Here is a 72,089-nt window from a genome sequence, read left to right as displayed (position 1 = left end):
TAATTGTGCTGGGTGGAGGGTTCATTGTGGCATTTATGAACTTCTTACGATATTTCAAATATATCATACTTGAATTCACCCCCTCCACTGTTCTCCTTTACCCTCCCTCTCCCCTACTCCTGGAATAGTTTCAACAGGTATCATTTCTGCATTTACATACATGTGTATGTATGTAAATATTTGTACCATACTCACCCTCGCACACCTTCTTCTTGAAGTAAGACTTTCAAGTTCTGAAAGCTATCAAAATAGACTTATAGTTACAGGAGAATGAAAATACAGAACCCCAAAGTATGAGTTCAGATACCCAGACTGGAGCAGAATCTGAACAAATACCCCTCATGCAGTGGGTACAGGGAATGACTAGCCCTAACTGAAAGTCTCAAGCAAAAACAGAACGCTGGCTCCCTGCTGCTTATTGATGAGACAGGTCTGCCATGCTCTCTCAGTACCAAATGGACAATGAAGACAATTATCATTTTTTTCTTGAAAAGTTTTTCTAAAATTACCTAAATAACCAAAACAATGATCATATCATAAAGTCAGATATGGAATTATAGGAATTATCTTTTATTTCAAATGTGATTTTTTTTATTCATATGTGCATGCAATGTTTGTGTAATTTCTCCCCCTGTCCCCCACCCCCTCCCTCCCCCCTCACCCCCTGTTACCCGGCAGAAACTATTTTGCCCTTATCTCTAACTTTGTTGAAGAGGGAGTATAAGCAATAATAGGAAGGAACAAGGGGTTTTGCTGGTTGAGATAAGGATAGCTATACAGGAAGTTGACTTACATTAATTTCCTGTACGTGTGTGTTACCTTCTAGGTTAATTCATTTTGATCTAACCTTTTCTCTAGTTCCTGGTGCCCTTCTCCTATTGGCCTCAGTTGCTTTAAAATATCTGCTTTAGTTTTTCTGCATTGAGGGCAACAAATGCTAGCTGATTTTTTAGGTGTCTTACATATCCTCACCCCTCCCTTGTGTGCTCTCGCTTTTATCATGTGCTCAAAGTCCAATCCCCTTGTTGTGTTTGCCCTTGATCTAATGTCCGCATATGAGGGAGAACATACGATTTTTGGTCTTTTGGGCCAAACTAACGTCACTCAGAATGATGTTCTCCAATTCCATCCATTTACCAGCGAATGATAACATTTTGTTCTTCTTTATGGCTGCATAAAATTCCATTGTGTATAAATACCACATTTTCTTGATCCATTCGTCAGTGGTGGGGCATCTTGGTTGTTTCCATAACTTGGCTATTGTGAATAGTGCCGCAATAGACATGGGTGTGCAGGTGCCTCTGGAGTAACCTGTGTCACAGTCTTTTGGGTATATCCCCAAGAGTGGTATTGCTGGATCAAATGGTAGATCAATGTCTAGCTTTTTAAGTAGCCTCCAAATTTTTTTCCAGAGTGGTTGTACTAGTTTACATTCCCACCAGCAGTGTAAGAGGGTTCCTTTTTCCCCGCATCCTCGCCAACACCTGTTGGTGGTGGTGTTGCTAATGATGGCTATTCTAACAGGGGTGAGGTGGAATCTTCGTGTGGTTTTAATTTGCATTTCCTTTATTTTAGAGATGGTGAGCATTTTTTTATGTGTTTTTTGGCCATTTGAATTTCTTCTTTTGAGAAATTTCTGTTTCGTTCACTTGCCCATTTCTTTATTGGTTCATTAATTTTGGGAGAATTTAGTTTTGTAAATTCCCTGTATATTCTGGTTATCAGTCCTTTGTCTGATGTGTAGCTGGCAAATATTTTCTCCCACTCTGTGGGTGTTCTCTTCAGTTTAGAGACTATTTCTTTTGATGAGCAGAAGCTTTTTAGTTTTAGGAAGTCCCATTTATTTATGCTATCTCTTAGTTGCTGTGCTGCTGGGGTTCCATTGAGAAAGTTCTTACCTATACCTACTAATTCCAGAGTATTTCCTACTCTTTCCTGTACCAACTTTAGTGTTTGTGGTCTGATATTAAGATCCTTGATCCATTTTGAGTTAATATTGGTATAGGGTGATATGCATGGATCTAGTTTCAGTTTTTTGCAGACCGCTAACCAGTTTTCCCAGAAGTTTTTGTTGAAGAGGCTGCTTTTTCTCCATCGTGTATTTTTAGCTCCTTTGTCAAAGACAAGTTGGTTATAGTTATGTGGCTTCATATCTGGGTCCTCTATTCTGTTCCACTGGTCTTCATGTCTGTTTTTGTGCCAGTACCATGCTGTTTTTATCGTTATTGCTTTGTAATATAGTTTGAAGTCGGGTATCGTGATACCTCAGCATTGTTCTTTTGACTGAGTATTGCCTTGGCTATTCGTGGCCTCTTGTGTTTCCAAATAAATTTAACGGTAGATTTTTCAGTCTCTTTAATGAATGTCTTTGGGATTTTGGTGGGAATTGCATTAAACATGTAGATTACTTTTGGGAGTACAGACATTTTTACTATGTTGATTCTACCAACCCATGAGCATGGGAGATCTCTCCACTTTCTATAGTCTTCCTCAGTCTTTTTCTTCAGAAGTGTATAGTTTTCCTTGTAGAGGTCATTCACATCTATTGTTAGGTTTACACCTAGGTATTTGATTTTTTTTGAGGCTATTGTAAGTGGAATTGTTTACATACATTCTTTTTCATTTTGTTCATTATTAGTGTATAGAAATGCTAATGATTTTTCTATGTTGATTTTATATCCTGCTACCTTGCTATAGCTATTGATGATGTCTAGAAGCTTCTGAGTGGAATTTTTTGGGTCTTTAAGGTATAGGATCATGTCATCTGCAAATAGGGATATTTTGACAGTTTCTTTACCTATTCATATTCCTTTTATTCCTTCTTCTTGCCTAATTGCTCTGGCTAGGAATTCCAGTACTATGTTGAATAGGAGTGGAGATAGTGGGCATCCTTGTCTGGTTCCTGATTTTAGAGGGAATGGTTTCAGTTTTTCTCTGTTAAGTATAATGCTGGCTGTAGGTTTATCATATATAGCTTTTATAATGTTGAGGTACTTTCCTTCTATTCCTAGTTTTCTTAGAGCTTTTATCATGAAATGATGTTGGATCTTATCAAAGGCTTTTCTGCATCTATTGAGATGATCAAGTGGTTTTTGTCTTTGCTTCTGTTAATGTGGTTTATTATGTTTATTGATTTTCATATGTTGAACTACCCCTGCATTCTATAGGAATTATTTTAATTATTTCGGAAAAGGAATCAGACCAGACTTGGAGCCCAATCCCTTAAATGTGACCTTAATGGCTTTTGCATCCTTCAAGTATATGGGCTTGTTCAGTCCTGCTTGTCTCTCCATAGGTAAATCACCTCTCCACTGTCTGGCCCCTTCTTTCTTTCTTCTTGCTGAAATACTCTAATCTCCTCCAGCCTAAGCAGGTCTTCTGTAGGCTCTAGGCCCCCCATCAGAGAAGGTGCTAAGGTGTATTTTGCCAAGAAGAATCCATTTTTTCTGGTGTTTTCTAACCTTAACTGGATCTGAGTACTTACTCATCAAGATTCTAACAGACTGAAAGAACAGACTGGAGTCGTGGTTTCCACAGCACCACAATTCATGAGTTTTTACAAAAGGCCTGATCATCCATGTGAACATCAAACAGTCCCTGTTTATTGAAATGAGTGGAATTTCATAATATAGACTGCTCTATGTATGTATGCAGGCACTTTTGATTAATAAACAAAAATTTCCTTTTGAAATAGTCCTGAATTCAAACTACCTGTTTGAGCATTTAGTCACTCAAAAACAAAAAATGTGATTTCTATTAGGAAGGATTTGTTCAGTTTTAAAATACAGCCTTTTACTTTTAATGTAGTTTTTAATTTTTATCAAAACAATGCAAATTATTGCTTAGAAAGCCTAATAATGAGAAGCATGTGATTTTATATATTACATACAAATAATAAGTGTTAATAGATATATCAAATAATAAATATATTACACATAAAAATACTTATACAAAAATATTTCAAGAGAGAAAGAGTTTATTTAAAATGTTCTTACTGATACAGGTTATAATAAAAAACAGTTCAGAGACACTAGCTCTAGGCTATTGGGGTGTGTGTGTGTGTGTGTGTGTGTGTGTTTTACCATCATTTAGCATTCATTCCTCAAACTACTGTCTTCCAAAAGCAGGTAAAATTCTTTCATCCTCTGATGGGTTCTTTCTCTCCTGGAGGTTTTATAGATGTATATCTTTGCATTTTTTTACAATAATTTTAGGTGATTCTTTTTGTTGAGAAAAAAATTGAGCAGATGTCTTCAAGCTTCCACCTGCAACCAGGAGCCTCTTCCCAAAAATGTTCACTTCAAGAATGGATCCTGAGCATTGGGAAACACTGGTGATGGCTACAAGCCCGCAGGGAGAATCCTGATTCCATATTGGCCTCTGCTATTGACCAGCTGTGTGACTGTGAAAAAGCTACCTGAATTTCCCGCACCCCAATTCCCTCCTCCATAAAATGAACAGACACTAGCTGGTCCCCAGGTCTTCTGGGTAGAGGTATTGGGCTCCCGTTGACAAACAGAACAGGAATGGACAGACACTCTACTTACATAAAGCACCCTCAAATGGAAGAAGAAAAGACTGAGTAGAGTAGCAGGAAAGAAGTTTCTAGAAAGGCAAGAAACTCGGACAGTGACAGAAAAGTAGAAGCATACACAGTAGAGAAGCTGTGTTGAGATCCAAGGAATACGTCGACATGATCCCTTGCGTGAAAGGAAATTGACTTGGCAGTCATAATCTAACAGAACAAGAAGAAAATACAGGAAACAAAGGCCAACGGGGAGGCAGCTGTGGTAATTAAAGCAGGAACTTTCAGAAGCCCAGGGAAGCACCCTGGCAGGGGAAGAAGACAGGGATTATGTGTTTCACTACCAGTGACAGGGATGAAAACAGCCATATCCCTTAATCATTTTCCTCTACAGTGAACTGGCATGCTTCTAAGAAAGAAAACTCTAAATGTTTCTAATAAAAAGAAATTCTAAAAACGTTCAGTCAGGGATGAGGCTAAGAAGTTGAAAAATGATTGAGTTCTGAATGAATAAAGATGAATCTTAAAAAGAGAGAGAGAGATAAGGTGAAAGTAAAAACTGAAATGACCAAGCAAAACACACAGTGATTTCAACTGGCTGGCTTTCTTCCTGCTGTTTGTAAGTGGATATAAGGAGCTTTGTGGTAGAGGGAAGGCAATGAAGCTTTAATTGCCTATTAACTGGTTTCTGTTTATATCCTTCTTCTTCTTTCTGTCTCCCATCCCCTGACTTGGCCACCAGCACCAATGGTAAATGGCCTCTGATCAGCTGAAAAACACAGTAATTTAAGCTGGAAATTTTAGTTAAATCCAGACAACTCCCCCAACATCTTTTCAAAAGAATGAAAGTTTTAATCAGTACAATACAAGCCATAGGGACTAGGAGAGAGATCAGGTCAGAACATGGGTCAGAAAAACTATAGTGTGAGTGCTAATGGGATAAAGACGCCTAAGCCTTTTATCTTATTAGCGCTTTCCATGTCAAATTAGCAAAATGGTTCAGGCGCTAAAGTGTAGATAAAATGTTCATAGAGTATGAGTTCCCCAGATGGATTCTCCAGGAGCCTCTTCTAAGGAGATTCAACTTTTCTTCTCTCTTCTTTTTTACCTCTGCTGGCAAGCATGATTATAGAAGATCAGCTGGTCAGCTCTATATCCCTGTGACCTCTGCAGAAAACCTAGCTTACTCACCTGGGCTGCTCTATCACCCCGTCCCATGGGCGCCAGCCACAAAGAGCAGGATGTGAAAGGGGCCCATAGAGACTTTCATCAGGACAAATTTCCTTGTTGTGAACATGAAGCACACATATATATATGTGTGTGTGTATATATATATATATGTATATTTCAGAAACTGCACCTTCAAAAGAGACTCATGGCATTTTTTTTTTAAATAGCAGGGTACCTGCCCATCAATGTCCTCTGAGTGTCTTTTAAAATTCACACATCAGGGCCCTCTTCCCATTTTACCTTCTGTATCACATGGATAGGTAATTAGAATTCCATAGGATGTAGGCAGTCATTTAAAAAAATCTATTTATTTCATAAAAATATATATCAAGCCCTTCTCATGTGTCAGCCAAATTGATCTTCTGCCAGGTAAATGACCTAATGGAAGGAAGGCACTTAAACAGTGCTACAAATGCATCAGCACTATTATTATTTGTCAGACTTAAAGCTCCTTCTTGCCTCAAGATCGTTCTTTACTGTTCCTCTCGTTTAACATTGTTTTTCCTACTTTCCTCTTTTACCCCCATGGCTAAAACCTTCTTACCTTCGGGGCTCGGCTTACAACTCACTCCCTAACTACTCTAGCTTAAATCATCTCTCTCCCTTCTTTCTATTTTTACCTGTCTCAGTCCCAAGTTGGTTTCTCACGTAATACTTGTACCATTAGTCAGGATCATATTGATTTGTTTACTTACTTGTGTTTTGTCTGGCTTATCCAGACAATAAGTAAGTAATCTTCAAGGAGGGAAAAGAATTGCACACGGTAAGACTACAAATCATCTTTGTTAAAAGAATGCGTGGATAATTTAGCATCTTAAAATTTCTGTTTCCGAGTCAAATTGTGAAATTGGTTTTGTTGGAGTATTGTCATTAATATGCTTACTGATTTCTTTTCAAATTCAAGGGATCATGCAAGGATGAGGGACAATTTCCTCAGCATGGACTGCAGTGGTGACCTCATAGGATTCTTACTAGCAAGTCTCTGAAGGTCTTACAGTAAATCCCCTAAGGCCTAATGTCAAAATATAGAACATTTAACTATCCTATGAGAACAGATACCTGATTCAGTCACACAAGTACAATTTGTGTAAATATGACAGTATCGGGGTGTGTGTGTGTGTGTGTGTGTGTGCGTTCATTTTAATTTTTTAGGAAAAGAAAATTTCTAGGGTGTTTAATTCATTGAATTGGTCAATACCAAACGCAGAAAATAAAGTCTCTTAGGCCCTGTGCGTTATACAAAATGCATATAGCATCATTCTGCTGCCATGGAGATCCCTGCCATAGATTGGCCTCAGTATTGACTTGCAATTTTACCGCTGATTGGTGAAGGTTCAGACTGACCAGACCACCAAGGAATTCAGATAATTGTGTCCAAAGAATGCAGTGAGAATGGCTGGGACAAGCTTCAGGCCTTTGTGTTTTGTTTTCTCCATATTAATTACTAGAACTCTGTAACTACACCACGGGTATGGTTAATATAGTTTACTACAAGTTACACATCTCAGGTTAAAGGATGAGCTAATCATTGGTGGAAATGACAAGGTAAGATTTTATATCTTAATAGAGCTTCTTTAGTTGCAGATGAGAGAAAGTTAGCCCCAAATATATAATTTATTGACAAGGCATGATATGCTGAAAAATAAGATGTAGCAAAGCCTACATATACAGTTAATTGAAAAGGCATGATATATTGAGAAATAAGGTATAGCAAAGCCTCTTGGGAAGTAGACCCATTCAGGGCACAGGCATCTACTTACTCCCTTTCTCCTTACCTCTTTAGTGGCCTACCTGGTCTGCCTTTTCCACTATTTCTGCTCCATTGTTTCTTCTTCTCTCTACAGAATGGCCTTAGTGTACATACCTGAGCATGGCTGCCCCAAACCACTAGTGACACAATCTTTAATTTTGCACCTTCCTTGCCCAACACTTTCTGAATATGCAATTTATTTTAAAAAATTAATTAGTTACTTGCAATTAAGTGGGTCAACTCTCCTAGGTCAGATCTCAACTCTGACTTAATCTGTCATGGCCATATGGTGGGAGTCTCATGTAGACACATGGTTGTCTAGTCCAGTCTAGTCCAGCCCCTCAGCAAGAAACTGAGATAAGAAATGACTACAAGAGATGGTCTTATATGCAGTTACACCTCATATCGAACTTTCTTCATATATCAGCACACACACACACACACACACATGTACAACCAAAAATATCTATGGGAATGAAAATAAGGTCAGAAAAACTGAAGAATCTTTTACAAAAAATACAAAATAGCAATTGGAGATACTGCATCTTGCTTTGTGTATATTTTTCACCTAAGTTCTTACTATTTCATTATGTAGCATGATATTCTCTGAATTTATGAAGACTAACAACTCTATTTTTAAAAATCTCATTTGAATTTTTCCTCCCATGTGGACATGGATATACATTGCTGTGGAAATGTGAGGAGAATCATTTGGTTGCTCTCTCTTCTCTACCTTTAACTCTGGCTTGATTTCCCCAATTTAAGTTTCACGAAAGGCCATTCCTTCCTTAAGTATCTCTGGCCCACAGTAAATATCTTTCTCTCTCTCTTTCTCTCCTGCCTTTCCCTTCCTTTTATCTTTCAAAACCCATTACTATTTTCTCTAAACAACAATTCCCAGTTTCTTTTGTAGTCACACAACTGTTGTGAATATTAATGGTGCTCTTCAAGGGACATTATTTTTAGCAGGAAAAGTGGTTCTTTGATCAGTGTTTTTTCTTAAATAAAAACTCCATGCATTGTGGGTAGATTGTATTTCTCTTATCTTATGGTGTGCATTTGGCTGCTCATTTCTGTCTTTCCTTATATTACAGACTTGGAGGCCATTGGAGACTTTTAAGTTGCTCTTTTTTTTAAAAAAAAGCCTTTTTTCCCCTTTATTATGTGATCTCTCTAATGCTCGCTCTGTGTATGGAGATGTCTGCCCTGGTTGGAAATCCTTTTGCTACACTCCCTAAAGGCAGCAAGTGATTCAGGGGGGAGTGTGTAATTTGTTTTGTACCATGGAATTCCTGCCATGCCTATATGTATTTAGACCACAGGCAAACCAATAAAGTTGTCATAGAAACAAAGCATTTCATGAATAAATCAATCCATAACAAACTTGTAAACTTCAAACAACCCACTGTGCTTTAACAACACATCCGTTACATACACAAAATAATCATGTTTGTAATGAGCAATGCACAATATTATTTTTTCCCATACATTTGGTCCTGTTTGCCATCTTATAAATATTCCTTAATGCATTTTTATGCAGCCTGTGGATTCCTACTGAGCTGGAATGAAATAAGTAACTCTAGCTAGCATGATGATACTGGAAAAGCAGACTTTTAAAAATGAGCCTCATGGTAAACCCCAGTTCAAGCAGTGTGTTTGGAAAAGCTACTCAAGACCAAAGGGATTGAAACCACGGCTAAGTTTCCTTATTTTGATCAACGTCAGTGTTCGTTTTTCACCTTGCAGTCTTCTCATTTGACTGTTCACACCCTGCTCTGCATATACTGGGTGTCTTGAGGGAATGTGGCTGACTGGCACGTGAAAAGTGCCCCCAGGTATTTTAAAAAGGATGAACAGTCTTGGCCAGAAAATACTGTGGCTAGATTAGGGAACTCGAAAGCTGTGAGGAGACAAGAATATCATTGGGTAAAGCTTAAACTTGAGCACGTGGTAAAGACAAGGCAAAGGTAGACGGATGGAAGGAGGTCAGTGTATTGCCAGTCCTTTGGGGCTTGTTTTGGCTTCCAGAGCATAAGAACTGTTCTTTTTTCATTCTGTGTGAAATGATTGCTGTATGGCATTTATCTTTGGGCCTGCCTGGCAGACAAGTTGGACTAGAGCAGTTTGTTGGGGAGGTATCTCCCTCTCTTCCCTGGGTTCTGCTACTGCTATGGCTACAGCTTCTGTGTGACACCTCAGCTGAATTAAGCACCCCACAAATGACTACAATCAGATAACCGAGGGGCCCTTTATCAATATATGGGAGAGAGATGAGAATTTTATTTGCTAATAACTGCCCTCCATTTTATTATGTGAATCTTTTAATTTTTATATTCTTAGAACATCTGGGAAGATTCCATAACTTTTCAGCTGATGTTAATTATTACAATGTAGTTTCATCTAGTTTGTAACCTTAGCTCCATATTTAATTTAAAATTCTCTGCTCTATCATATAAGTTGAGAGGGTGGCTTTTGGTCTGGCTTTTCCTCTGTGTTCTAGGGCTTTATGTAGACACTGGGACACTTCTGTACCCAACTACTTTCACTCTGGACAGGATAGATGGACATAGAAGCCTGAGACTTTCCTAAGCTGCTGGGGACATTCTCATTCCCAGGCCTCTGTGCTTTTGGGAGCCTCCACCAAGGGGTCTCAAATGAATAGTGTGTTTTCTTTGGGTCTGTGGTGGGTTTCCCAAGCCCGCCAGCCACTAAAAACCTTTATACATGGGAATCTGTCTCTCCTTTACCATTTTAAAGATTTATTTTGATTCCTAACTGATGCATAAAATATGAAAATTGTACTATAATAGGGTGATGCTTCAATAAATATATACATTGTTCAAATCTGTTTAAGTCAGATTAAACATTTCTGTCTCCCCAATCATCTATTACTTTTTCATGGTGAAAGCATTCGATATCCTTTCTTCTAGCTTTTAGCTGTTTACAGTGCATTACTGGTATCTATAGTTACCCTGCTGTGCAATGACATGCCAGAGACACTCCTATCTAACCGTAACCTAGTACACTCATCCATCAACCCTTCCCCTTCTTTCCCTCCCCTCTGCCCTCCCTGGCCTTTGGTAAACTCCAATCCACTCTCAAATTCCATAAAATCAACTTTTTTAGATTCCACACATGAGTGAGATATTTGTCTTTCTGGCTTATTTTAGCTAGCATAATTCTATTCATGTTACAAGTTACAGCATTTCATTCTTTTTTTATGGCTGTATAGTATTGTTAGGGGTTGTACTGGGTACAACCTCAATATTCACAAACTTCACATCTACTGGAACTTGTGAATGTGACCTTATTTGAAAATAGGGTCTTTGTACACGCAATAAAGTAAAAAATAAACTCACGCGGGGTTGGGAGTGAGCTAGTGAAGTGACTGGTGTCTTTACAAGAAGAGGAAAACTTAGACACAAGACAGATACATAGATTATAGCATTCTATATTCAAGCCTAGAAAGCCAAGGACTTCTGGCAACCTCTGGAAGCTAGGAAAGGTAAGGAAAGTTCTCCCCTCAGGCGTTCAGAGGGTACATTGCACTATATACCGCCAGCACAGATTTCAGGGGACTTCTATCCTTAAAAACTGTGAGAGTAAGTTTCTGCTATTTTAAGTCACCCAGTTTGTGGTCCTTGGTTATGGCAACTCTCAGAAGTTAAGAGTTCTACATCTCAAATTTCCTTTCTAAGTATGTGCTGGGGGGAGGCAAGTGCCACTCAGTAGCCTTACAGACCCCCAAAGCAGTGTGTTACAAACTGAAGCATTCTCGCCCAAGTTTATGTCTGGCTCAGGGTCTGACTCCCCTTCCTCTGTGACACTGCCTCACCTTGAGGGTCACCTTCTACTTTTTCTCTTTCCCTCCCATCAACTCCCTCCCAGAAATGAAGTCTTCATTTCTTGCAGGGTGAAATCCAGATTCTGGAGGTTTTTTATGCCTCTATTATTTGCCCTTCAGGTCCCTCAGTACCCCCACCTGCAATGACTTTTACACAGGATGCCTTGCTTCTTATGCCAGACTCCTAGTCCTTCCCCCTAAGGTAACTGTCTCTGCTTTGTTCCATCTTCAACCCCTAGTAACACCATGTGCCAGTTGCTCACGTTTTCTGCTCTGCCTCACTAAACCTTGAAGTCATCAAGATGGGCCTTTGCTGTATTCATCTGTTTCCCCAGTGCTGAACAAAGAGCCTGTCCTGATTGGGAAAATGTGTGGTGTGACTGGAAGTAGAGCAGAGAGGACAGAGCTGGAGTAAAAGTCCTGTTATAAAGGACTAACCCTTCTGGAATTTGAATTTTCCATAAGCAGAAAAGGGACTCATCAGAGGAATGTAACAAATGGCATGATAAATGACAGAACAAATGATGACATAACAGATGGCAGACAATGTGTGTCAGCCCTATGCTAAACTCTTCACCTGCATCTCTCATTCAATCTACACAGCAATCTATTGCAAAGGTATTTCCCTTCTACAGATGAAGCAAGTGGTGCTCCAAGACATTAAGTAAAATTGTCCAAGGTCACACACTTTTTAGCATGAGATTTGAGCCCAGGTGTGTCTGAATGTGATCATGGCTTTGACAACTAAAATATGTCCTATTGTGTTGCACAGGTTCTGATCCCTGTGAGCATTTTCTCACCCTGAGAAAGTGCAGCTGCTGAACCCACTTTTTCCTTACTGACACGACATAAATCTAAACTCAGTACAGGCTGTCTGCATTAGGGAATATTCTAACTTTCAGACCTCAGCAAATTATTTAATCACTCTGGAAGGGGATGTAGCTCAGTGATAGAGCAATTGCCTAACAAGAGAAAAGCTCTGGGTTTGATCCACACCACCAGAACAAAAACAAAACAAGAACACTCAAAAAAAAAAAATCAAAACCAAACATAAACACACTCAAAAAACCAGCTTTTTTTTTTTAAAGGAGGGGGCTAGAAAAAGGGGAGAGAGTCTAGGGCTCTAACTCAGTGGTTGAAGAAGTATGATAAATAGATTAACATTTTCTTAAACACTTAAGATGCATATTTCCTCAAGTGGAAAATAAGGATTTTATTCAGGGTTCCTATAAGGATTACGTGAAATGATAGAAAAGGGTAATCTTTGTTTTTTTCTCTATCTCTCTTCTGAACTATGGTTTGCACAACTCATAAAAATGCCTTCATATGTACTTAATTACATACAAATAAAATATTCAGGATAAGACATATGTGCATAATATATTGTTGAAAGTAACTTATCTGACCAGCAAATACAGAAGGCTAAGATACAACCTCTAAGGAGGCATCCTCACCATTGGCGTGGAACAAATATCCCCGAGAGTCTGTGCTAATTTATTCGTTCTGAGCACACCTCATGCCTGCATATACCAGCCACCCAGTGGTCACTCAGGAGAGCGCGGTTGAGCACATCAGAATGGTCACCCTCCTCAGGGAAGCTTCATAGGCAGAGGACAGTACAAACAGATTTGCTCTGGATTACAAGGGCCAGCCACAGTGGCTCATGTCTACAATATCAGCTTCTTGGGTGAAAGAGATAGGAAGGTCACAGTTCAAGGTCAGCCAGCGAAGGAAAAAAGTTAGTAATACTCCATCTCAAAGTTGGGTATAGTGGCTCAAGACTGTAAAAGTCCAGCTATGTAAGAAGTATAGGTAATAGGATCACATTCATGGGTGCTGGGGCAAAAAAACATAAGACTCTGTCTGAAAAAAAAATAGCAAAAAGGGATGTAGTCATGGCTTAAGTTGTAGAGCACCAGACTGATAAAACAAGAGGCCCAGAGTATTGCCAAAAAGAAGAAAATCACTGGGTTAAAAGCAAAATCCAAATGCAATTCTTAACCTAAGTACAGATAGAATTGGATAGCTTTCCAACATGGTTTACTAACCAATAATGGTTAGGAATTTTTACCTTAGGACTATTCGTGGATCCCTAGCAATTCTGGAAGCCCAAAGGTTCTGGTCACAAAAGATTCCCTCCTCCTTGGAAACCATAAAGCTTGGTTAACCCTAAAGAAATTTCAAATGTTTAGGCTTTGTGTGTCTTTGCCAGTGTTACTGCTGCTGTATATTATTTTTTTAAAGTGAAACTCCTGGTGCTTAACTTCTGAATAATACTGCAGGAAGTCTAGCAACCAAACCAGGCATGTGAGAGTGTAGAAATGTACATTTGGAGGAACTGTTTGTGGGGGCTCTTCCTTCTGGAAATTGCCATACAGCCATCTTGCTTGCTTGAAATCCCATAAACATGAACTTGGAAACCAAATTTACCCTTTGAAGAAAAGGGGTAAATCCTTATTCACTTATTAATGTCTGTTTTTTTTTTCCCAGAGGGTGAAGCATTTCGTATATCTCAGACGTTATCTCAGCTCAATTCTTATAGCCAGAGAGCTCCAAGTTCAGTTTTATGTCCTCCATACACTAGTCATCTAAAATTGCAGATAATGATAGTGGAGAAAAGATATCCCGTTCTCTGGATGGTAGTGACCATGAAATGGGTACACCTGTCCCCAGTCTACCGGGGAGTGGTTTCAGGATCCCTTCTCGTATACATATCTTGGGATGCTCATCTCCCATAAGTAAAATGTGCCATATTTACATATAAGTCAGACACCCTGCCATATGCTTTGTGTCACCTCTAAGTCATACATAATACCTAATATTGTATAAATGTTATATAAGTCATTTTATCCTGCATTTTCAGGGAATAATGACAAGTACAGAGGTCTGCACATATTCAATATACGCAGACTTTTAAAAATGTTTTCTATCTGTGATTGGTTGAATTGATAGATGTGAATCTCACAGACATGGAGGGTCTACTATATTTGGTAATATTTAACGAGTGCTCTTTAAACTGTCAGTCATTGCACCAAGGGCTTGAAATAAACAGGTCAGGTTGGAGGTAAGGAAATGAGGGCTCAGATGGGAGAAGTGATAGCTCAAGTCCCCACTGAGTTTTACCCACAGCACTTTCTCTGCAGTCCAGTCTTTCATCTTTTCAGACTTTCTAGGACTAACAGAAGCCTGTGAAGCACTGACTTTCTTTCTCTTTCTCTTGGCTCCACCCCATCCACAGCAAGGCTGCCTCTTGGGGCCCCAACCAATGCTGCCTCTCTTCCCAGACTTCTATCAGAAAGCGGATAACTTACTGAAAGGCAAATGCAGATATTATCTGGTAATTATGCTCATTAACTTTATAGGAAATTCTTTAATTTTCTGTGGGGCCATGTTCTTGAAATGCATTATCTCCCTTTTATGACTTCACTTGCCTCCATGTCAGTAGAGATGAAAGGTAACATGCCCTGCTGGGAACAAACACAATTTTCTAACAGCTGCCTTTTGTTTTCCTTAATAACTAACAATTGCTGCTGACCAACCCTGGCAGAATAAAATACCCACCTTATCACGAAGCAGAGGGCATTGGTTTGAGGAACTCACGAGGGATATCAGAAAAAGAAGTGTGATTAAAGCATTAAAGATTTAAAGGTTGACATTAGGATGAAAGGTGGAATTACAGTAAATATCACATTGTTTAACATTAAATGGAATGTGTTGTACTTGAAACAGTTGTTCATTTCAACATAAATTATTAAGGGAACCTGACAACTCATTTCTAATTCACAACTAAAGACACAGTTTCTTAAGGTATAAACACAACAAAGGCGCTCAGAGAGTTGGTGTTTCTTCGTCTTTCATGATTCCATGTTTTTTTGTTGATACAATGTATAAACAAATTAGAATGAAATGTGCCTAAATTGCACAAGCCATGCATGGTTTGAGGTAAATTGATATTATGCCACTGGACCGAGAGATTAAGGAATAAGTTAGGCTGCTTTGGAAATGGTTTTATATATTGCTCATTATTTTGATTTGAGGGTTTTTTTTTTTTTTTTTTTGGAGAAATGCAACTTAAAAGGCATTTGAAACAAACTCTGTACTGAATATTTTAAATCAATTTTATTCTGAGAGGAGGGCAAACATGCTCATTCTTTGTGTTTTAATAAGAGACAAACAACAGATGATAGTGTGATTGAATATGCATTGTCTGTTTCTATGGGAAATTGACAAATATTCAGTTGGATTTTAAATCCACTGTCCATTAGAATCTGCTTGTTGCTTGGTGATTAAAATGTTGGAGGAAATTCTTGATGGCCAAATGACAGTAGTGTGCAAATGTTCCTGCAAAACATAGAGGAAAGATGGTATGTGAAGGGATTTATGGCAGGGACCCTCAGGAAAGTTCAGTGATTCTGTATTATAAAATAGAAGTCAAGTCCATAGTGCCCCTGGGTGACCCTGACTTCCATCACCTTAAAGAATGCCTATGGATTGATAGTATAGTCTCAATTTATCAAGGTTTGGATACTTTTATTCAATGACCAGAAGTTGTAAAATATTTAGAAGCATCATTATAAATCTTTGAATTTTATCCTTCTTTTTTTAAAAAACAATGACACTATTTGTAAAAAAAAAAAAAAAAGGATCAGCACTAAAGTATTGACAAATTTTCATTGCTTTAAGGCATGTTGTTTTTTCTTTTTGGGTGGATTTCTTTTTCACATTTGTGTTTCTCCAGCTGCACTGAGGGCAGCATCGCCATGAATGAACAGTAGTTTGTGTATGGAGCGTGTCCTCACAGACTGAAGGAGCGATTCCAGAGCGGGACAGTGTTAGTCGAGGAAAAAAGGACAGAATCACTTGACAGTTCTTAAAGCTTCTGCTGACATTTCAATGATTAAAGCAGATCACAAGGTTAATTCTGAAATTATTACAGAAAATTAGAGAGGAGTAATGTGCCTTACAGAAGGCAACTGATTTCAGAAACAGCAATATTTACTTCCCCTTCATACACCAAAATCCTGAAATTTTTCTGTGTCATTTGAGATATATAAACACAAATTTTTAGGGAGTTTAGGTTGACAGCTTATATCCATCTTCCCTCTGATAATATCATAGGGAGAATTATACTGATTTCTAGTAGAAAAGTACTCAGAAACACTGTTTATGTTAAAAAAAAATCAAAGCTCACTCAGTTGCTAGGAATACTGAGAAAACAAAATTCTGTTAATTGACTTGGATTGAGGAATATAGATTAGAAAGTCATTTATACTTCCATCCTGAAGTGTGCACCTAGAGCTAAACAGGCCCTGTGGATATTAGGAATGATCACCAGTATTTCCCCATTTAAAAGTAAGGTGAAATAGCTATTGCCGAATATCAGGTCATTGCCACATACGGTTAAAGGGGTAACTGTCCCTTAATGAGTTGTAAAAGCTTCATTTTGGAAAATAGGAAAAATAAAGCAGATTTGCGACCACAGAAAATTATTTTTTAGAATGTCTCCTGAATGTTATTGAGGAATTTGCAAAGTTATTCGTGGAGAATCATCACTCAAGGTGAGCAGCACAAATGCTTCACTCTTTGCACAGGGGAACTCAGGTCCTGTGAGGTTAAGTAACTTGCCAAAGGACACAGCAGAACTGGGATTCAAACCGAGGCTGCTACTCTAAGCCCAATATCCTCTCCACCGGAGAGGCTTCCTCCCAACATACAAGACCTTCTACTTTCTCTGTTCTGTAAAAGAGAAAAAAAAAAAAAAAAAGCACCAATAATTGAGGTCAAAATTGGCAAAGATATTTTAATGGAAAAGAACAGGACTTGAGCTTAGTCCTAGTCATGGCACATTTTTAGGCAAGTTGCTCGGTTTTCTGTGCCTCAGTTTCTTCAACAACAAAATCGGAGAGTTGGGGCTATATCTTGTTTTCAAGGATTTCAAGAGTAATTTATAAATTTAAAAATTTATTGTCTTTCCTCACTCACATTGACCCTCAGTATCCAGATGCCTACAAACCAGGAAAAGGATATATTTTCCCTGGCACATTAACTAAAACCACCCTAACATAGCCAGCTTTGTTTTTATTGTTAGCCCTAGAAATTCAACATAAACTAGTTAAGCAGAAAAAAAAATGTACTGGCTCATGTAATTGGGAAATTTTCTTTATTCTCATTCTTATTAATTTCTGAAGAACTTTAGTCTCTCCCATGGCAAGCTATCTGTCTTTGACCACTGGAAGCTCTAGAGTTGCACACTTCCAACATCCAGAACCTCACAAGAAATATCTGTTCTCCTCCAGGTCCAAGTCAAAAGAATTTTAGAAAGGACTCCAATTGACATGGCTTGGATTTCACACTCCCCAGCCTGCGGTAATCATTAGAAAGGGGTTGTAAGCTATGATTAATCTGCCCTGTATCACTTTCCTGCACCCTTGGAGATGAATTTGGAAGGCCCAAGAGAACCACAGAAGGATAAGGAAAAGCAATTTCCTCAAAGAAAGTGGGCGCTGTTGCCAGAATATGAAAGGAGTTATGGTTTTAAAAAGCCCACTATTCACTGTGCAAAGTAAACAGATATCTGTGCGGTTGCACCCACAGTAGGGATCCAAAGTGAATGGAAGAGAGCTTTGCAATAAAGCACACAACTTTACCCTTGAAGATATAAAAGTAGATAGACACACCAGACATTATACCCATACTCGTGCTGCCTAGCCCTTCTAATTTACTGAAGAACATAAGGCCAGGATTCATTCTGGACAACATTCTTCACGGCAGAGGCTATTATACATGTCCCTATCTCCTTTAGGAACCTAGAAGAATTGTCTCAGACTTAAGCATACTCTGAAGAGTATTTCTGAAGGTTTGCTTTGTGGATTTCCAATCTTCTGTGGTATTGTGAGAAAGAGTTCCAAAGCTAAATTCTGATGGGAAATGGTCCAGATTATAATTCTGCCTGGAGAGCCACGAAGTATTTTAGAGACTTTGTTTAAACTAACCTTATCCAAACATATTTGATCACACACAGAGCACCCCAACTACACACACAGCAAACAAAGAGAGAAAAGGCAACAGAACAACTAATGATATCTATCTAAAGTTCTTCGGGATAAATTTTGGGAAACAGTGAGCCAAATCATGATGAAGCTGCATAGATTTTATCCTATGACCCCTGTTGGGACAGGAAAATCATCTACTTCTTTCCTGCTGGTTAGACTTAACACTGCTTTCAAATTTCATGGGGAGAAAAATCAGCTTTAAGCTACTTCCACATGTCAAATATGTCAAAACTTTCCAAATCCACAAACTCTTTGGCATAAATACAGAGTTTTGGATTTAAAGGCAAATATCACTCTAACACAAATTCACTGGTTTGTCTTAAAACTTGATTATTTCAGGCTTATTGAAAAGAAATTATATACAAGGAAATGTATCGAGTGTATATGGAATTTAGAGGTGGACGGATAGATTGAGATTCCTTACTCACGGAGTTAATCAAGTGAATTGACTGAATGTGTCCTGTGGCTTCAGAGCACTACTTTCCTCACTTGTAAAATTGAGATATTGCGAGTAAAGAAAACTCAATACACACATACCATGGAAGATTAATAAGGAAAAAATGAAATTCTGTCATTCTCAAGAAAAATGGATGGAACTGGAGATCATCATGTTGAGCAAGATAAGCAAAGCTCAAAAACCCAAATACCACGTATTCTTTCTCAATTACGGAACCTGAACCTAAAATGATGATGTTTATGGTGATGGTGTAGATGAGGATAATAATAATGAGACATTAATTGAAAGAGGGGCAATATGTATGGTGGGGAGTTAGCCGGGGGGGGGAAGGGAGAGGGAAAAGATATTGAGGGGTGAAGATTGAAGTATGCAACATATAACATAGAATTACAGTGTAATGAAACCCACCAAACGCTGTTTGAGAGGGGGGTAGGAGGAGGGAGTGGGAATATAGAGGAGAGGGGGTGAGCTTGTTCAAAGTACACTGCACATGTATGGAATTACCATAGCAAAATCCATTTATATCATTAGTATATAGTCATTCAAAAATATAATAAAACTATTTAGTTAAAAATGAAGTAATTTTGCACACATCTCAGAACTTTTTGAAAAAGTTACACAATAAACCATGAAAAACAAACTTACTTATTAAATATATATTTAAATCAACTTCCTTTATTAGCATTCATTTTTTCTGCCCAAGTTTTCAAACAATGAGTTTCTATTGAGTATCTACTGAATACATAACATAGCTGCAGGTGCTGGGGAAGAGGAGTGAAATTAAAAAGAAAGAAAAAGGAAAAGGAGAATCAGTCATGGTTTTGACTAGAAAAGGGTCTTACAAAATTCTCGAAAATAAAATAGCCATCTAAATAAAGAGAACCAACAGAAAACAGAAAATGGCAAGGACCAAATGAGAGTCCTCGAAATTCATATTGTAGGAATCACCACTGGGCTTGTGAGTTCAAAGAAGGCTTTTTGGAACTTTCACAACCCTGAGTGTTGCAGAGGAAGGGGAAAAACAGATTACAAGAGGAGAATGGTGTAAGCGAACGCATAGAGATGACATAAGAAGAGTTGTGTACTTTCAAGTGACAGTGAACAGACTACTATAATTGCAGTTGTTGAATTTGAGGAGCACAGGTCGGACATAAAAACATGTAGATTGAGACCAGGGAGTGCAATGCTTTGAATGTTAGACTGAAGCATGTACACTTCATCTCATTAAGAAAACAAAATCTATCAGAGAATTTTCAGGCAGAAGTAGGGCATGAGAGTATTTCTGGTGAAATAATATGACAGTATATGCAAGGATCTTGTTGGATTGGAGGAGAAATTTTGTCATTTACAACTTCCTAATATACCTCTAAAAGCACTCTGGGGCGCACATGTCTAGCAGAAAACAGGGTTGTCCTAGACATCACCATGGTCCACACACACACTGTCCACAGGTGCTGGTGTGCAGGGACCTGGTCCATTAAAGCAAGCACCCTCCCCACCTGGCAGGTTCACCGCTCATTGCCATGTCTGCCTTCTGTGCCAGAGCTCAGGGTCTTTGCATGAGTGTCTTTCTTCCCCTGATAGACTCGCATCTTCACTCTTCAATAAAAGGAACATTCTGTTTGGCACTGTCAGAAAAATAACTCTTCAACTTACCTAATGTAACTGAACATCCTTTGAGGCAGGCACATTTTGAAGCACCAACCACTACATACTGCTCCTAGGAACTAATTCCTACAGGTGGGCAAGAGAAAGGTCACATGCCCCTGTCATCTCACATCACCCCTCATGCAGAAAGGGATTCTCATTGTGCTGCTAAAACTTCCAAGTGTGCACAAGGGAGGGGTGAGGATAGGTAAGACACCTAAAAAACTAGCTAGCATTTGCTGTCCTTAACGCAGAGAAACTAAAGCAGATACCTTAAAAGCAACTGAGGCCAATAGGAGAAGGGGACCAAGAACTAGAGAAAAGGTTAGATTAAAAAGAATTAACCTAGAAAGTAACACCCACACACAGGAAATCAATGAGAGTCAATGCCCTGTATAGCTATCCTTATCTCAACCAGCAAAACCCCTTGTTCCTTCCTATTATGGCTTATACTCTCTCTACAACAAAATTAGAAATAAGGGCAAAATAGTTTCTGCTGGGTATTGAGGGGGTGGGGGAGAGAGAGGGGGTGGAGTGGGTGGTAAGGGAGGGGGTGGGGGCAGGGGGGAGAAATGACTCAAGCATTGTATGCACATATGAATAATAAAAAAAATAAAAATTAAAAAAAAATAAAACTTCCAAGTGTGTAAAGACTCCCTATTAGCCAGACATCATCAGAGTGCTGAGACGTTCACTAAGCTTAGGAGCGCTCAATGAGGAAAATAATTAGATTTCAAATAAAAAGTCATCAACTAGCCTTCTTTTCCAAGTTCCAGAGACAGCTAAAAGCCTTGAAAAGACACCCCATTGCATTCTAGGCCAGTCCTAACAGTGCCCTGATGGTGGTTATTTTTGAGCTACTGGTGCATACAAGGAAGAATCTGTTTTGAATGTGGATGAGTAAACAACTCAGTCCATCAAAACATGAGTTTCTAAAAAAAAAGAAATCAGTTTCTACATATTTCACTTTCTTCCCCTGTTCTCATCAAGCTCTCCTGATTGAGAAAACAATCCAAACCTGAATGCAGAAAACTTACATATTCTAAAAGACACTTTAATTAGACATTTTTTTTCCAAATTAGGACATTCCATAAGATTTTTTTGCTTTTCGTGTATGTGTGTTGTGTTGCTTTCTATTTGTTTTTCTTACCCCAATGCAAGCCCACTATTTGGAGGACAGCTATTATGTTATAGCACCAAACAACCATTACCTTGACTCCACCCTCCTTTTTGACCTGATTTGAAGCAACCAACCCACCACAAAAAGAAAACCAAATGCAAAGGTCCTACTTGTCTCCAGACAGGAAGTAGGAGGCCCTGGATGATCTCTGTGTGATGTGGGCTGCTCAGAGAGAGTCATGTCTCAGATGCAAAGCCAAGAACAGTGTAGTTGAAAGTCACAGGCATTCCCCAGGAATATCTAAGATTAAATCCTGCCTCTCATTCTTATCAACCATGTGAGCTGAGGGAAACTGATTTCCCTTGTCTTAGTTCATTTTCTGCTGCTATCATAGACTATCTAAGACTTGGAAATTTTTAAAGAAATTTATTTCTTGTAATTCTGGAGTCCACAGGTGGCATGTTGAATATGATGAGAGATTTCTTGCTGATGGGGACTCTGCAGAGTCCTGAGGTGACATGGAACGTTACCTGGAAAGAGAGTATATGAGAGACAAATTGGCTTTTAAAACAGAACCACCCATCATGTCACCAAGCCCTCCCTCAATAACATTGGGTAAAGTGTTTATGAAGACAGAGCCCTCAGGACCTACTAGCCTACCTCCAAAAACCACTAACACATGGTTTTGGGGACAAGGTTTCTAACACTTGAATTCTAAGGACACACAATTAAGTCACAGCATCCTATATCACCAGTTTGACCATGTCAAAAAAACACAACCCAAGTACAGTCATGAGAAGTAAATATTGTGTATATTAAATATATTCAGCTTAGATCTTGCCTTATTTAATACCCCCAAAGTGGGACATATTTCTTTTGTGTACTTTTGGACAGCCAGCCACCTAGCCATCCATTCTGAAAATTAGAGAGATATATGATTTTAATGCTGAATCTTTATGCTAATTGACAGCATTGATAATCATCATGGTTTCTGTATATAGATCTGGAATTAAGCACATTTTTTTCCTGGAAGAAAAATACAGTACCAGCTTTTCAAAGCTTGGAAATAAGCCTAAAGGCTTGCACCTAAATTGACTAAATTTTCAAGGCATGTTAACAAATAATAGAAAAAAAACACATATTCATTTCCACTAGGTAAAATGTGCTTAAAATTGAATTTTTCAAACTTTCGATTACTATTAAGTTTCTTTCTTGAACTTCCATACTAACTCTATTTCTTACATAACATAATTTGCCCACATGATATGTCTTTCGTAAATTTAATTGACAATTGATAGAAAAAACTTGGATTGCCAATTTGAGGGACTTAGTACTTAGGCAAATAAGAAGCAAGCAAACAAAAACTGCCCAGCCAAAAATAAATAAATAAAAAGATCCACTAGCAACAAAATTATTAGTGTGCAAAATGTACTTTAGTTATTTATTTTTGACCAGCATGGTTTGAGTTCAATTATTTATGACAATAATGTTCTTAAAAATGTACAGTAGACTATTTCCCACAGTAAGACGTTTTTGTAATATGAGCAGACAATGCATTACTCTGCTTGCAAACATTTTCTGAGAAGCTAGAAATCATATCTAAGTTTTAAAACTGAAAACCGTACTTGAGACTTAGTGAGGTTTGAGTATACACCAGCTGGCCGTTTTCATATCTCAGCGTGCTGTAGTTATTTCATGATGCTCTATGTGTACATGTGAGTCAGATATATTTGAGCTTGAATAGAATGAAATCTATCTCAAGATGTGCACAGACTCTTGTGATAAAATGCCTAGCTAATCCATAGACTCATGATAGACTCATGATGGTCCTCACATCTCCTGTCACCAAGTAGTGTGGCTTATTTCTGTGCACCACTCTGTATCTTCAGGAGGAGGAGGTGGGGGGGAGAGGACAGACTCATAACTCTTTGCTCCCAGGTTCCATTAGTCCTCTCCCATTGTTGGATAAAGTACTGACCATCTACATGTAGGCATTAAATAACATTCAAATGCCTTTAGGAAAACACAAACTCATTTTGACAATGGCATGGTTTATGATTAAATTATCCTTAGAGAAATTTTATTGATGCTTCCATTACCATGTCCCATTGATAACTGTATGAACAAATGGACCAATCAGATTTCAGAGTTTTTGCTCCTGGTCTAATGGACTCTTCGTCTCACACACCCATCTGTACCTCTCTTTCCCATCCTCATCAATCCATCCACACAGGTCCTGGTTCTGAGGTTTTAGGGGCTTCTTTCAAGTTTAAAACTCTCCATTTTCTAGCTATGACAGGAGGGAATTGAAGCATTCTGCTGAATGAGTATCAGAAGGGAGAAGGGAAAGTGGCTGGGCAGAAGCCATGTTGGTGACCTTTATTCACCACTGGGAGATAATACCATAAAAAATATAAATAAATAAGCTGGGGAGGTTGAGTGTGTAAGTTTATTGAGGAATTCTATGATTTACTGTTCAATATAGTGAGGCTTATTGTGGAACTTAGCTGTGGAACTCCCCGATTTACTGAGAAATGGGGCTTATCATGTAACTATTATATGAGAGCCTTGGTGAAGACATGGTTAGAGTTTTGCAGAGACTATTAAGAATGACTGACATGTTTTTCTTGCATGGACCAAAGCAGATTCTTCTGGCAAACACAATCGTTATCCTCAGCATCTGAGATTCTAGTATTTTAGATTTATTCGGCACAGATGTTAAGGGTAACTTACATGCTTACTTTATTTTTCTCTCATCATTTTACATCTAAGCTTCTGCTTTAAAGTAAATTGCTATATGTTTTATGATTCTGATATCCATTTTGCAGGATTTAAACTCTTTTCAAAAGAGACATTATAGCAGGAGAAGCAGCACATTAAAGCACATAAAGAATGGGTGTTATATCTCGTGTCAGTTCAGACTTAAATTCTTCCCTCTCCTCCACCATTAGGATTGGATCAGAGCTATGCAACCAGGGACAGGGACTGTAAGTTAAGTTCCTGTCTCCTTTTTCTGATGGAAATACCCCTAAAAGGAACTGCAAATATCCTCTAAACAGGAACTACAATCCTCGAGTATTATATGATTTCTGACACTCATGAGAAACTAGAAGTAAACAGAGACCATCAAAAAAGGCTTATGCAATTCAGGCTGAAAAGTTTGCCCCTTTCAAAAATTCTCTTGACTTGATTGCAAACTTCTTGAGGGTGGTAATTGAATCTTGTGTGTCTTTGGGTCCCCAATGTTTTAGAAGAGTCTGTGGCACCTCGCAGATGCTTAAAGGCTTGAATAGACATTGAAGAGCTTGAGATTCCTCCAATTCGATGCACTCAATTATGTCTTTTAGGACACTGTAGCCTCTGCCTGTACGTCAGGTTTTGTCACCTGCCCATTGCCTAGTTGCAATTCCCACATTGAGCCTAAGGTTGAAATAATTTAATTCTATTCCTCTTTTCTTTCCCTCATAGGACCTGGTGCAGATCTGTATCTATTATCAAACGAAATCGTAATCAAGTTTGACCAAGTGACATCCTTTTCACTCTTACTGTTGACAAAGCCTAGTACCTAATTTGATTTCTGACATCAGTTAGATAATATTCAGTATTTTTTTAATTGAATGAGTAAATGAACTTAATCAGTTATGGTGAGTGGACCTACTTGATGCTATAATGAATGAGAAAAAGTGCCAGAATTCTTCCAAGGAAATCCTTGATTTAAAGAACAAATAGAAAGAAACAGGTGAAAAAATTAGGCAATAAGTGAAACAGAAAATCTGAGGATAATGATGAAATGAGAGCTGCATAAAAGCAGGGGTCAACAGCAAGACTGCCTGGGTCAAATTCCTGATTTATTTATTTAATTTTATTTATTCATTCATTCACTCATTCATTTATTTATTGTTAGCTGTGAGAGCTTAGGCACATTGATTAATTTCCCTGTGCCTGAGGTTCTTCATCCATAAGACAAAGATTGTAATCATACTTGCTTTGCTAGGTTATTATCACAATTATAGTAAGGAGATATAAGGTGCTACAAAACATCCAGAAAGCATTACGCAAACACTGGCTATAATAACAGTATTATCACTGTATATCCCATCTTTTAAAATTTCTGTTTATTGATCCTGAATATCTTTGTTTATGATTTAATCCCCACAGTATTTTCCACATGGGCATTGCCAGCTTACAATTCCTTTAATTACAGGTTTACTAGAACTAGTAAGAATCCAATATTTAGGAAGAGAAGATGGCATTTGACAGGCCGAAGAGTTAATTGATGTCCTTAAGCCTGAAGTTATTAAACTAGAATGCACTAAATCTTGTAATGATGTTGTTGTTCACAGCTCTGCCTAGAAAATGTTTTCTTTCTTTTCTTCTCCAGATTAGGGCAGCCCATATAATGACTGTGGTTTCCCCACCCTGTGGAATTTCACAACTTTTCTGGTGGAAAGTTAATGCCAGGAAGCTCTCTATTTCCTGTTGTAAGAGTGAATCAGCATTTAAGTCCACTGAAAATCATAATTTGACAAAACTCTAAATTCCTTAAGTGAATAGAGTCCAATAAAATAAGTACCTATAATTAATTGCATAAATTGTAGCACTCAGAGGTTTGCTAAAATAATGCATACAATCCATTTATTTTTCTTCCATTTATTTCTCCAAGGATGGACCTATCTGCTATGAGGCAGAGAACCTTAATTGACTCTTACTCCACTTTCCCAGACAGGAAGAATGAGACAAGGCAAGTACTCCATCCATCCCCAATCCATGAACAATGGTTGTTTCTACTGCTTAAACCTGGGATTTAGGATTTCCTCCTACAACATACATTGTTTGTTGGTCTTATCCAGTCTCATGCATTTAAATATAAATATTTTCTATAGCCTGGAAAATACTAAGTTTGTATCTCCTTCTATGCCTCCCTGAACTCTAGAATTACATATTTAATTTCTTGAGCTACATCTCCTCTTTGATGATTATGTATCTCAACTCAATATGCTCAAAATAGAATTCTTCATATCCCTCCAAATGGATTGAAACCATCTTCTTCCATTTCTTATTGACAACACCAGCCTTCCAGTTGTTAAGACCAAAATTCTTAGAATCATTTTTATATTTCTATTTCCCTCATTCCCACATCTAATCTTTCAACAAATTTTTTCTGACCCTACTATTAAAAATGTAACCAGAATATAGCCCTATCTTACCACCATCTATGATAGTAACACAGCCTAACTAATTTTGGTTGTCAACCAAAATGAATTGAAGGATGCTGTCAAAAATGGTACTGAGAAGTGGAGCAGTTCTTGATATACCTAACACAATGTTCAGAGCCTTTGGAGTTGGTTTGCTGGAGAAGTTTGGTGGAGCAGGATAGAGAGCACCCAGAATGCTGCAGGTAGAGTTTAATGGGAGATTCTGATAGGTCTCAGAAGATTAGAAGACTGATGTATATGCAGACCATAAAGGCCAAGATGGTGACATTTCATATGGAAATGAGGCCCACATTTAGAACTAGACCAAAGGTCACTCATGTTACATAGTGGCAAAGAATTTGAACGCATTTTGTCCATGCCCTGAGACTTTGTGGGAGGATGAATTTAACGGCAATAGATGAGTTTATCTGGTAAGGAAATTTCAGGACAGTGTGGCATGGCTTTACTGGCTGCAGTTAGCCAAATTCTTAGGAAGAATCTGGAGCACAAAGGAATAGAATGGAAAAATTTAGAAACTTACTGTTTGGCCAGAAAAGGAACATGGATAAAGGTGTTGAAGAGACTAGGCCCATAAAAATAAGACAATTAATTTGTACTGGGACAATTAGAAAGGTGCTCACAGGACATCTCAGGAATGGACAGGTCCCCACCCACAATAGGCGCAAAAGTGCAAAGGTGTTTCAAGGGCTTTCTGGGGCAGAGTCTTTGAAGAAAAAAAACCCCAGAATTTCCTGCCTGCCTAGGACCAGTCTGATATCATTTCTTAAGGTTTATTTCAACCAGCAAGGAGCTCAGAGTCTAATATAGCTCTTGTTCCAGTAGGCTTGGGTACAGCTTAAGCTGATGGTCGACCTTGGCATTGTGCACATGATGCTGCATTTTGCACACATAGAACATCATGGAGTTATGGGATCATGAGGCTTTCCTCTGAGATTTCAAAAGAAAACCTGGGGGGTGAGGCAGTGTGTAGCAGGATCTTCATCACTGAGGCAGCTCCCAACAGAGTAAAACATAGGAAAGCTTTGAGAGTGAAGCCAAAGCTTCACTTCCAGGAATGTAGAGGTGTCAGGAACATGGGAAACCTGCCAAAGGAGGCTGGAAAGAAGAAGCAGGGCCAGCAGAAGGGAATTGGTGTGTGGGCTCCAATCAGCCATAAGGGTAGTGCTAGTGAAGGCCTTAGGAACCCACATTTTATCACAATGTGCCCCATATGCAGGACATGGAGTCTTAGGAATTAGTGTTTTCCCTGTTAGTTTCAGCATTGTTTTGGTCCCGTCCTCTTTTCTGTGTCATTTTTTCTCCTTTAGGAGTAAGAATGTTTACTCTGAGTCACTGTAGGTTGGGAATATGTAACCTTTAGGAAGTATGCAAGGACACACTCTGAATGACTGTGATCCTCCCATTAGGTTACAGTCATTCAGGGTTGTCCTTGAGAGAGATTATGTGACACCACTTGCTTCCTCTCTCTCTCTGCCTCCACCATGAGGTAGCATCTTCCTCCACCATGAGCTCCTGTACTGATGCAGTATCTTGTCATAGGCCTTAAAATTAGAGTCAACTGAGCATGGACTGAAGCCTCCAAAACTAGGAGCTAAAATAAACCTTTTCTTTCTTGAAGTTGATTATCTCAAGCATCTTGTTAAAGTAAATTAAAACTGGCTAACACAGTAAGTTACCATTATTGACTATATAAATTATTTTAATGGCTTCCTAACTGGTCTATAGGCTTCGACCCTTACATTGCTTTAGTTTGTTTTTAACTCTGCAGCCAGACTGATGCCATTTTCTGCTCAAAATCTTCCTTTTACTACAGAGTAAAATCCACAACATTTATGTGGGCTGTAAGACTGTGTGATCTACCTTCTCCATACCTTCCTAAGCATCCATCTCTGAATATACTCTTGAACATTTAATATAGCTGTTCAAGTTTCTGTTCTTGTACATAGCGGCTGCACAAATACCTTCGCCTGAAATATTCTTACATGACTCTTTTCCTTCACCTTCTCAAAAGTCTGCCCTGAGCATCCTATTAAAATCTCACTTATCACATTTCCTATCTTTTTCCCCACTTTGTTTTTCTTCATGAAATTTGACTCCTCTAATTAAATGATATAATTTAGTACAGATTTTTCTTAAGTTCTAATTTATCTTTCCTAAGATAGAATCTTCACGAGGAATGCAATTTTTTCTATTTTATTTACTATAGTATTTCAAGCCCTAGAATTGTGTCTGGCCACATCATAAGCACATAATCAATAAAATCATGGTTTAATCAACCAAGAGAAATAAAGCAGTCAAACAGAGACCTAACACCATAGGTCTCATTGCACATTTGTTGTATTATATTGATGTCAACATTCAAGTAATGTATACAGAGCCAATTATCCAAGGCCTGTTTCCATTCCCTTGTTCACTGTATAGAATCTATATTACAGATTCCTGTATAGTTGTCACTGAGTGTGGCTGCCCAAGCAGGGATTAGAGTCTCCAGATGTCCTTGTGTCCTTGTGTCTGAATATGGTTAAGTGATATCATCAGTGGAATACAAATGTGTCACTTCTAGGTTGGAGTCTTTCAGCAGAAGATATGCTTCCTCCTCTTTCTCTTTACCCTTCTCCCTCTTTCCTGCATGAGGTCACTGTACAGAGTAAGAAGCATACTTTTGTTACTATAAATAAAGAGTTTCAACTCTTTATTATTCATAAAGGTAGTTCTGTATAGAGAAAGGAGGTTTTAGTTACCTTCTTGAATGGCTCATGGAAGAGAAACAAGCCACGAAGAGAAATTTAAGTGCAATAATGATGTAATAGGAGGTATGGGATACAGATGTCAAAAGCTGAACCTCTCTCCTAGTTATGAATTTTTACTCATCTCATGTCTGTCTTGAAGAAGTACAAAGAAAGGAGATAGCAAATGTATGATCTGAAAAGAGGTGTTCATGTGTTAGATAACCATTGCTAAAAGATAAAACCAAGAAAACCAATTAGATTTCTAAGCTTAGAGAAAAAGGTCTTGTCCAAAGACAATATTTCTAACTTTAGCCTCTAGTGTCTTCCTGTTCTTATCGATCTCTGATAGTCTCAGCTCACTTTCTTTAACAGTCACCCTAGCAACCCTGTATCATAGAAGATCTAAGAATTCTCTTTATGTTTTACACATAACTTAGCTGGGGAAAACAAGGCAGCTGGGATCCCTAACATGAAGATATTTTCTTTTCTAAAGGCCAGTTCTACTCTTTAGAACAAAGATATTGGACTCAGGACAGAGGTCAATAAAAGCTGCAACTTACTTGTAAAATCACTCATCCTCTTTGGGGCTTCCAAATGTCTTCCGGCACTGCCAGGCATTATGAAGTACATTGATGACAATGATTCTGCCATTTTCATTGAATTTTTCACACTGTCTTTGCAATAATATTTGTCAAGGTTATTATAAATTTTGAAGATCAGGAAGTTAGCACAAAAAAATAAGAATTAGGGTTTGCGGAGTGAGGAGAAGTATTTTAACTAAATCTCTAAGTTAGTGTTAGTAATTTTAAAGTAATAGCCAGGACAATACAAGCAGAAGTTTATGAGATGGTGAAATACTCTGGGTGTATTATGATTAATAATAAACAAAACGGAAATGAAATATTGTTGCATAGAGCTTAACTTATATGATGAAAACTTAAAATGTAGGTCAAATGTCTAACAATATGAAAGCTTAGACAAGACTAGAAAACCAGAATAAGTACGACTGTTTTCTCTACTACTATAACACCAAGATCATCTGGTATTTTTTATTTCCCATAATTGAAAACATGTAGAGATGGTGCAGCCCCAGTCACCTCCTTTTAATTGATAGGTTTTCCAACATCTCAGTTGGTAATTAGGAAGGCACAATTTGATGTCTAAATTAAACATGAAGAATTTTGTGTCCTTTCTTTACTCTTTTTTTCATTTCCCTATTAAGCCCTAGTAAGCAAGTTTTAGAGTAGGATTTGAATTAAGGAATAGTGAATCTGAGTACTTTACTCCCTAGATTGTTTGGTAATTTCACATGAGTTTAATTTTTATAAAATATTCTGATTTGGGAGGGGAGGGGAGAGATTTTGGAACTGTGGAGTGGGATGATCTATAGATCATAGGGAAAAATGTGAAAAAAGAAATGAGAAGGATAAAAATAGAAAGGTAGAGAAGTTGAGAGACAGGGTTTCATTGATCATCTAATTTCAGATAGAGGACTCAAGTCCAATTTATTAGCTGATTGATCTTGGTAAGTTACTTGCCCTCTGTAAACCATAATTTGTCATAATGAACCAAACCATAATATGTTCTCAGTAACACTGCATAATGCATGTTAAGTACTTGTTACAGAGGTTTACAATCAAATTAAATTATTGCAACTTGCACTATTAATGTGGTAGATAGTAAAATAGAAAAATAGATTGCCTATTCATATATACACACTCATAATCCAGTTTAAAAAGACAAAAACAAGTCACACTCTTGGCTCTACTTTGTTGTAAGGATCCGTCACTCTCTCTTCCCCCCCCCAAACTCTAAGACATTATGATAATTCAGATCCAAGTTTCATCATAGCTCATTCCTGGTCTTTGAACTAAGCACACATCCACTGAGTCTCCAAAATTATATTTTGTATATATAATATGCACATTCTTTATTCTAAAGTCCTTAACAAATTTCTAAATTATTGCATCTCCTTGATACCATCTTGATTTTACTCAGTTTAACACAGCACAGTTGGAAATGCCTTAGGTTCCCTGAAGACAAGACCATTCCTTTATTTAAAGTTACCCAGTGAGTCAACATGTGAAATTGAGACTCCATGCAAGGACACTAAAGATTCTTAAGATGTTAAATTTAGTTTTCATTTTTTCTTTATTCCTTCAAGGTCATGTTGGTTAATTAGTTTATTTACTTGCTTCCATGGGTGTGGAATCTTAGATTGTTATTTATTTTTATTCCCTTAACTACTTCATTTTCTTCTACTCTTTCCCACCAATCTTCTGTAATAACCATGCTTGTTGCACCCCCCTCCACCCAAGACAGAACTGCTTTTTCACGCTGAATCTTCGTAACACTCCTCTCGTGAAATCATGTTCAAATTCTTTTTTAGAAGAATTTCAACCAAAGTTTGCCATCTGGTCAATCTTATTTTGTAGAGAGCTCACTAAGGTAGAGTAACAAATACAGTAGCGCTTACTCAATATTCCTTGTGCCCCCACATTCCTCAGTATCCCTTGTAATTCGTTTGAAATTGGGTAATGAGTTCTGGCTGGGAGTAGGAATGGAAATGACTTAGGACTGAAATATTAAGGAGCAGGTCCTAAAAGCCACATATTGGGATGGCAGTGTCACAAAACAATGTCATTAAGTCCCCTAATAACTTCCTGCCTACCTACCCCCCCACTAGAGATGCACACAAAGCATGAATCAGAAATATATACTTACAGTGTAAACCATTTGAGATATCTGATTAAATATATTTTCCCAGCGTATTCTAGTCTTTCTTGACTAGAGTAGTTGGTCACAATTAGACTCAGCAGTAATTAACCTCAATGGATAACTGGAAATACAGGTGGCAACACTGAAAAACCGACTACAGAGCTCCATTTCTCAAACAGTAAAATTGTTGCTAGAAGAAGTAATTTCTTTTTTAGCAACAGAGAGAAAGGAAACATTAATAAAAGTGAGTGTAGTCATGCACAACATTCAGGTGTTAGGTTGCCATATACAGCACATCATCGCCAGCAAAGGGAATGATGCCATTGATGGCTTCTTGAACATTTGTAATGATAAGTTAAATGAAAGTGCATGGGCACATGTTTGTCAATCTGCTCATTGATACATTAATCAGTTTGGGTGAGTCTGAATTTTTCATACCATACTTTGGAGTTTTTCACATTTGACCTAAATTCTAAATAAACACATAGGATTTGACAATGCCATCATTGCATTCTTGTGTACTTTTGCCTCCTTTTCTCTTCAGAAACAAAAATACATGTTTGCAATAAATATCTCCCTTTAAACATCATAACCAGAGCATTTTCTCAGGAATTTGGAAAATATTTGTTACTGACACAAAAATCAATACGATTTGTCCTGAGGTACAGTTAGACATCTGGTCAAAAATCACACATCTGTTCTGAGCTTCAGCTACATACTTTTCTATGATGATAAGAGTTTTCTATGATACCCTAATATATTTTTCTTTGGTTCTTTTTTTGGGGGGTTCTTTTTTTTTATTGTTTTATTATTCATATGTGCATACAAGGCTTGGGTCATTTCTCCCCCTTGCTCCCACCCCCCTCCCTTACCACCTACTCCACGCACTCCCTCTCCCCCACACCCCCTCAATACCCAGCAGAAACTATTTTGCCCTTATTTCTAATTTTGTTGAAGAGAGAGTATAAGCAATAATAGGAAGGAACAAGGGTTTTTGCTGGTTGAGATAAGGATAGCTATACAGGGCATTGACTCACATTAATTTCCTGTGCGTGTGTGTTACCTTCTAGGTTAACTCTTTTTGATCTAACCTTTTCTCTAGTTCCTTGTCCCCTTCTCCTATTGGCCTCAGTTGCTTTTAAGATATCTGCTTTAGTTTCTCTGCGTTAAGGGCAACAAATACTAGCTAACTTTTTAGGTGTCTTACCTATCCTCACCCCTCCCTTGTGTGCTCTCACTTTTATCATGTGTGCTTCAAGCTTCATGTGCCCATGCTCAAAATAAGGGTCTTTCACTTAACTATTCTGCCTCATTTAAGAAAAAAAAGAAAGGGATTTGTTAGTCCATCACTAGGAAAGTATCTGTCACCAGCTTGAAAGCATAATAGTATTTTGGTGAAGTTATATCTGTCTTAGGAACTTGCAGTGTGAGAAAAGAAGCTACAAAAATAGGGTCCAGTAAATAAAAAGCAGGCTTTGGCGGACTATACCTTTCCTTTGTTCCTTATCTTTTATAGACTTAGCTTTTTTTTTGTTACACTTAACTTTTATAATAAGAACTTTGGTGCAAGTAAAAAAAAAACCTGTGAAATATTCAAAATTATAGTTACAACCACAACACATCCATAAAATACATTAGGTTATCATAAAAAATTTTTATCATCATATAAAAGTATGTAGCTAAAACTCAGAACAAATGTATGATTTTTGACCAGATGTCTAACTGTACCTCAGGACAAATTTGTATTGATTTCTATGTCAGCAACACATATTTTGAAAATTCCTGAGGATGTTTGAAGGTAGACATTTATTGCAAACATGAGACAGAAAAAAGAATCAGTTGTAAACTTGGTCAAGCACATTACTAGGACAGAAATGTTTATGGCTTTCTTCCAATGGAAAGAGTTTAGATTTGTAATTGGGCAGTTTCTCAACTCTGACACAGCCTCCCTATTCTGACACAAATGTTCCATCCTTGACACCTTGGTCTCCCTCACACCTCATATCTAATCCATGCTAGCCCCTACGTATTTTTCACATCCTTACACTCTCCATCAATTTGTGTCACCTGGATGCTGACAATAGCTCCTTGACTGATGGAGAATCACCCTGGCTTTCTTCTACCACTCTCCAAAACTACAGTTAAAGCAAGTATCACTGTACCTCAGTATACTTAAAGCCCCTCAACAGCATTTGATTCCTTTAAAAATAAGGCTAAAATGTCTTAGTGGGCTGAAAATCATTTTGCTCTAGCTTATCCTCTACTCATTCTCCTCTTCACTCCAACCATATTGACCACATTAATATGTCATTTGTTCTCTCCTTCCTTATACCACAGGGCTTTTGTCTAAACTGGCACCTCTGTCTCAAATTCCAATCTCTCTAAGCCACTCCCATAACCATAACCAATCACAACGTGTGTATGCTCTCTTTAGTTAATTCTCAATTGTTTATTAGAAACTAATAATCTATGCTTTCCCATTGTACATATTATATATTGTATCTCTCTTGTATGACACTAATTACAGTTGCAATTTCATATTTCTTTACATGAATAATAGATTAATGTACTTCTCTCCACTGAAGTGTGTTACACAAGGGTAGATCCTGCCTGTTTTTTAAAATTAATATTTAGTACTGACACATAGTAGGTATTCAATACGCTTGTTAGTTGGATGAGCGAATCTTTGGAAATAAGACTCAGCTTGCTTATCTGCAAACCTCTGAAGTTTTTTTTACAACAATAAGTGAAATATTGTTCCTGAATGCTTAACTCAGTGCCTGGAACACCATATGCTCTTGATAAATTATAGCTATGATAAAAATAAAAATAAGATGACCTCATAAAATTTCCTCCCCATTTAAATAACAGCCAAGAGTTGTTCTGTAGAGTGCACGATTGTTGGATTTTTCTTTCTTTCTGCTGAATTTTAGTGAACTAGTAGCTCACTTTGTAACTAATATAGTTCTAATGTAGATGGGGTGAGGCAGGTGGAAAGAAAGTTGTCCAGCAGACGCTGGAAAATGTGGCTTACGTTCAAGGAAACAATGGATCTCCAAAGACCAATGTCAGAGAGAAGTTGACAGCTCAGCTAGTCACAGTGAGCAGTGGCAGGCATGGTGGCTAGCCTTTCCACATCTGCAGAGGCAGGGTCTCCACCACCACACTTCCTGCATGGCTCCAAGCACTTAGAAGACCAGAGAGCACACTCTCTGTGGACAGGCAGGTCACAAAAATAATATAAGGGATTGAGCAGCTGATTTGCAATTCTGTCATCCATCTTCACCAGTCAGACAAGCCTCTCTTCTTTCCATGAAGGTAAGTGAGGAGGTTAGGCAAGAGGCCAAACCTTGACTCTAATGGAAATCCACGCCCAGCAAAACAGACAGAGATTGGGAGCTAATTATTAGACTTTTGCCTTAATTTGCTGTAGTACATGTAATATTGTGCACCTTCTTAAGACTGCCTCAGAAACCTTTCTTCTCCCTTCTGTTTTCATTGCATCATTTAAGCCAAGATGACTTGAACAGAAGCCCCCAACAAGAGAATGGCAGCATTCAGAAACCTGGGGGACCTAGTTCCCAGGGGTTCAACCTGACTATTGGAAAACAAGAAATGGACAGAAAACAGACTAATATTTCCTTCCTTTCTCCATTTTGGACTGCCCTGAAGTGCAATTTCTCCTCGTTGGCTCTTTGGAGAGGCCTTGCACTGTGAAGGCAAAATGCCTGTTGAGCAGTTGCCAAATCTCCTCTCAGCTCCCTGATAACCAACAGCCACAGTGATGCATCAAATCTCATTGACTCAGTATTTCCCTTGTCTGCTTTCTCCACGTTCTCTGCACCACCAACACTACCTGTTGATACTTCCCAAACCAAGTACCAGTCGTCCTTACCCCAGACGATATTTCTGGAGGATCTATTATGAAACATGCATGGTATTGAAAGTAAACTTTCATAAGAGTTCTTTTTAAAAGTTTTTGCATATAAATGAGAGACTCCCTATTGTTTCCCCATTATCCACTCTTCCCTTTCTCTATATTAATAGGACTCTAGCTTAGCACGTCTCTAACATGCTATTTAAGTTATCTGTGGCTATTTGAGATTCTAGAAAATGAAAATATGAATGGAAACAGTATTTATAACTGTAGATTCCTATACTTTAAAATAATAGAATGTGCTCCCTTTCTTTCTGTTCCACTCCCCCATTAACTGAGATTTTAATATGATGACCAAGTTGAATCTACCTTCTTCTATCAGAAGGTGGAAGTCTTGTGTCAAGGACAGATGGTAAAACAAGACAGAAAAAAGCTGGGTCCTGACCCATGGAATAAACCATTAGTCAGACCTGGACTGTTAAAGCTTGGATTGCTAAGTGCAAAAAATAAACTTTTCTTTAGTTGTAATCACTGTAATTTTGGTCACATTGGTACAGCCTAACCTATAGCCAGTCCTATTTCTTTTTTAACTGTTGATTACAGCAATGTGAACTAGACACACAAATAGTACCCTTCTTTCTCTCCCTCCCTTCCTCTCTCCTTTCCTTTCTTCCCTTCTTCCTTCTTCCCTTCCTTCTTTCCTTTCTCTCTTCCTCCCTCCATCTCTCTCTCTCTCTCTCTCTCTCTCTCTCTCTCTCTCTCTCTCTCTCTCTCTCTCTCTCTCTCAAGATTTCTGATCCTTGCAGCTTAATAGAAGCTCTCAGAAAAGGGTCAAACAAATTTCTTCACCAATAAAATGAAAATTCCAAGAAACTTACTCAAAGTTCTTTCTTTAGAAACATTTCCAAGCCAGCTTTACCTGCTGCAAATAAAGATTGAATGAGCTGACTGCTCGTGGAAATGAGCCAGGTAGTATGAGATCCTGGGATGGGTATACCCTGATTATAATTTTGTGAGCCTTAAAAAGTGACTTAGGCATTATGTTTATAAGGTGTGAAAATGAAGAGTTCTCCTAAAACTCAATCTTTCTGAACTCTGATCTTTTATAATCCGTTTTCTTTATTGGTTGGTAAACTCTTTATTTTTTCTCCTGATTTATTGATGAGACAATAACTCACCAATCAACCATAAGTGTAGCATGTGCTATTTAATATTAATTCTCTAGATGATTTTAAAACAAGGAAGTTATGGATGTAGTGTCTTAGTATCATAAGTAATTTACAATTTAACTTGGCAACCAAGACAAACCTGAAAAGATAATTTAAGAGCAATGTTGTAAACAGAGCATGGTGGCTCACTGTTTAATCCCAGTTATTTGGGAGTCAGAGATTGGAAGAATGAAGGCCAGCCTGGGCAATAGTCAGTGAGAGCACCCCCTCACATCTCAGCAAATAAGACAAGTTTGGTGACTGCCTGTGGTCCCAGCTAGGTAAGAGGCATAACTTAGAAGAGCAGGATGCAAGGCTGGCCCAGCAAAAACTATGAGACACAATCCAAAAACATATAGTAATAACTAGAGCAAAAAAAGGATAGGGGTTGTGGCTTAAGTGGTAGAGCATCTGCCTAGCAAGCTCAATCCCTGAGTTCAAACTCCAGTGCTGTCAAACAAAATGTATGTGAAAAAGTGAGGAACTCACTGTGTTTGCAATAATCTCACAAGACACAAGTGAGTGAGGTGCTGTTTTTCTCCAAAAAATCCAATTTTATTTTTTAATTGTTGATTTGTTCCCTATTCATGTCCCCAGCTGCTCTTATTTGTTAGTTATGTGATATTCAGCTGTGAAAGGAGCATCAAAGAGTAATACAAATTTAAAAAGAGAAGGACCATAAAAAAGAGAAGAAGGAGTACAGAAATGAGGAAGGAAGAAGGAAGAGAGGGTGACAAAGACCTGGTTAGTGTTGATCAGAGCTTGGGAGCATTGTGTGTGCACACGTGTGTGTACAGGTATGTGCCTGTGTGTATGCAAGTCGATGTGTCTGAATGTAAATTAAAACCTCCCAAATAAGAACAAAGGCTTGTTCCTTTGGGGTGAGCTTCATTTTTAAGAACTTTCAAATGTCAATGGTTAAGAGAGTAATTCCCTGATCACGGTCATGAGACCATCGCAGAAGATCTTTTCTCCTTGTGCTTTTGCTTCTTTTCCTTAAGAAACAGTGATTGCTGCAGGCACCTGGGAGTTCTGTAAATGCACTGTGCACTTGCTTCCATGCTCGCTCACTAACACAGGGACTTGTCCCCCACCACTAGTGGGGTACAGAGCACTTCACCTGCTCAGTCACCCTTCTATCCCCCGTTCCTTATGCCTGTCACCCAATCTTGTGTCAGTTGAAGCTTAGGGCTCCCCTGCAGTTTGGGTATTCACAAAATCTCCAAACATTAAAAAATATTAGGGCATATGTGGAGACATTTCTAAATATTTTCATTTGAAGAAAAATATCATTTATGTAGACCAATGTGCTCATGTACACTTAAGGTCATTATTTCTGAATTATTATATTCAATATACAAAAATAATACAACTTGCACACTCCATGTTAAAGGATTCAGAATGGCACTGAAATAACTCATGTAAAAGGCCCACGTGAGGATGCATTTGGGGATGTGTTGACCGCAGTGTGTGCCTATTACTCTTTCTTCCTTGAAATACAGAAATCTTTGAAAAAGGGGCTCGGTATAAAAAACCGGTATTTTCTAAGTGATTTCCTAAGGAATAATGATTTTGTTATTTACTTCTTTAAGCCATAGTAAGGCAAATTTATAAGCTGTTCTTTTAATTCTGAGCAGGGTTTTGTTCAAATTTTACAGAACAATTTCCCACGCTTAGCTCCTTCCCACCTTCTCTGTTTACTCTAAGTCAAAGATTAGCAAGAATTTTCCAAGTGTCCTTTAAATTGCAATAGGAAACATTCATTTAATTTTAATATTTTTCACCTGCATTTCCAAGAATTATTGAATCACTCAAAATTATCCAGCAATTAGTAAAGTTCAAAGAAATCCAGAGTTCCTAAATATTTTCTTTTCTTAAGTGATTTCTTTCTCCAGAAAAGGAATACCATTTAAAGTGGACAACTTCTCAAATCAAACTGTTTTTGATTTTGTTTTTTGCTTTGCTTTGGAACTTCAGGATTGGGTCTGCGAGGAGTCAGTGGGGAGGTGGAGACAGAGGCTTCTTGAAAGCTCACCCCACAGTGGAACCTTGACACTCCCCAACACCAGGAAGATGGATAGAAGAAAGAGGAGCATTGAGGAGCTGGTGCGGCCACTAAAGAAGTTCCCTCACCTTGGCCTTAGAAACAGGCAACATGTCCCATATCTTTCCTGATACTATTACATTGGTCCTCCTGTATCTATGTGTTCACATTCTCACTTGTAGTTACCCTCGGTCAATTGCAGCCCCAAACTATTACTGAGAGACAGAGAGATAGAGACAGAAACAGAGACCAAATTTACTTTTATTACAGTATGTTAAATATACAATAAACTTTTATTATGGTATATATGAGATTCAGTATACTTATGTGATATTATAGTACATTATAATAATTATTCTGTTATTAGTTATTGTTGTTAATCTCTTACAGTTTCTAATTTATAAATTAAATCTTCTATCATAGGCATGTACTATTATAAGGGAAAATATCACACACCTAGGGCTCAATACTTGTTGGGGGGTATGATAGATGTTTCCTTTCTCTTTAAAAAATTCCCAAGAGATTATTAATAGAACATTCTTCATTCTTAACTCAAGAAGTACCTTTTTATCCACAATGACACATTCCAGAACCCCAGTGGATACCCTGAACCCCAAAGAGTCCAATGGAAAGGGGTAATTCCACACCAAGGAGATGGAAGTGCTGGCAGGCAGGGGAAAGGATAGCCAGGAAACCAATCAATGAAGTCTAGCACACTGGACTAAGAACTAGGAGGGACAAAAGCCCAACCACCACCAGGGACAGTGTATCTCCAATTCTGCCATTCCTGTTGCCAGAGCAAGCTGCTCTCCCAGTGGGGCCTTTGTGACTAGGGTCACCTTTGGTTCTGGATCATTGGGAACAGTTAATTTCTTGTTCCATTGCTCTGAGTCCTTTTGTGCAGGTCACCTTACAGAACAAGACCTCAGGGTGCAGTTGGGTCAGCAGAAACTGATTATTTGGGTTTTTCCTCCTCTAAACTCTCAACTGAAAAGATGAAGATAACTGGACTCCTCAGTCTCTTTGCACATTCTGAGACCCTCCTATTAAAAATTGTAGGTAACAGCAAGATGCTCTGAAGATTCCATTATGAGAAAGTGATGTGTCCTTCATGTAAAATCAAAGTCATTTTGAAACAGTAAAGGAATACCACTAGCAAAGCTTAAAACCAAAATGAAGACTCTCTCAGCAATATCTGTATAATTCATGTTGCAGACATTTTGAGCTGCCTAACTGAGCCATTTCAGAACGTCACGGAGGATGTGAGGGCGATCTGGCTGCGACGTCTGTCTCCCCATTGATCGCCAGGGTTGATTCGGCTGATCTGGCTGGTGAGGCGGGTGTCCCCTTCCTTCCTCACCGCTCCATGTGCGTCCCTCCCGAAGCTGCGCACTCGGTGGAAGAGGACGACCATCCCCGATAGAGGAGGACCGTTCTTTGGTCAAGGGTATATGAGTAGCTGCGCTCCCCTGCTAGAACCTCCAAACAAGCTCTCAAAATGTCATGGACTCAATGATTTCTAAGCGGCGTAGAGACACAGAAGATTTGGCAAATGTGTCAAATTCTTAACCTGTATTTCTGAAGGAAAAAATAGGATTTCTATATTGGAAGTTTGAACTTTATCTACTCCGCATGCCACTTTGTGAAATTTACTTTCTGATAAGGGGGATTATAGATTAATGTTTCCAATCTTGTCTCACTTAGGACTTTAGGAACTGTTGTCTTTCGCTCTTTGTGGCAATCCTCCCCTTAGCTTCATCTGCTCTTCAAGTCACACTGTACTTCTTCCAAGCCAGCCAAAAATTGCCTTTATATTTGAGCCACTATCAACCCACTCTTTCTGCTTCCCCATCCTCAGAATCTATCTGAAGTTGACTTCTTAAGTGGAATCTTTCACTGCTGATTTAGAAGCAGCTTATCCCAGAAATTGTGTGGGTGACATACACTTTCTTACTCATGTCCTACAGTTGAACTTCCAGAGGCTAGACACACCATAAAATGCTTATGGTCTGACAGAGGAGAAGGAGTTAATTATCGGCTTGGTCTGAACCTGGCCATATCTCATTAAAATGTCTAGCAATACATTCAAGGCATCAAGGAGGAAATAAAAAGAAAACATCAGAAGGCTAAAGATGAAAGGAGAGTCATACAATAGTAATACAGAGCTTCTCATTTCTCAACTGTTGCAAATTTCTCTTTAAAGGTCCCAACTCTCTTTTGGTTTTAAGTCTGCTTTGTTCCTGAACCACAATCACTCAATAACAATAGCAATCAGACTATATCGGTATCAAGAAACATGTGCCAGCTTGCATCCTGGGCATGCTAGTAGCTTATTTCCTAAGAACCGGGCACACAAGTGATCAGACTTCAAAGTGGATAAAGAGAAAGGTACTGAACAGTCAAAATATACAAACACACGCAGATAGGTGCGATCACATACGGTCATGCACAATTAAAATGAGAAGGGTATAAACAACCTCTATGGTTGCTTTGTGAAACTTGGTATTTCCAAGTATCTATTAATTCTAGGAATATACAGTCTGTGCACATGGAGAGATGGGATATAACACATATCTGGATATTAGAAGAACACACAGAGTTGTGTAAAGAAGAAAGACAGTAGCTCATTAAAGAAATAACAAACATACCAGGGAGATTCTGACCTCGCAGACATTCAGGGGACTAAGAGAAAGTGAGAAAGGGGGCATAGAAAAAAATTGGAAGATTAAAAGATAAGAATCAAAGACCAGATGTGGTGATACACCCTATAATCCCAGCACTCAGAAGGCTGAAGTAGGAGACTTACAAGTTCAAGACCAGCCTGGGCTACATAGTGAGCCTCTGACTTGAAAACAAAACAAAACAAAAAGAATCAAGAAATATTAGGGAGAAATTTGTTCCAATCTACCTCATGATACAGATGCAAAGATTGAAACATCTGTGTATAGAAACATATATACACTTGTACATGCATATATCTTCACGTGTTTTTGTATGTGGCACCTGTAACTTTTAGGGAGTATCAGAATTCTTAAATAGTGAGGCAATAGTGATCTACCAAGTTTCTTTTAAACAGGAGATGTTGCAGGGTGCCATAAGGAATAATAAAAGATTGCTACAAAGTTTTAGTTTCAACCAGGGAAAACTACAGTGCATGGGTCATGTTCAGCCTGACATCTACTTTTGTAAATAGATTTTTATTGGGTTACAGCCATGTTCCGTGTTCCTTCATTTTGGTATTGTTTAAGGCTGCTTTGCAATATAGTGCCACATTCAAATAGTTGGAACAGGTCATACTGCCTACAAAGCCTAAATTATTTACTGTTTCACCCCTGTTTGGGATTATCAGGGAAATAAAGTTAGTGAATATTTATTAAATACTCATTCATCACCAAGCTAGGCATTGCTTCTAACATGCTATTTGGATAATTACCTAAGGAAAGTACTGTTACTATGAGGTTAGAGAGCTAGTAACAGAATTTAGGATTGCCAAATTTAACCAATAAAAACATAGGATGCCTGGTTACATTTAAATTTCAGATGAATAATGAATAATCTCTTGAAATAAGTATATCCTCTGCAATTTTAATGACATTCTTAAACTAAAAATTATTTACTGTTTATCTAAGATTTGAATGCACTTGGAACCCTGTTTTTTATCTGGTGCCCTAATCCAACCCACAGGCTCCAGAGTCCATCCTGGATAAACCTATGCTGACTCTCTTAGAAGGACAGTGGGGTTATCTGAACAGGGATGGGGCATCTCACAGAAGAGTGACAAGGATACTGAGTGACTACATTAGGGTGTACTTTGAAAGACTTAGCTGGCTTTATCCCCAAGAATATCTTAAACTTGTAGGTTGGCATTGGGAAGAGAAGATTAGTTTTTTCATGGTACTATCCAAATATAAGTTCTGGTGGTTGGAGAGTAATTAGAACAAGAGACATAAATTAAGAGTCACTTTACTCCAAGTGGTTGTGGGAACTAGAAATAAATCCCATATTTTGAGGAGGTCAGGGGTGAATGTTAGCTTAGGTCAGACCTAAATGATCCTTGCAGATCACTGCCAAGCTGTGCTAAAGTGCTAGTACTCAGCAAAATTTCCCCACTCCTCTCCATTTCCATAATGATGGTCCAGCCAGACTTGTGCCAAGATTTCTCATCAGCATTTAAGAAAAAGGTAATAGAAGAGAGAAGCTGAACTCTTTCTCACAGACTCAGTGTCCTGAGATTTGTGGACCTGGCTCTGCTGAAAAGTAATATTTATGACTAGAAAAGTGAGTCCTGCATATCCATTCAGTTCTTAGAGATGGGGCCACAGATGTGGAAGCAGGATATTGAAAAGTACAGTCCATCAAGAGCAATAAAATTCAGCATGGGGAAGGGCTGGCTCGGCATTGACTTAGGGGTGTGGCGTTTTGCTTTGAAACCATAAGCCTGCTCTAATGGATTATTTTGTACAAAGCAGCTTGCACAAGGCAAGTGCTAGCCATGTTTACTGCAATTTTTACAGGCAAGGGTCCATGAGTCCAATACTCTGCAGGCAGATCCTGATTTAGCTAATTGCCGTCCCTCAGACTTGGAATTCCTTTTGATTCCAGCTGCACATTTATTTCTCAGTGAGAGGATGTGATTTCTACCCTAATGGAACAGACTGAAATGCTAGCTGCTTCCTGACATAATTGGTTACATTATGAATCATTTGTTGACTTTTTAAATATCGCAAATATAAAAGAAACCCTATAACACCTATTTGAGGTTATAGAGTCAATGTTTTATAAAATGCTCTGCTCCCCAGTGTTTATTGAGTAGCTGCTATGTGCCAGGTAATGGGAACACTGGGATGAATGGCTCCTTCCTAGCAGGCACTCCAGGCCAAAATCCAGAGATAGAATTTTACACAAATGAAAGCCCTTCCTATAATGGAGCCATGGTGGAGACCCCAAGAAGAATGGTGAGTGCTGTCTAAGGAGGCCATGACATATTTCATAAAAAAGTATTCTGACTGTGCCAAGTCTTAATATTTAAAAAGGAACATATCAGATACAAAAGGAAGGGAGAATGAGGACAGGGACTTGTGGTAGTGTTAGGAAAACACACTACAGGAAGAAAGAAAAGCAAGAATGAAGAAATAGAGCATTAAGCAGAGACCAAGAGATTACAGCTGACAAACCAAACCTCTGCCTGTTTTTATAAATAAAGTTTTACTGGCCCCAAACCAAAGTCATCTATTTAGCTATTGTTTATAGCTACTTCTGTGATACAATGACGGTGTTGAGTAATTGCAACAGAGACCATGTGGTCCACAAATACTACCATATTTACTATCGGGCCTTTTGCAGAGAAAGGTTGGTGGTCACAGTATTATAAAATTGCTGTATCTAGATCTATATGTATATAAAAGTAAACAAAATTTGATTCTGAGGATAAAACTTAAACCATAGCATATTCAATGCGTAATAAAATTCACTATGTGCCTCCTGTGTGATCGGCACAGTGATATCATGGCATCATTCTTGGTACAAAAAAGAAAAAAAAAAACCCCAAACCTCATGTAATGCCAGTGTACAAAACGGGGAGATATTAAGGAAGGAGCTGCCTCATGGCTTTAGTCAAGGAAAATAAAAATTACAGAGCTGGTTGAGTGGCTCAAGTGGTAGAGTGCCTGCCTGGCAAGTGTGAGGCCCTGAGTTCAAACCCCAGTACTGCCAAGAAAAAGAAAAGAAAAGAAAAAATGCGGAAGAGAGGAAGATACTACCTCTTCCTGGGACATCTGCTCTAGATCATAGGCCCCCTTGGAGAATATGTGGAGCCTTGAAGATTAAGTAGGAGTTCTTAACACAGGGAAATAGAATTTGCTCATATAATGTGACAAAAATATGCTATGTGCTCTTATTTGCTCATACAGTGCAATGTAGTACGTATGAGTGTGTACTTTTCCAAAATTAGCATTCATCTCCCTCTTTTAAAATACTGTTGCATGATTTGGAAACCCTGGAATAGTTGGCACAGAATTGGTTTGTATTGGTGACTTTCTCAATGGTTTTTCTCCACCTTACATTACTTGGCCCAAACTTGTATGCCACACTCAGAGAAAAGTCCATACTCAGAATTTAGAGATTGAAATGTTGTCTATCACGCATGCAGGAGGTCTTTCCTGATTGCCTCTACTCAAGAATAGAATGGCGACAACCTGACACTTGGAACAGCTGGTGGGGGTGCTTAACTTTCAAGTTTTTGAAACCTGTTTGTGTTGTGGCAAGAATTAGCAGTGCTTTTTTTAGCCAGAATCTTCTCACAGAAGTCCTGCGACTTGACTCCTGGAATTTCCTTGGCAGAAAAGGTCTCCAAATGTAGGCACTGAGGGAAACCTACAGAAGCAGGCTGCCAAAGACCACGTAAAATTCCCCAGGTACAGACTGAAGCGGCATGTAGGATTCTTGTATATGAATCAGTTTCCTGAAGCACCAGATTATGGTCTAAATCTAAAAACAAAAAAGTGCTGAATTTAAGCCTTGACTTCACTCACCAAACAAGCTATAATGTAGTCTCTCTACAAATACAGTCACAATGTACAAGATCAGGTGTTTTTAAGGCTAAAGTGTCCCTGATAAACACACATTCAGCACACAAAGCAGAGTTTCAATGAAATACAAATATTTTAGTGTGGTGTATCTTTATTTGTATTTTGATACTATATTAGAATATGTAACTCGAAAAATGTCGATATTCCAAATGCTCACCAAGGGGTCTGTATATAGAATTGCTTAGTTCAGTTGATACACTGTTTTGTAGGGAAGTAGCTATGGGCACAGCATGGGCTGAGAACTTGCTGTGCAATCTTGAGCTGATAGCTGGGTTGGTGGCTTCCAACTGATAACTGATTTGGTGACTTCCTCTGAATTCCTTTCATAAATATTATTCTTCACTGGTATTTTTTATTTTCCTTAAATTAGTTAATATTTCTTTTTCTTTCTCAGGAATGCTTAAAAGGTCACTTGCTTGGTCCAAAAATAAAGCATGACCTTGCTCTTTAGATTTTATTTGATTCATGGTATGATCACTGAGCTCATAGGATGCAGCACCTTATACTACCATGCCTTGGAAATTAACAGGACATGCCCAGAGCAAAGAGGAAGAGGCTAAGAACTGACACTGGATCCATGCTCTTGAAGAAAAAAATGATAGTTTACAATGACCCTGGCCTCAAGTTTCCCTTCTGGGATAGGATTCATTAGACCAAGTTTAGTTGAGCTTGGACAAACTCTACCTGGTGCACCATGGTGCTCCATCCCTGGCCCAGGAGAATTGGCCATGGGAAAGACCTGGAATCCAGTTTGAGAGTGGTTTTGTTGATTCCTATAAAAATATGTTTGACTGCCTTTTCTGTGTCAGACATTGTTTTAGGAACTGGGGGTATGAGGCTACTGGGGAGAAGGGGGAACAAAGTTATTGCTTCATGAAGTATGGATTCTAGGTAAGTTAAGTCAAAGTTGTAACCTTTGTTTCTCTATTTGATTAGAATGGAAATGTCAGAGTGAAAAGTACAAAGTGAAGAAGGAAGGAAAGGATAGTAATTAATTGGGAGGATTAATTTGGAAAATGAAAAAAACAAAAAGTTTGGTTTCCAACATTCATGAAGAATAGCAACTAGAAGAGTGGCTCGGTGGCAGAGTGTTTGCCTAGCAAGACCAAGGCCCTGAGTTCAAACACCAGTCTTTCCAGAAAAGGAAAAAAAAAGTAACTGAATCAGAAAAGATAAACTATAGACATGAAGGCTCAGTAAACTGAGTTTCATTTAAATCACACAGAGTAGCAACAAATAAATAAAAACTTAGCTCTTTCATAAAAATACACATTAACGAAAAGGTGAGAGGGTTGTATATAGAATAATGTCAAAAGAAAATTTGATAAAGAATACATGAATGAAAAATATAAATTCAGCAATGTTGTATGTAGCTCATGTTTTAATGTTTATATCACAGTATGTCTTATTGTATTACAAATAAAACTTGTAGAAAATTATATATTGCTATCTTACAGATGCAGATAGATGCTGAAACATGGCAAAACATAGATATAATATATAATATAATCAAAAGAGTAAATGATTTAAAATAAATGACATCTTATGAGGACTATTTCACCCTTGTAGACTTCTGAATCTCCTAAGAGCTGTTGTTGCCATAATTATCACACCTGTCCTTCCATTTTGCATTCTTAACATGTTTCCCCAGAGCACCCCTTAAAAGCACTATTCACAACAGCCAAGTTATGGAAAAACAAAGATGCCCCACTATTGATGAATGGATCAAGAAAATGTGGTACTTGTACACAATGGAATTTTACTCACCATGAAGAAGAATGAAATCTTATCATTTGCAGCTAAATGGATGGAACTAGAGAATGTCATTCTGAGCGAGGTTAGCCAGGCTCAGAAGACCAAAAATCGTATGTTCTCCCTCATTTGTGGACTTTAGATCTAGGGCAAATGCAGCAATGTGGTTGGACTTGGATCACATGATAAGGGCAGAGCACATTTGGGTGATATAGAAATAGGCAGAAAACTCAAAACATGAAAGCATTGATATCCCCACTCCAGAGGAACTGAGCAACAGAGGTTATCATGAGAAGGGGATCAGTAACCAGGGTAAAGATCAGTTAGAGATGAATCAACATGAGTCATAACACATGTACACGAAAGCAATGCTAGGAATATTTCTGTATAGCTATCCTCAACTCAACTAGCAAAAACACTTTGTCTTCCTTATTATGCTTGTCTCTTTTCTTCAACAAAATCAGTGATAAAGGCAGAACAGGACCTGCCTGGAACTGAGGGGGGAAGGGGAGAGAAATGACCCAAACTATGTATGCACATGTGAATAAAAGAATAAATAAATAAGTAAAAAAGAAAACAAAAGATCCCCTGTGGGGTTCTTTTTGTTAAATTTTCAAGGTGTATTAGAAAGTGGATGTTTCTACTCAAATTGCCAAACCTCTTCCCACTTACTCACTAGCATTTACCTCTGCTCAGTATAAAAAAACTACAAGCACACTTTTATCTCTTCCCAATGTCTTGCCCCATGTTAAATTCTTGAATAAGCACTCCAATGTTCTGTACCCCCAGAAAGACAGCACCAGGGACCTATGGGGGACCCTTGGTATATCCCAAATCCCATCACCATCTTTTCTTCCTATTAAGATAAGCACTTTGCTTGAATTGAATTGGGAAAGATAAAATTTTTGTACTTTCAGTTTATAGTTTGATTTCATTGTCTTTATCCAAGACACAAAACCTTCAAGAAATTAGGAGGGTCACTCCTCTCAGCAGGTTTAACTAGACATAAAGAGAGTATATGGCTATGGTGGTATGAAATTATTATAGGTTAAAGAAACTGAAATTCTGTCTGACTAGCAAGCCTCAATTTTTTTGAACTCAGGGATCACCCCATTATCTCTGGGGTCCTCTGACATTGAGATAACAAGAAAGGAAGGCAAGCCAGGAAAGAACTTGCTTTTCCAATCTGGAGCCTGAATGGGGACATTTAGGGACTTAAGAACAGCTTCTGTCACATGGTGCAAATGGTCAGAACAGCTTCAGAAGACGGCTTCTCAGAACTCTGATGTTTGTCACTGGCATAGTTCCTGGAGATTTTGATATATTGGCGTTAGGAGTTTTAGATGGATTTGTGGAAACATTTTTGTAATGTCCAAGTAGCACGCTTTGAAGAAAACATCATTTGAATGGAACAGTCTTAAAACCACCCTGCTTGCAAGCAGAACTCCAGCCCAATGGAATAATTTTCCTGTTTATTCTCTTAAAGGTTCACAGAAATAGAAAAGCCACGTGAGACTTCTGGGTACAATTTTCCTTGTGTATTGAAGTCTCAAATTTAGGAGACAAAATGAAAAGAATAAAAGGAGGAATGTATTGTGCTGATTAGGTAACAAATTGAAAAACCATGGGGCATTTCTGCTTGGGAGAATGAAAGCTGTAGCAGTGGGAAACAGAGCCCTATGTAAATCACTAGTGAAATTAATATGTTTTAAAGGTTATCAGAGCGAAAGTGCTGACTCTTACAGTTTGTCATCAGTAAATTAAATACAAAATCTCTAATTTAATTTATATGAAATACCAGTTGATTTCTAATGTATGGAATAATAAGAACTAATGCTACTTTATGAGCTGGAGATGAGTTTTTTATTTTCAAAAGAGCAAAAAGACAAGAAATAAAGTTGATTCAGAACCCAAGCAATCTTGAGTAATAGCAATTTGTTGACTTCTTAAAAAGGCAACTGTTTCCGAATTTGATTTGCATTTTTTCATTAAAAAGTGATTCAGATGAAATGTGGGGTGGCAACTGACTAACTCTCAAAACTGGTCAAATTCCACCCAAGAGAAGAGGCGTTCCCACTGCAACTGACCCACCACACCATCTGCAGTCTTCCTTCTCTTCCTTAAACTTACTGAGAGGAACACAAACATTGCATTGTCTTCTCTTCCATATGTTTTTTTGTTGAGAATGAAATTCTGAGCTTATGAAACTGACTTAACAAGAGATGTGTGTGGCAATAAGGGGAATAGAAGAATAAATTCAAATTCTGAAATCTTAGCAACCATGTAATCCTAGCTACTTGGGAGACAGAGATCAGGAGAATGTGGTTCAAAGCCAGGTGGGGCAAAAGGTTAAGAAGACCCCCATCTCACCCATGGTGAGGTGGAGGGTACCTGTCATCTCAGGTATGCAAGGAATTATAAATAGAAGGACCACAGCCCAGGTTGCCCTGGGCATAAGTGAGACCCTATCTCAAAACAAACAAACAAACAAACAAAAACCAGCCAACATAAAAAGGGCTGGCAGAGTGGCTCAAGTTGTAGAGGACCTGCCTACCATGCTTAAGTCCCTGAGTTCAACCTCCAGTATTACTAAATTCTTAGACGTTAGACTCTGAGGAGCTTAAGAGTTCATCTTTGTACAGTTCTCATCTTGCAAATAATAAAAGATACTGAGAAAAATGAGATTCAGCAGAGGCTATGTTCAATATGGACTAAAAGCCCAAGACTCCATTGGAAAAGAACCCTTTTACAAAGATACTGAATTCTTCCTTAGACACACTCACACACCTGTTCTTCTTTGGTTGTCTGGGTAATATTTACAACAATAAACTCAAAATAAAGTGACTACAGAGAGGAATACAGTGTGGCAAAGGCTGCTTTCTCTCTGAACCATGTTTATCCTGAATGCATTCTTGGAAACACATGGTGTGTCACTGAAAGAATGACCTACAGTGTGTTCCCTCCACTTATTCACACACCTGAAGGACGCACCTAGGTAACTCTGGAAATCAACTTTATTTATCTAACTGGAAGAAGTAGTAAACAATAAGAACTCAAGAAGGTTGAGCAACTTTTTAACTCTAACTTTGTAAACTGATTCCTAATGAATTAGTTGAAAAGAGACACTGACCGTATTTTAAATAGACTGAAACAAAGGGTCATTGGGATTGTTAGTAGGAGGTATGCTGCCCTTGCCAGGCACTTCCCTGGTGGATGTCTCTTTTGTTGTTGCTGCTGCTGTTTCTTTTTTTTTTAATCTTTGGCAAATGGAATTTTGGCTGTCAAAAATACATAATGACTCCCTCTCCCACTGAGTTTGTACAGCTCAGTTTGATATTTGCAATGGAGTCAACAAAATATGAGTCAGGGACCATGGTGACTGTCAGAATTAAACTCTGTCCTTTTTATAAATGGAGAAACTGACTTCAATGACCAACACTGCCTCTCTGGCTTGATTAGCACAAGCAGGGATTCAAACCCAGGTTTCTCCATACCAATGTGATTATTATCCTGGTAATGTTGCTTACTTCTTCTGTGCTATGAACGTTTTCTTCATCTGCATCACAGGCATAAAATGGTCCCTATCAGAGTAGACTGTTATATAAATTAACAGGTTCAGCTCAGTGTCTGACTCAATCCAGTAAGAACACAAATAAATGTGAGCCCTTTGTAGCAGAAAGGGTCCTGGAACAGCAGTATCAAATGCTGGAATAGAGGGTCACCTTTACCTCTGCTATGTCTCACGTCTGCCAAAGGAATACTAGCAGAATAATAAAAAATAAATATATAAATATTTCAGTAATTAAACAAAATTCTGAATGTAAAATATGTAAAATGTTAGCCCAAGTTGAGCACTAAACTCATGGCTGGCATAGTCTAATTCATCCATGGGTGCTATTCCATCCATTCTGTCAGTCTCCAGCATTTGACCAGTGTGGCAGATAGAAAATCTCCAAGACTTATTATATTGTCATGGTTCTCTGGGGAAATAGACCCAGTGAGAGATATATCTGCATGAGATTTATTGTGGGAATTGTCTTATGCAATTAAGGAGGCCTAGGATTTCCACTATCTGCAATCTGCAAAGTGGAAAACCAGGAAGGCTGGAGTATAATTCAATCACAGGCTGAAAGGCTGATGGCCGGGCACTCTGGTGTCTGAGGGCAGAAGATGAGATAGAATTCATTCTCCCTCCCTTGTTCTGGTTCTGTCGTATTCAGGCCCTCAAGGGATTAGATGATGCTCCACCCATATTTATTAGGGAAGAACTTTTTAAAACTTTGTTGGTGGTATTGAATTTAAGACTTCATGCCTGCTAGGATAGTGCTCTACTGCTTGAGACACACCCTCAGCAATTTCTGGTTGAGTTTATTTTTTAGATAGGGCTAAAAAATAAATATTTTTTGCCCAGGGCTGGTATCTGACTATGATCCTCCTATCTCTGCCTCCTGAGTTACTGGGATTACAGATATGTACCACCATGCCCAGTTTTTTGTTTTTTTTAGATACAGTCTCACTAACTTCTTGGTCAGGCTGACCTTGAACCATGACCTTCTTATCTCTGCCTCCCAAGTAGCTGGGATTATAGTGTGAGCCACCATACCTGGGCAGAAATTCTTTACCCAGACTACCAGTTCAAATACTAGTCTTTTCCAAAACACCCTCACAGACATACCTAGATACAATATTTTGCCAGTAATACTCAGGTTTGAACTTAAGAGTCTTACACCTGCTAGGCAGACACTCTCTCAATTAAGCCATACCCCAAGCCCTTTGTGCTTTACTTTTTTTTTTTTTTTTCAGATATGGTCTTGTTTTTGCCTGGGCCCAGTCTGGACAATGATTGCCCTATCTCAGCCTCCTACCTAGCTTGGATTGTAGGCATTCACCACCACACCTGCTCACATGTGAAGATATGAATCTTGTACATTGCCTTCTAGAAACCTAAGGCAATGGAGACTCCTCCTATGCAGGTGGGTGAGCCCTTCCAGAAAGTGTGTGGGGTGGGCAAGGTTATCAGAAAGGTTAAAGGACCAGTTCTCAGGAAAACAAGGCATAAGAAACAAATGACACAAGATGGGCCTGAAGACAGATAAGGACAGGAAAGCACAAAAAAGAAAAACTAGGAGCAATCAGGGTCTGAACCCAAGCAGGAAGAAAGTCTTAGGTAAGAGGAGGCACCAAAGGAATTAGAGGAGCAATGGAGGTCAGAAAGACAAAATAGAGGAAAAGCTGACATGTTAAATCACAGCCAAGAGACCCTTGCCAACCTTGGCCAATAGCTGAGACAAAGCAGGTCATGGGGGAGTCCAGAATGAGACCAAAGAGATGAAATACAGGCATGGACAACTCTTTCAATGCCTTATGATGAAAGCAAGAAGAGAAGTAGCTGTAGCTAAAAAATAATACTGGCTAGAAGAGAGAATTTTTAATTTGTTTTCAATTTGTTTTTGTTTTAACATCGGGGAAACCTGGGCATATTTACATCCTCTAGGAAATGAGCCACAGAGAGCATTCACACCGTAGACAGGGAAATTGCACAGGTAGCCACCTGCTGAGGGAGTGCAGCATTTGCTGTTATTTCCTTTGAATGGTGCTACAGCACAGAAATTCATTTCTTCCCCCAAATCTCTCATCAGAAATTTGGACACAGCATCTGTTTGAGGAAGCTGGCAGCTCTGTTTCTAAGTGAGTCAGACAAGACTGCAAAACCAGTTGTCTTCTGCTGGTTATTCTAAGGAATGGCACAGTCACTGGACTTGGTCCTCCAGCCTTTTGGCTTGAAACCAAGTTGGTTCTCAGCACCCAGACCACTGAGTAAAAACCTGCTAAATTCAAGGTGCAACTGCATGTCCAGTACAGAAAGAAAGGGATCTTACTTGTGGAAAGAAAGGGATCTTACTTGTGAACCCTTCACAGTTGTCCTGTGTATTTTCCCAAGGGAAAGAAAACAGGTATGAAGTATGTACATATATATATATATATATATATATATATATATATATATATATATATATATATGCATGAGGTAGATTGAGCTAAGGCAACTCATGAACCTTCGTTTCATTGTGCTCTGTGAATCTCTCTCTCTCTCTCTCCTTCCATCTTCTCCCTCCTCCCTCTCTCCCTTCCTATCCCTCTCTTCATCCCCCACTTCTCTTTCTCTCTTACACACACACACACACACACACAGTCAGATAGATACGAAGGTTGTCCAATCCTTATTTTTTAAAAATCAAAGATCTTTAGTGCTTAGAGGACACATTCAACATATTCAGAATGATTTAGTTCAATGCTTTCATTTTACAGTTGAGTAATGGGGGGATAAAGAAAACTTACAACAATAACAACACCATAATAATCATAAATTATAATGTTCTCCCCATATATTAACTTATTTGATCCTCAGAGAGATCTTGGGGGATGGAAGAAAACTAAAACAAAAATATACCTTAAAAATACTATCTTTAAGTCTTCATGCTTCTGTAAAATGGGGATATTTATCTCCCTTTACTGCCAGCTTCGGGGTAGGGAAACCAAAGTTAAGATATATAGGAAAGAATATTTGATGTCAGATAAATATCCCAAGTCTAAAATTCATGTCAGAATAAATAATAGAACTCGACTGTTTCATTTTTGAGATTTGTTTAATTTCTTTTTTTGCTTTCTATTTTATGCCATTTTATGCTTATCAAGGTTGTTTCACTTTTAAGGTTAAATTAATTGTCATGACAAATCTGTATGTGGATGAAACCATAAAAAGAAATGATGGGGACTTATGAAGTCTCCTGGGCGTTAAAGATTACAGTAGTGCCAAGCCATCCATTGGGCTCTAAGTTTTCTACCCCCACATCAGTTGCTCTCAATCCTGCCTGCAAAATGGAATCATCAGAGGAGCCCTTAGAAACTCCAAGTGCCTGGACCCTAACTCACACCAACTGAATCAGAACCTCCAGTACATAGGCTCTCAGAGTCTAGTATTTAAAGCTTGTCAGGGGTTCTTAGAGCCTGTGTTGAGAATTACTACAATCTAACACACATTTGAAATTCTTAATTTTTTGTCCCCCAGGGTCTGATTTCTTCTTCTGCAATAACAGCCAACATTTTTGTAACATTCTGACAGGAATGTGGGATTCATTTTATTTTAGCCCTCCACTGAACAGAAACAGCACTCTGTGTACGCGAGTCTTACAACACAGGTTGCGAAAAAGTCCTATTAAATCAAAGAAAAGAAAAATAATCTCTTCAAGTTTTTGCTCCTCTAAGGCAGTCAGTCACACACTGTCTATATCCATGTGGCACCAGACAGCTAACATCACATTGCACGTGTAAAGTTTGAGGAATAAATACCAAAAACATAATACCTTTGTCTTAATTGCTGACGATGGTGGGTACAGCATGAGCAGAGTCCTGGTTGCTGGATGAGGCTCAGAACACAGATGAGCACAGAGCTGGCTGTCTCTTACACCACAGCCCTCCGTGTATTATTGCTGGTATCCATGTGTAACAGATAGTATTGTGCACTGAGCTGGAGATAATAAATAGATGTGAGATGATGGTTTCCAAAAGGGTGCTTAGAACTCCTTGAACCAGCTGGAGAAGAAAATGTTGTGCTACAAGGTTGTCCTGTCAAACTCAAAATCCCTGTTTTTTCCCTTTCTCTCCAGGGGACAATTTCTCCAAGACATAGCTTGCTTTCTGTCTTATCATCTGGAAATCTGGTAATTACTAAAACGCTTGATACACAAGTTTCTAATTTTTACCCCTCTGCTTGACTTTCTTTTTTAAAAATGTCTGCTTTTTAATGAACAATGTCTCATTAAAACAGCCTTGACTTAAGGAGTCTTACAACTATTTCTACTCCTCTTTAAAACCCTCTTTTATTTAAGCGATTGAAGCTACAGGAAACTGTGAGTCTAAGTAAATATATATGATTGGAGCTCTTAACAGCAAGCAACCAAAAAACCTAAAAAGGAAATTGAAAATAGCAGTGAATTCTTTGCATGACTTCTTATGACACAATTGTTTTATTTCATATATTCTCACTGGTAGATGAAAACCCAACTCAGAAGAAAGTGATAGTGATAGATACATTAAGGTAATTAATAGTATTGTTTGTTGATGACTCATCTGTATCAAATGAAAAAAATAGGTTATTTATTCAAGACTATGCTCTTTTTATCATTCTAATATTAAAAATAATCACAAGACAAAAGCACTAAATAACATTGCCAAAAATGGAAGATGAGTTTTTTGAGGGCTCATCTTTGACCAGATGTTCCCATAGAAAACACCGAGTTCCCATTGAAGGGTGAGTTTTGCATACAGGGCAAGTGCACCTAGCCTCTCCTTTCTCTCTGAGCTCATCGGTTAGACATGGTGATTGAGCTCTGAGTTTGTAACATAAATGGGAACAATTCCCTGCTCCATCATTTGCTAGTTGTGCAACAGGGGCAAGACAGTAAGTCCTGCAGTGTCCAGTCCTCACAGAGCTGCCACGAAGCTTCAGATATCACCCAGTTTTGTGGGCTTCATACATGTAAGTGGCTGCTAGGATCATCGATCCAGTGTGCCCCCTTTCATGTTTGGAAGTCTCTCCATAAGGCATATACCTGAATGGGAAAATATAACTATGTTCAATCCAATTCATTTCCCTCTCAGTGCGTTCATCCCCCAGGAAAGGAAATACTAAAGCAGAAAGAGTGACTCAAGCTATGTTGAAGCAAGAGTCTGACTTGCCCTCTGCCACGGTAGCTATATGACCCCAGTGTGGAATAGGGAGAGTGTGCATGTTGACCAACGTGAGCTTAAGGACAAGTTCTGCCTCTTGCCATAAGACCTTCAACAAATTATCCAACTTCTGTAATCCTCAGTTTACTCACAACCAAAATGTTCTAATGATTTCAATGAGACCATCTATTTGAAATAATTAGGTGCATATGAGTGAGTGTGCAGTTATTATTACTGTTACAATAATTATTATTTTGTCTTAGGAGAATAGATAGAGTGGAGATACTCAGGCAGTTTAGGTGGGAGAAGATTAGGAGACAGTATGAAGGTGCAGAATTCACAGTGATGTATATTTAGAGAGTTGTCAGGGCCCTCAAAGAACTGGGCCCTCCCTCCCTGCCATCTTTCTCTCTCTCAGTGGACTGCCACCAGGACATTCATTCAGTCAGGTGACAGGCAGTCTTTTTTTAAAATTCCATTTTTTATTAAGGTATGTTCATTGTACAGGGGGGATTCATTGTGACAATTCCATGTAGGCTTATATTGTACATTGGTTAGATCACCCCTACTGTCTCTCCCTCTCAACCCTATTCCCACCCTACTTAAAACTATTACAAGAGGTTTCTTTGTTCTACTTCACGTAGGTATGTGAAGTCCATCAACCATATTCCCTTACCTTAATCTCCTTCATTCACTTACCCCTCCCACAAATACCCTCCAACACACTGTACCTATTTTTCAGTCCTGCAATCCTTATTAATATCTAAGTCAATGTTAAAAGGGATTTCTCAATGTGTCCCCTCTGTGAGTATACTTTACTTTGGTCTCTTCAATCCCTTGCATTACTCTCCCTTACTCTTTTACCTCACACACCCCCACCCTGATTTTCAACAGCTTTCAATGAATATCCTTATTTTCTCTACCTTCACAGATGTTATGATTTACGATATTGTTGACTCTCTACCATTCTCTTTTCCTTTCTCTCCTTCTCTGAGTTCCATAAAGTAGTTCCACTATTACAAAAATGTTCTACATATGAGTTTCTGTATGATCATGTTTGTTTTATGTATATTTTTATCTTTTGAATCTATCTCCCACATATGAGAGAAAACATGTGGCAGTTGTCTTTCTGAGCCTGGCTTACTTCACTCAACATGATGTCCTCTAATTGCATCCATTTACCTTCAAACCAGGTCGTGTCATTATTCCTTATGGCTGAGTAATACTCCATTGTGTATATATACCACATTTTCTTGATCCATTCATTAGTTGTAAGGCATCTGGGTTGTTTCCACAGCTTGGCTATTGTGAATAGACATTCTTGAGTCCCTGGCATTGGTTGGGCACTTTTCTATATGCAAACAAAGTAGTAAATGGGCCTAGTAATGGTCCCACTCATTGGGAGCTTACACTCCATAAGAACCCTAAACAAATGAGCCAGAAGGATAATTTCAGATTATGAAAAGACAAATCAGTTAGATGGAGAGTGCTGTGGGAGGGGAGACCTTAGCTAGAGACCAAGAACAGCCTCCAAGGTAAAGATTAACTGGACTAAAGTTAAGAGGAGTCAGAAGCATAAGGACTTAGACAAACAGTATTTCATTCAGAGGACCCTGCTCAGAAAAGCCTTCAGGTGAAAAGGATCTTGGTCTAGTTCCAGGCCACTGTGGCTGTTGATGGTGTTAGATTGAGCCTCAAGGCCATGGGTAGACAACCTGGTAGGCCATGCAAGGAGCCTGGACACCCAGGGCTACATATGCCATGAGAGGGCTTGATGCAGGGAAATGTAGCCATGTTTGTAAGTCTTGCCTCCCTTCATTTGTTTTTTTTTATTTTTTATTTTATTTTATTTTACTCATATGTGCATACAATGTTTGGGTCATTTCCCTTCATTTGTTTTTGAGAGCAAACCTGTGAGCAGGGATTTTCCTCTTTTGCTTTTTGAAATAAGCAAACTAAGGCTTCAAGTGCCCAACTTGCGCCAATCAAATGCTCATGTAAGCAGATAAAAATATGTTAGTGGCAGAATTATGGTATCAGTTTAGCTTTTAGGATTCCAGTCTTGATATCTGTCTCTTACAAGGAATTCACATCACACTTGGTTTAGCAATCAGATTTATTCTACTAAATACTTGTTTTTTTTTTTTTTTAAGTTTTGATTATTCTTCTCTTGTTTGTTTTTCACACCTTATGATTTCTATTTGATTTCCCATTAGGTCCTGCCAAGTAAGGGTAAACTCCTTGGATGTATGTGTTAGGCTTCTGTGAGTGGTAATAACTGCAGTGCTACAAGAATCACTGAGCACATAAATATGACATGAGTCCTTTCTCGCTCTTCCCTTGGTGGACGTGCAGACTGAGCGTAACAAGATGCCTGGAGAGGACTTCAGACTGGCAAGGCAGACAGAGTATGTCATCATCACCTATGAAGATTTCATCAGGCTTTCCACACTTTCTCGTAAGGTGCCTCTCATTAAAAGAGTAGCCATCATAATTTGTACTCTATGCTAATTCCACCATTTGTGATTCTGTATTTAAGGTATTAGCAATTTTCCACATTACTGGGCCAAAATAACACAGAGTCCAGAATGACAGCAGTCAAAGACAGACCAGGAAAAATGAAAGGACTTTCTTAGAATTTAATGAACAGTAAAAAGAAACACTGCTCCTTTTCAAAATGGTAGCATCTACAGTACCAGAGATGGCACTTACAGTGATAGAGCAACGGAAGGTAGATGTACTTGGGCAGAATGGCAAAGAGTTAGGAAAATTGAGCTGTATTAATAAAACAGAGTGAAGAAAATTTTCATTAATTGCATAGTTTGTAAGTGCCACATTTTTTTCTTACTGTTTGTTAGGAGGATGGAGGCATGCACTGGAAACAGTAATTCTAATTATTACTGTAAGTGGGAGTTTTTGGCACAAGGTCAAGAAATAATAGGAGAATGTGTGAATCTCACTATTGAGCTGCAGTAAGCCTAATCATTTGAATAAAGCCAGTTGTTTTTCCTTGGACCATCTCTGGGCTGTTCAGTGTTCTGGATGAATCTAACACAATCCAGCTGCTCTCTGGTGTATCACCACTTCCTGCTGACTCAGGGCAACTTGCTTCCTTTGCCGCTTATTGAAATGAAACATTCATATTAAAACCCCATTTTTTAGTGATGACCAAATATACATTAGTAATGACATTATTAAAACTATTTTGTTTAAAATGAACTTCCACGCTAGCGTGTTGCAAAGCAGGTACAAACAAATCTATCTAATTTCACTGGAGATGGTTTTCAAAACCTCGCAGATCTTTCTGGCACTATTACAGAAGGGGGCTTGATGAGCATTTCAGGAGACAATGTAAGTTTTTATGGCCATAAAAAATGAATACTGTTTCCACTACTCCACATAGCAAATAATGTATAATTCATGATTTTTCATTAACATGCAAATGTGAAGTAGTGTCTTCTATGTTTGCATCTACTAATAATCTATTAAATATTTAGAAGCATAGTAAAAAATATTAAAAATATTTGGTCTGGGTACTGTTTGAGGCGATTGTTCCCTCATTTTTTATTTGTCCATATATTTATACATGGAAAAACGTGGAAGAAACAGACAAGCAAATAATCAATTCGGTAACTGGCGTAAATCAACCACATGAGGGTTACCATCACCATTTCATGGATCAAAAACCAAGATAGTAGTTTACTGGGTTGTCTTGTAAATATTAGGCTACTCAGTCTAGACAACCTCCCAGCTGTCATGCGTCATAATTCATTGTACCTTAGGGATATGGTAGAATCTTAAGTACAAGGTCACAGAGTCCCAAGTGTTTAATGAAGACACTTGGCTAAGACCATAACACATCTTATACTGAGTATAAGAGCTGGAATTTTCAGTACTGTTTCTAGAGCGCCAAGGTTTGTCTTTGGTTGATTCTACAAATATGTGTTTTCCCATGTGATCAGCATTCTGACCTGATGGCAACTAGATATGACTTAGACACAGATGTGCTCTCAACGCTAGAGAAGTAAAGTCTAGGAAACTAGCTACGCAAGGAAATTCTTGCCATTAAAGCAATATTGAATCAAACGTCACTAAGAGGTTACAGAAAATGTTTAAAGGAGAGAAGGAATGCTTTCAGGATTGGAAGTTATGGATCCAGGATCCAGTGGTTTGCAGAAGGCATCAAAAGTCAAAGGCCAATCAAGTGATGCTTTAAGTTTAATCTTAGAGGTCAGGTGGGAGACTAAAAAGAAGAAGAATGATTAGTTAGCCATTAAACTATTGCATACAGAGAGTTAAATGCTCAAACAAAAGGATATCGGAAATACATATAAAAGACAAGAAAAATTGCAATTAAATATTCTGAAGACATTCTTATTACCAAATATGGAACATTCTGGATAACCATCAATGAAATATGAATAAGGAGTTTAATCAGGATTATGATAGAATACTTATTCTGTCTTTCTTAGTATGTCCTAGGTTCTATAATTTCTCTACAGTCAAGTTATTATTATTACTACTGTTATTAATCATTACTTCAGTATAATTTTTATGGAATCAGTCTGATTCCATTCGGATATTGGAAGAAACAAATCTTACAAATAAAATGATCTTTACTAATCATAGGAATGACTTGACCCAGGCCACACCTTCGAGGAATTTGCAGTTGAATGCAGATGTGTCCAGTCACTGTACTGGGATCTCCCATTAGTGGGGAGTGGAACTAAGGACCCAGTTACTTTCTAACAGAATCACTCCTCTACTCACAAACCAGGGCAATCACTCCTTTGGTTAACACAGAGACTGACCTCCATCACAAATTTTCAGCATAATAGAACAATCTGTCAAGTTGGAGTGAAGGACTAGAGAAACAGCCATAAACATTATACAAATAAAAACAATCACAATGCCCTAAAGTCCTCTCTGACTGTGTTCCTAATATGCTTCAAAGACACAGTACTTGAGTAGGATTTGAAAACCACAAGCACCTGAACATAATCCTGGCTGCCCAGATAGTGTTGCCATTCTAACAGTTTCCTGCCCGAACATTTGCTGGTATCCTTCCTTGAAGAACTGTGGTGCTGAATGTCTTTCCCTCTCTTTGCCCCAGAGCCTTTAGGCTGAGCACTTTTTAAAGATGTACCACACCCAGGCACCCTTTTGTGTTTTCCACTCAGATGTAGGACATTCTCCTAAGGCTGATGAGTATTGGCAGGTGAGAGCTTGATATCTATTTAAAAGTATCCTTTTCTTTTCCTGCTAGGGCCAGCTCCTGTAAGTCACCATGACTGACTCCATTTGGGGTATTAGTGGTGTCTCTCCTTGTTAAAGTGAACTCTCAATATCTTTGTAAACACACCCCATCTTTCTAGGATCAGACAAGAAATTCAGCTGCAACAAACACTATCACAGCAAAGCAATTGTTGCAATGAGTCACTTTCATTCTTCATAAAATGGATCTTTGTACTTTGCTAATCTGATCAGAGTGTAAAGGACTTTTACACAACACTTCTTTTATACAACATTGCATTGGAATATTCCAAAAATTTTTGCAAAGCCCTGAGTTTGAATTCCAGTTCCATTTTAAAAAAAGAGAGCGAATAAATGCTCAAACAAAAGGATGATGGCGGTAAATAGAATTGGAATTTATCTTATTCACTGATCTTCAGTAATATGTGACCATGGACACACCATTCAGAGTACAACCAGAGGAGCAGAACACCTGTATGGTATCTGGTGTAGAGTGGACTCCTGTCAATCGTTATTTATGGTGGATGAATAGTCTCCTGATATTTAACAAAAAAAATCACCATACTGTCTCTGTCTAGGGTAGGGAAAGCCATCACAAAATGACTTTTTTTGGAGGAGTTAGGTTTTTGAGCTCAGGACCTTGTGCTTCCTAGGCAGGTGTTCAGGTTTTGAATCCAGGGCTTTGCACTTTCTAGGCAGATATTCTACTACTTGGGATGCAACCCAGCCTTTTTGCTCTATTGTTTTGAAGATAGGGTCTCACTGGCCCGGACTGCAATTCTCATATTTTATACTTCTCCCTGTCAGTGGGATGGCAGGTACATGCTACCATGCCCAGCTATTGGTTGAGATGAGGTGTTATGAAGTATTTTTCTGGGCTGGCCTCAAACTGCAATCCTCCCAATCTCAGCCTCCTAAGTACCTAGGATTGCAGGCATGAGCCCTGGGCATCTGGCTAGAAACTGATTTTTAAAATGTAATTATCATCTATGTATCCATGTCAGAGATATCACATCTCCTTTCCTGACAGAGCACAGCACTGCAAAATGAAAAAGAGGCACAGATGCCTCGACTTTACCGGAGGACTGATAGCTTGTCCTGCATAATTTTCTTTACTTACACAGAAAATAAGCATGGTTCAAACAGTAATTCTCAAATGCAAATCTGCACACTAGGGTTCACCTAATGTAAACACTAATAATTTTCAGATCTGAGAACCGTTCCTTACCACTGCTGTGAGGATTCAAATCCAATAAGCATGGGGAGGTATAAGAACCAACACTCCATCTTCATCCTTTGGATAACTTTGTCACACAGCCAGGCTTAGAGAACAGGGGACCTTGCACATATGACTAGTATGAGAATGCTCCCTGGTTAGTAGAAATAGTCTGAGGATGGACAGCCTAGGAAATTCTGTGCTCCCAGCATCCATGAGACAAATAAAACCCACAACAACGTATTTTTGTGTTGCAGAAAAGAATTGGGCAGAAGTTTGTTGTCATAGTCACAGACCAATTTATGGTTCAGGACAAAGGCTGTTTATCTAGGTGCCTTTTACATCCAGGGGTTTTGTTGGGGAGACACTTGTCAGCCCAGAACAGGTAGAGATTACAATCTCACAGGGGAACTGGACAAGGAGGAGAAGTCTGCTTAGTGACAAGGAGAGTCAGAAAATGTCTTAAAAACATTTCTGCCCTCATTATGTGATAACCAATACTTCCAAAGATAACTAAGGGAAATGCTTCAATACCTATAAAAGGAGTGGCCAACAAAAAATGGTAATTATAGTAGATTCTACAGTAAGATGTAGAAAAATCGAGAAGTAGACATTTGTTTGTTGTTTTTAAGAGATTCCCCAGAAGACAAAACTGATCCCCTGCTTAGCCAAAATAAGGTCATAATGGCAGTTAAACCATTGTGGGAAGTGAACCAGAGGGACTGTGCTGTGGCTCAGTGCTTTCTTAGCATGAGTGGGGCGGGGCCCTGGGTTTGATACTCAACATCGGAAAACAATTAAGAAAAAAAAAACAATGCTCAGAAGAGAACCCAACACAGGAAGCCAAGAGTTTGTCTTTCCCATTGTGAAGTCTACCTTCCGTGCAAGATCCAGGCTTAATGTAGTAGGGGTTGTGGCATAACAATTCCAAAACAGCTTCAAGGTCCCAGAAGGCTGAGAAAATATGGAGTCCAACATGATTCTCCATGTGGTGCAAGAAGAGCATGGGTCTCACAGAGTAGCCTGTGAAGAGTCCTGGGAAAGAGTCTCGGATCAGAACATGTCTCTCATGTTCAGCCAATGGGAATGACACATGGGAGCTCCTTGTTATTGGTAAGCAGGTGCAGTGGGGTAAGACACACCTTGCCAATAGGTTTGACCTATCTGCTGGGATATATTGCTTTCAATATTTAATTCCACTATACAATGCTATGCCAAGTGCACTTCCTTCAGAGTGTAAAAAGAACACTACAGGGATCTGTGTAACTCTTCTTTTTAAATTTATTTTTATTATCATGTTATTGTTGTACTGGGGGTACACTGTGATAGTTACAAAGTTCTTACAATACATCATAGTTGAATTCACTCTCTCCGTCATTCTCCTTTATCCCCCTCTCCCCTCATTCCTGGACTAGGTTCAACAGGTCTCTTTTTTCCATTTTCATACATGAATACGCAATATTTCCACCATATTCGCCCTCCTTCATCCTTTCCTTATATCCTCCCCTCTCCTTGGTACCAACCCCACAGACATGACCTATTTTACCGTCCTGTTCTCCAATTTTGAAAAAAGGCACTTTTATTTGTTTAAGATAGTTATACAGGAATATTCATTATGACATTTCCACGTATATATGTATTATAACCTAAATTGGTTCATCCCCTCTATTTTCTCCTTTCTACCTTAGTTTCCTTCTTATGGTAATTTCAATAGGTTTAAAAATTCTTTATTCATCCTATATAGAGAGTATATCAACCATATTCACTTTAACTTCCTTTTTTTACCCTCCCCCTCTCGTATGTGACCTCCCTTTAGCATGACCTGTTTTTCATAACACTGCTTGTAAGTATGGTGATGTCCATCAGAACATCACATTAGCCTTACTTGGAAATAATATGATCACAGAAATTTTTTGAGAATTGCTTATTGTCATTAAGCTGATAACCAAAGCTAAGTAGTTGGAAGGCTTTTTCAAATGAGGTGATCAACTTAGTAGATCAATGGAAAGCATTTCTATCTTCTCTCCAGGTTTTCTTTTTTCTCTGTCTTGGCGGTGATAGAGTTTGAACTGAGGCTCTTGCAATCACTAGACACTCAGTGATTGCAGTTTCTTGAGCCATGATCCCAACTATTCTTTGTTTCAGTTACTGTTTAGGTAGGGACTCTCAGTTTTTTTCTGGGGCCAGTTTTGGACCTCAATCCTCCTACCTATCCCTCCTGCCTAGCTGGGATCACAGGTGTGTATTATCATGATCAGCTTATTTGTTGAGGTAAAGTCTTGCTAACTTTTTTGCCTGGGCTGACTTTGAACCACGATCTTCCTGAGTAGCTGGGATTCCAGATGTGAACCACCATACCTGGCCTCTATAGATGTTTCTTGTCCTGCATATCTGTGATATTCACTAGCTTCAGTTGAGGCTTGAAGTCACAATGTTGTCTAAATTCTTACATTCAAAGAGCATAGTTTCTTCCAGGCCTGACTATTTTTTTTTATAAGTCATAGTCTACGAGCTTGTGCTAATTTACATATCTCTACTAACTGAGAATTACATCTGTTCCTTTGGTCCAATTTCAAGTTGCAAGCATTATCAGTGTGACCACAAAGATCTATGATTTGATGTTTTGTTTGATTTTTGTGTGTTGGTTTTAATGGAAAAGTTGAAAGGGAGGGGAATATTTGATTTGCTGTCTAGCCAACACAATTCTAAAAGCATTAAGCCGAAACTGGTACAAGTGTTTATTTTCTAGCTCTTTCTTGTATAATGGAAACAGTCAAGATCTGAACCCTAGTCGATACAAGGTTTGTGGTTTTATGATAAGCATATCAGCCAGTGGATAGAATAAGCCCCAGTGACAGCTGTGATGGTTCTTTGAATCAGACACCCTTCAATAAAATGTTCCTCCCTAGTTTATACACACTGTAGTAGAACAGGGTCGAGGCTCATGGCAGATGCTGAATGTCTCTGAGCTACGTGGAATTTCTCTCTGTGGATCCGTGCCTAACAACCATTACATCAAACCACAGGTACAGCAAAGCCCGTTTTCCTGTCTGACGTGAGACTGCTGTTACTGTAGAGGCAAAGCCTTGCACTATTGCAAGCTGAAAGAGTGCAGGCATGGAATTGGAAACACTCAGGGTTATTTCAGCCATCAGAATATAAAGCAATGTTTTTTATCTAGCATAATTCACATACCCCATTGGAACAAGGAAACCTGAAGGAAAAATAACTGTAGCTAAATTTTTATAATGTCAGAATGCTTCATGGATATAGTTCTAGTCAGTGCTAACCATTGTTATAACTGCAAGCACTCATTCTTTTAATTGAAAAAAAAAGGTCTCATTGATTCATTGAATGAAATCTTGTCATTAAGCAATCAGGCCAATTTACTATGAACATCTGATAGAAGAAAGACAATAAATAATGTGGATCGATGACTCCAATACCAGTGAAGCTCCATAATACATATTGAATTAGCTATAATTAACCAAGAAATGTTGGATGAATACAACTTTTCTAGGTACTGTGGAGAAAGTTAAAGGAAGAAAAGCAAAATTTCTATCCTCACTAGGCATTCTTGGAAAAACAAAATATATTTTAAGAATAGTAATAGGAAAATGCTAATAAGCAAAAATTACAGGGGGGATTCAAATTACTATTAATTTCAGCATAGATTTACAAAGACTCCATGATTTACAAAGACTGTCTCTCATTTTGTAGTCATAAAAATACAAAGAATTTCCTAGAATCAGTGATATTACCCCTATCAGATCCTGGATTAAAATCATGTCTTCTTACCACAAAAGTGCTCTTCTCTCCTTATTTTTCTGTTAGCAAACTGCAGAGGAAATTAAACAAAATTCTCTAGAAAAATGCCCTCAAGTTTCTTAGCAGGCTGCAAATGCTTTTGACTCTGAATGTCAGATATTGTTCAGTTCCCAAAAATTCTGACCTTTGGGTAGACCCATGAGATGATCAGAAGGGCCTGGATACATGATTTTAATGTGTCACCAAGGACGATTCTAAGGAGAAAGAGGAGGTTCCCTGAAAAATTGGCCAGAGGTCCCAACCCACTGAAGAAGTCTCTTTGCAAGCCGGTCCTCTTGTCCCCCACATGGAGAGACACCATCATCATGTGTTCCCAAACTTCTGCAATCATGTCACTTTCTAAGACATATCAGAACAGTTACTAGGAGAAAAGAAGTGGTTATCCTAGGAACTCCTAGAGAAGAGATGTCTTGAAAATATAGAAAATTATTTGACCCAAGCCTTGTATGTACATATGAATAATAAAAAAAGAAAATATAGAAAATTGTTTGCATGACACAGTCTTGTATGTTTTCTTCATGTTAAGGTTCACTTTTTGTTTGACATATATTCTTATGTCTTTTCTTTCCAGAAGAATTCTTTTTAAAAGTTCCTTTTTTACTCTGCAATATGTTATTTCTCACAAAGGACCTATATAATAGGGTGCATTTAAATTTTTCTTGGTACTTTCTTTTTGTAAACATTTGTCATCTACTTTTGAGAATGAATTAGTACAAAGGATCATGTTTGAATAGCTTGGCAACACTCACAAGTTATCTCAAAGCATTATTGTAACATTAACTTTTGTGACCATTTAAAAAACAACTATGCATTTAAAGTTACTACATCTGACACTCTATTTATGTCTGCTGTTTTCCTATTAACAAGGTTTTAAAATATTAGAAATTAATAAACTTAGAAAACATTTTACTTCCTTTTAAAAAACATGACATTACATAATCTTCATTATGACCCATCTGATAAGCTAGGCAGAAAAATTTAATATTATTTATGGTTTTGTGACTTTTAATGTAATAACTTGGGCTATAACTAATATTAAATCCAGTTTTAAATTCAATTTTTTCTTATTCTTATCCCCTAAGTACCATAACAGAAAGCCTTTTATCTGAGAAATATTTTTACCTTCTTTCCAGTGGTGATTATTTCAGAAAAGGAAAACTTTCATCATTTAAGAAATGAGTACAGAAAATACGAAGTAGAAATTCAACATATAACTGATTAATTTGATCCATGTAAGCATACTAAAAAGAGAGCTCAATCTGAAATATCCACACAATTTCCACAAACTTCGTTTCTTAACAAAATATAAGCATGTATTATAATGCCAGACAACCACACTTACCTTTTCTACTGCAGAAATTAAATTATTTGGATTGGTTATTTACATTGATCCAATTAATGGTCAGACTGCCAAAACTCCACTTTGTAATGCATAGACCTAGTCTTTGTTGTGTGCCCCCAGGAATTAGACTTAAAAATGAAAGCAACTAAAGAGTTTCTGGGAATTATTTTACCATGAGGAATTGTGTGCTTATCTGCCAGAAAGAGAAATGATGACAGAAAGGTAGAAAATGTCTGAAGAGTGGTGAACTGTAAGCACAAAGAAGGAAATGAAGAAGGAAGTGAAAGTGTGGTCAATTAAACACATGTTCAATTATATTCATTCTTCCAACATACATATTTTATGCCTATCAGAGTCAGAAATCATATTAGGCACTGGGAATAAAGAAATGAACATGTTAAAATCTCTAAGACCTATGTGTTCATACTAATGGAGTATTCCAAAAGGTCTGTGATTATGATGGCGTTACAAGAGATGTAGAAGAAGTATACATGATATGTATCATGAAGAAAGCATAAAGAGGACATAAACAGTCTAGGGGGAGTTAGAAAATGCTTCCAAAGGAAGTGATGCTTGTTTTTGTCACAAAAGGACAAGGTTGTTAGCTGGTTACTTCTGACTAAAGCAAAGTCCAAGCAGCAGGGTAAATCACAACCACAAGGAAGCAGATATATGCTAGAATCTGCGTATTTAGTGAAATGCAAATAAAAGTGACTGTCAGGAAGTCTTAATTCAGAAAACTCGTAAGTCAAGGGTCAGCTCTTGAAGGAATACACACAACAGGGTTTGAACTTTATGGTTAAGACAATGGGAGGCCATAAAATGACTTTAAGTTGCAGAGTGGCCCATGCCTACAGTTAAGGACTAAAGTCTAGAATATACATATGACTTCAGGTACAAGGTCTACAGAACAACCCTGGACAATTTTTTAAAAACTTTTTTGTATTCATATGTGCATACAATGTTTGGGTCATTTCTCCCCCCTTCCCCCATCCCCTCTCTTACTCCCACTTACCCCTCGCTACCCAGCAGAAACTATTTTGCCTTTATCTCTAATTTTGTTGAAGAGAGAGTATAAGCAATGATAGGAAGGAACAAGGGTTTTTGCTGGTTGAGATAAGGATAGCTATACAGGGAGTTGACTCACATTAATTTCCTGTGCGTGCGTGTTGCCTTCTAGGTTAATTCTTTTTGATCTCACTTTCTCTGTAGTTCCTGGTCCCCTTCTCTTATTGGCCTCAGTTGCCCCAAAGTATCTGCTTTAGTTTCTCTGCATTGAGGGCAACAAATGCTATCAGTTTTTTGGGTGTCTTACCTATCCTCACCCCTCCCTTGTGTGCTCTCGCTTTTATCATGTGCTCAAAGTCCAATCCCATTGTTGTGTTTGCCCTTGATCTAATGTCCACATATGAGGGAGAACATACGATTTTTGGTCTTTTGGGCCAGGCTAACCTCACTCAGAATGATGTTCTCCAATTCCATTAATTTACCAGCAAATGATAACATTTTGTTCTTCTTCATGGCTGCATAAAATTCCATTGTGTATAGATACCACATTTTCTTAATCCATTCATCAGTGGTGGGGCATCTTGGCTGTTTCCATAACTTGGCTATTGTGAATACTGCTGCAATAAACATGGGTGTGCAGGTGCCTCTGGAGTAACCTGTGTCACAGTCTTTTGGGTATATCCCCAAGAGTGGTATCGTTGGATCATATGGTAGATCAATGTTTAGATTTTTAAGTGGCTTCCAAATTTTTTTCTAGAGTGGTTGTACTAGTTTACATTCCCACCAGCAGTGTAAGAAGTTTCCTTTTTCCCCACATCCTCACCAACACCTGTTGTTGGTGGTGTTGCTGATGATGGCTATTCTAACAGGGGTAAGGTGGAATCTTAATGTGGTTTTAATTTGCATTTCCTATATTGCTAGAGATGGTGAGCATTTTTTCATGTGTTTTTTGGCCATTTGAATTTCTTCTTTTGAGAAATTTCTGTTTAGTTCACTTGTCCATTTCTTTATTGGTTCATTAATTTTGGGAGAATTTAGTTTTGTAAGTTCCCTATATATTCTGGTTATCAGTCCTTTGTCTGATGTGTAGATGGCAAATATTTTCTCCCACTCTGTGGGTGTTCTCTTCAGTTTAGAGACCATTTCTTTTGATGAGCAGAAGCTTTTTAGTTTTATGAAGTCCCATTTATCTATGCTATCTCTTAGTTGCTGTGCTGCTGGGGTTCCATTGAGAAAGTTCTTGCCTATACCTACTAACTCCAGAGTATTTCCTACTCTTTCCTGAACCAACTTTAGTGTTTGTGGTCTGATATTAAGATCCTTGATCTATTTTGAGTTAATATTGGTATAGGGTGATATGCATGGATCTAGTTTCAGTTTTCTGCAGACTACTAACCAGTTTTCCCAGCAGTTTTTGTTGAAGAGGCTGTCTTTTCTCCATCATATATTTTTAGTGCCTTTGTCAAAGACAAGTTGGTTATAGTTGTGTGGCTTCATATCTGGGTCCTCTATTCTGTTCCACTGGTCTTCATGTCTGTTTTTGTGCCAGTACCATGCTGTTTTTATTGTTATTGCTTTGTAATATAGTTTGAAGTCAGGTATCATGATACCTCCAGCGTTGTTATTTTGACTGAGTATTGCCTTGGCTATTCATGGCCTTTGTATTTCCATATAAATTTAATGGTAGATTTTTTCAATCTCTTTAACGAATGTCATTGGAATTTTGATGGGAATTGCATTAACATGTAGATTACTTTTGGGAGTATTGACATTTTTACTATGTTGATTCTACCAATCCATGAGCATGGGAGATCTCTCCACTTTTTATAATCTTCCTCAATCTCTTTCTTCAGAAGTTTATAGTTCTCCTTGTAGAGGTCTTTCACATCCTTTGTTAGGTTTACACCTAGGTATTTGATTTTTTTTGAGGCTATTGTAAATGGAATTGTTTTCATATATTCTTTCTCAGTTTGTTCATTATTAGTGTATAGAAATGCTGATGATTTTTCTATGTCGATTTTATATCCTGCTACCTTGCTATAGATATTGATGGTGTCTAGGAGCTTTTGAATAGAGTTGTTTGGGTCTTTAAGGTATAGGATCATAGCACCTGTAAATAGGGAAGTTTTGACAGTTTCTTTACCTATTTGTATTCCTTTTATTCCTCCTTCTTGCCTAATTGCTCTGGCTAGGAATTCCAGTACTATGTTGAATAGGAGTGGAGATAGTGGGCATCCTTGTCTGGTTCCTGATTTTAGAGGGAATGGTTTCAGTTTTTCTCTGTTAAGTATAATGCTGGCTGTAGGTTTGTCATATATAGCTTTTATAATGTTGAGGTACTTTCCTTCTATTCCTAGTTTTCTTAGAGCTTTTATCATGAAATGGTGTTGGATCTTATCAAAGGCTTTTTCTGCATCTATTGAGATGATCAAGTGGTTTTTGTCTTTGCTTCTGTTAATGTGGTTTATTACATTTATTGATTTTCATATGTTGAACCACCCCTGCATCCCTGGGATGATGCCTACTTGGTCATGGTGAATGATCTTTTTGATGTGTTGTTGAATTTAGTTTGCCATTATTTTATTGAGGATTTTTGCATCAATATTCATTAAGGAGATTGGCCTATAGTTCTCCTTTTTGGAGGTGTCTTTGTCTGGTTTTGGGATAAGTGCAATACTAGCTTCATAAAATGTGTTAGGCAGTTTTCCTTCCCTTTCTATTTCGTGGAACAGTTTAAGGAGGGTTGGTATCAGTTCTTCTATAAAGGTCTGATAGAATTCAGCAGAGAATCCATCAGGTCCTGGACTTTTCTTTTTTGGGGAGACTCTTGATTGCTGCTTTAATTTCATTTTGTGTTATAGATCTATTCAGGTGATTAATATCCTCTTAGTTCAGTTTTGGATGATCATTTTTTCTAGAAATCTGTCCATTTCTTTAAGGTTTTCAAATTTATTTG

The 72,089-nt window shown here is 38.2% G+C and overlaps 1 long non-coding RNA gene across 1 annotated transcript; it reads right to left on the bottom strand.

Annotated features, from left to right (window-relative positions):
• Nucleotides 1-22,036: 22,036 nt before the first annotated feature.
• Nucleotides 22,037-55,305, bottom strand: LOC141415100 (uncharacterized). Its single transcript, XR_012440127.1, has 2 exons — nt 55,121-55,305; nt 22,037-22,155 (listed from the first exon to the last, which is right to left on the bottom strand). It is a non-coding gene; the product is annotated as an uncharacterized lncRNA (long non-coding RNA).
• Between the last annotated feature and the right edge of the window lie 16,784 nt (nt 55,306-72,089).

The sequence above is a fragment of the Castor canadensis genome, chromosome 12 (assembly GCF_047511655.1).
Source record: "Castor canadensis chromosome 12, mCasCan1.hap1v2, whole genome shotgun sequence".
Classification (NCBI taxonomy): Eukaryota; Metazoa; Chordata; class Mammalia; order Rodentia; family Castoridae; genus Castor; species Castor canadensis.
The sequence above is the reverse complement of the archived record's forward strand: the minus strand, read 5'-3'. Positions and strand labels throughout refer to the sequence as shown.